The sequence below is a fragment of the Caloenas nicobarica genome, chromosome Z (genome assembly GCF_036013445.1).
Source record: "Caloenas nicobarica isolate bCalNic1 chromosome Z, bCalNic1.hap1, whole genome shotgun sequence".
Lineage (NCBI taxonomy): Eukaryota > Metazoa > Chordata > Aves > Columbiformes > Columbidae > Caloenas > Caloenas nicobarica.
In genome coordinates this window covers 50,420,016-50,492,104 of record NC_088284.1, presented here as the reverse complement: position 1 = coordinate 50,492,104, position 72,089 = coordinate 50,420,016, and the positions used below count along the sequence as shown (strand labels likewise).

At 38.9% G+C, this 72,089-nt stretch overlaps 1 protein-coding gene across 1 annotated transcript; it reads right to left on the bottom strand.

Annotated features, from left to right (window-relative positions):
• Positions 1–22,983: 22,983 nt before the first annotated feature.
• MFSD14B (major facilitator superfamily domain containing 14B) lies at positions 22,984–55,318 on the bottom strand. Its single transcript, XM_065655731.1, has 12 exons — positions 55,026–55,318; positions 44,446–44,541; positions 41,017–41,079; positions 38,628–38,755; positions 37,628–37,742; positions 35,643–35,861; positions 34,380–34,493; positions 33,766–33,837; positions 31,639–31,751; positions 30,649–30,746; positions 28,602–28,759; positions 22,984–24,610 (listed from the first exon to the last, which is right to left on the bottom strand). Exons 1-12 carry the CDS (start codon positions 55,197–55,199, stop codon positions 24,407–24,409), a joined length of 1,554 nt encoding a protein of 517 aa, XP_065511803.1. The 5' UTR covers positions 55,200–55,318; the 3' UTR covers positions 22,984–24,406.
• Positions 55,319–72,089: the final 16,771 nt, after the last annotated feature.

The window sequence follows — 72,089 nt, the reverse complement described above, 5'->3', positions numbered from 1 at the left end:
TGGGAGCAAGACTTGACATGAAGTTAAATACTGAAGGAAAAAAAGAGACTCTGAGCTAAAATACAGCATGGTGTTCTTTGATTCCTGTAAAGCAATTTCATCTTCTCTATTTTCCACTTAAAAGATGGGGTCAAAAATGTGAACATTTTTCTTTCTACAGTGCCTTGCAGTCATACTTAGGTATTCCTGATTGCTTCTTCTTAGAGAGCTAAAGAAACACAGAGGAGACCTCTGAGAACGGGCCGCTCTATTCCCTTAGCAAAGATAACTGTGTGAAGCTTTTCACTTAGAAAGAAACTTATATAAAGTATTTCATGCTGATTTTGGAAAGTCATGGCAAGAAATAATAATCCATGTGATATTAGACTCCCACAGCCCAAAAGCAGAACCAAAAAGGAATTCTTTTCATGATTAGGGGCAAAACCTTAGAAACATGTTAATTATCTAAACCTCTCACACATACTGCGGAAGTACAGATGATTTCCTTACAAATGGTCTATGCTCATTCCCTCAAGTGTTCTTCAGGCTCTAAATTTAGCATCTTCCGCAAGTATAAAGCCACCTTTAAACAAAATTGGAAGATTTTAAGAGAAAATTTGAAAGCCAGGAGAGAGATTTAGCAAGTGTCAAACAGCCCAAAACAGACACGAGGAAGAAACATGTGATTATACTGGAATTTACACTATGAATACAAGTATAAGCCATCTACAAACATCAAAATGTTCCAAAAATGAAGTAAATGCTTCCAACTCACTATGAAAAATGTTGTCAAAAATGCCAGAAAAAAGTTATTTATTCATTAGGAGTCCCTGTGATTTGGTACTTTCCAGTAAGACTATGAAGTCCAGTTGACCAATATTTTTGACAGAAAGCAAACAGAAAAAAATGATGCATGGAAAATGTTTCCCTATTTTTACCTCCTCAGGATCAGATTTGAATTTCTGCATTTAACTTTTCAGGTTCCAGTATCTTTTTAGAAGGCTGTTTCAAGGCAGTTTCTAGAAAGGCTATTTTAGCTGAGAGATGTCAGTTTTCATATCCTGTAGATGATTCTGGCCACAAAAAGAAAAGAGACTGAGGCAAGAAAACACATGTCAGTCCTGACTGCATGTCTGTCATGGTCTTATCGAAAAACAGTTCCAGGATATCAGATTGAAAGGCTTCCACAAAGGTGATGTAAGACCCATGAGAAACAATGGTATTTAAAAATAAAGGGAAGTAGGTAACAACAATGTGTTTAAGGAAATTGGGGGGGACACAAACAAACAAACAAACAAAAAACCACAAACAAACAACAAACAAACACCTTTGTATTTCCTTAGGATTAAAGTTTAAAAACTAATTAGAAATCACTCAGATTTTCTAACTAGTAACTAATAGGGGCATTTAGAATTAAAGCCTATCTCCTATTTTTTTTTTTTCTGATGACAGGAAAATGCCCAGCACTTTCCTTAAGTTCTTCCCTAACTTCCAGAATTGGAATTAATGGAAAGGGTTCACCTGTGTTACAGCTAACAGAGCAGGCTCTGCTCACGAAGTCAATAGCTGCTTGGAGCAGGTCTCTCCAGGGACCTAAAATGGTCATGGCCTCCCTGTTTTGGAAGGGTGATCTGGCTGCCAATGTGGTCCTGGAGGGCAAAGTTGGCATGCATGCATGGTAGCTCACCACTTACAGTCAGTGAAGAAAACATTTGGTCTCCCAGTTTCCATTCACTTCAGAGAGAGTAGCTACATCAAGCCCAGAATGCAAGTTTTTCCTTAATCACTTCAAAAACCAGCTACAACTTCTTTCTAAAGTCATGGACCTCCAGAAAAAGCACACTAATCAAAATTCGCTATTGGCTTAAGTTGCTATGAAGCCAGGATTCTCATCCTCTGAACAAATAAGAAAATCTCCCCCTAGATCTGTATACGGTCTCAGGAAAAGAAAAATACCATCAAATTCACTCAAAGCAGAAAAGGAAAACACATCAGTTTTGATGTTTCTCACAGCTACAGTAAAAGCTTATTCCTGTAGATATCAGGCACAAAATAATCAATACAAAAGACACTCTGCAGTCTGGGAAAGTCTGTGAAGACTGATGGTTTGGTGTGAGATTTATTCACAAGTATATTCTCTCTTGTTTGAGAATAAAACAGGCAGTAAAGAAGTACAGTTGATACACTTGCAAATGACTATGTATGGCGCATTGGTCATTTGGAAGACAGTCTGTTTGAACCTGGAAAAAGCTCAAAAATCCCAATGTCACTCTTACTGTCAGTCAAATTGCAATTTTCTCCAGTACATGCAGGAAAGAAGAATGATTGTCTCTGCTTTGTATCATTGTGCAGTTAAGTTAATATACAAAGAACAGCTTATAGAAAAAGTCTAATTTGGAAACCAGATCGAGAAGATCTTTTATATGCATTTCAGTGGCTAGTTATTTTATGATTTTATGAAAACATATTCCTCAAAAATAATACCTATGTTAAATTTAGTTTTCATTATTAGAAAGTTGAGAAAATTTCCATCAATTTTATTGTCTTTCCAGCCAACTTGCCTCATGTTCTTTCAAAGATCCCAGGTTAAGTAGAAAAGCTCAAGGAATAATTGGTTTTCCTAATCTTTGATGATGCTCAGGTTGAACAAAGCAGACCTTAATGTAGGCAAAAAGAGCTATTTTGCAGCTTCTCTGATCCCGATGGTTGACAATAATCTCTCACAAATGTCATGACAATGCTACTGGAAAATCTACCCTGTAGATTATTGATGACAATAGCTAGAAGTGCAATTCTAAATTCAGCAGAAAATCTTTCTTCGCTGAAAGGAAGAAAAGGATATTTTTCCCTGTCTAAAAGAGAAAATTATGAGAGACAAAGGGACATGCTGTTATCTGTATTTTGTCTAAAAAATTTACATCACAATGACCAAATCCATCCCCAATTTCAGTGAAATCTCATGAGGGATGAATGCAGTGACTGTAGCAGTTTTTAAAGCTATCTTCCCATAAAAATGTCAAAAAACTATGCATTATAGATAAAGAATTATTTTTCCACCTAACTACCAAAAATACCTAAGCCAAGATCAAAAGCAAAACAATTACTATTTTTACAATGCAAAATCAGAGAACTGATATTCGTAGTTATAATAAAAACCAAAATGCATCAATATGTACAAAGCTATTTACTATTTCATTTCACGATTAAGGCCACCTTGCTCTCCTTTTAGTATATGTCTTACACTAGGAGGAACAATATAAAACTTTCATCTGTAACAGTTAAATATGTACACTGACAGACAAGAGTCCTAAAATATTCATACTTTCACTCAAGATAATGACTCTGAGAGCTTGAGAGTTCAATAAAATATTGTTTGCACAAAATTTATACTTAAGTATGTAATTAGGGAAATAGATGTGACCTCTTGCATTGATTCCAACTGTGAATACATGACCACATTTTTCTAGGCGCAATAAAGAACCAGCTTCTAAAACAAGGCCATGAAGAGTATCAGATATTTTGTAAGCAACAATTTCACATGTTCCAGGGTTTCACAATTACAAACTTAATTGGGATTATTAAAAGAACAGAATATCTCCCCAGTTGCTCCCAAATAAATCAATGCTATCTTCACCATTGACTTCCACAGAAAGAGTATTAATTTAAAGTAAGCGTTTCTGAAAATTCAATTTCCCCAAGCAATAACCCTTAAATAACTACAGGAAATCCTTGGCAGACTAATAGCACAAGAAAAATACAAAACAAAACAAACAGACAAATAAAACATCCCTATTTTACAAGTAACAAAAAAGGACTGGTTTTAATCATAAATTGAATTACTTTTGATCACTTCAAAAATTCAGCAAATAAAATTTAAGCATAATACAGGTGCAAGCAATTAGTACATCTGAAACAAAAAAAACCACTCCAGACCTTCAAAAAACTTTGACAACAAAGTCAACATTTCCAGAATGAGATGAAGGAATTTTTGCCCTCCTCCTTATCATTACAATGTAGAATTGCATCTTTACCCTATCTATGTGAAAAACTTTTGAGAACCCTCCCGATGCCTTGTTCTTTCAGAATTTTACCTCATGGCTGTCAGGAAGCCCAGATCTTCAGATTTTTCTTGTCATAATGGAAAAGCTATGAATAAACTGATATTTTATTAATTACGATTTTGTGTTATACAAGGATAAACCAATAAAATGGGATGGCTTTGCCACAGAATCCAACCCAAGCTGACTTCAATCAGCATAAAGGATCTTATGGATTCAGGTCACAGAGGGAAAACTCCTCCATTTAAACACTGCCACAGTCTCTCACATAGGTTCCATCAGTCAAGCTGAAGTTACCCAAGAAAAATATGTTGCCTTGTGCTTCCCCTGCTCCCCACACACTAGACGGACACAGTTTCAAGAAAGCTTGTTCCTGCACCCTGCAGGTCTGTGCTCATTCCTTCATCATAACTCAGAGATGACAATAGCAACAGTGCTGAAAAACCCGACCCTTACATTTAATAATGATATAAGTTCTGGGTTCACACAGTTTGTGCTCTACAGTTCCCATCTGCTGACACAGCCTTTCTAATTAAGCAGCAGAAAAAAGATGAAACAACTCAGTAAAATACATCCTGTCCCCACACAGTCTAAATTGTGGCTTCCTTTCTTTATTCTGTATATCACACTATGTGGAAATGTATTTTTGAAAGTGCAATCAATATCAGCCCTTTAAAATTTAGCACTAAACAGGCAGTATTATAGCAAAAAAAAAATCAGAAGATAATGGCATATTAAATCTTATCTCTCAGGAGTGGAGTAAGAGTTTTATTCATGAGAAATTTTAGAGTAGAAGGACAGAAGGAACTACTGAAAAGGTGCTGCTATGCTCCAACCTTCTACATAACAGCATAGGCCACGAATCTAAGTTCTTGTTTGAAATAAAGCGCATCAAAAAAACTGAATCTCAAACAAACGGAACAAAAGATCTACTATACAACCTACTACATTGTTCCAGTATTTTTTTGCCATTGATGACACTCTTAATTTCAAATCCAAATTTGTCTAGTTTCAACTTCCAAACTTCGGCTCTTCTTTTATAACTTCAACCTCTGCTTCTCACATGTTTATTAGCAGATGTCTGTCCCTTCTCAGGTGCCTGTAAATGATAATTTGTTCACTTTCTTTTTGATAAGCCAAATCTTTCCTGGAGTCTTTCAACTTACAGCAATACTTTTGTGACTCTTCTCTGAATCTTCTCTATCTTGAATTTTGGACAGACAAAAATGACCCAAGATTCTGAGGAAAGCTGCTCTAGAGCCAAATACAAAAGCATCCCATTTTCTGCTTTTCTACTTATAAATCCCTGACATGCTCTTGTTCAAATAATTAGGGGAATACTATCAAAGGTGTCAGTACTAATGTAGATGCAGAAACAGGATGAACTGTATTTCACAGGTAGTACTAAAATGTTTTACACTCTAATTATCTAATAACTTGTTCATTTTCAAGTCTCACAATAATAGTGAAAAGATAATAGGCAGGGAAAAAAAAAAAAAAAGGTTAAAAATAGGCCGTGTACTTTGGAGACTTGTTTTAAGTAGAAATAGTCTTACTAAGAAAAGAATGAATCAGGTATTCTCAAAACACCTCTATCATCAACATGATATGACTTTTGACCTTTAGAAAATAGTCTGATGCATTTTATAGAGTAATGAAAAATCTGTTTTACTGAACAGAGTGCTGAGTCGCAAGTGAGAAACAAAACATTCCTTAGAAATGCACAAGCACAAAGGAAATGTCATGTAATTTGAGCTGGTTAACAGATCAAAAATAAATAAAACAGAAACTAGGTAGCAACATCTAAAGATATCATAAAAAAAATCAGGTAATTTATTAGCTGGTAAGTTTTCTGCCTCGAACCAAGAAGATTACACTTTGCAATTCTCACATTTTCACATTTAAGACAGAAAGAACAAGGAGAGAAATCTTATCTTTTTACAAGGTACAGCAAACAGTTTAACTGCAGAGGAGATGCAAATGAAAATTTCTAAATAAGATTTTATGTTATGTTATACTCAGAAGTATACTCAGAAAGTGATCAGGGGCAGTCAAGCAGAGTGTAGAAATGACAAGACCATCTGAACAAATTATATTTCACAGAAATGACAACCACGATATCATTTCGTACATTTGAACCAGTTTGCTTACATAAACTCTGCCTACTGTTGAGGTCTGTATCTCAATAAAGCAAATGTGCAAATGGCATGATTCCTGTTAGAAAAGAGTCCTTCATCAAGTTATATAGCTGCACAACACATTAAAATCCAGCAAGCTAGCATTCAACATAATTTTTGCATCTGTTTAAATTCTTGTTGCAGTAAGCAAGACAAAAAGGGTTAGAAGTATACAAAGAAATGAACTGCCTTTTTTGGTCTTATTCTGTGATTTTCTAGCCCTTCCAAGACAATCTTTAAAATGAACAGAATAATAATAATAATAATAAACCCGGCTAATAAAGAAAACTGACTGAATCAAAAAATACAGTGGAAATAGAACTAGACTGATAGTGTGTGTTCCTTTGAGAATGGCAGTTTTAAAGGACATCTTCTCTCTGTTATTTTTATACTTTCTGGATAAACAATTCTCCATGGATTCCCGGACAAATTGAAAAGATCCTCATTGCCATAGTTCCATCCTTTTTTTTTTTTTAAGAAATCCCAATGAACATCCACAGAAGAGTGGAGCAGTACAGTTGCTGTCAAAACAGTACTAGACATTTATTATTAATAAATGTAATAGCAAGCAACAGTTGACCTCCATAATTCCACACATTTAGTTGTGCCTAGTGGCCCAGCTCTTTGCTAAAACTGAGCATGTCTTCTCTGCTAAATTACCTCCCACAAACACTTCATTCTTTCAGCAACCCAATGTTTTCTAATAACCTCCATCTTGACTAGTTGTAGTGTCACCATTTCAGAGAAGCCACTGCCTTAGAGAGATCGCAGGATCATATAATGATTTTGGCTCAAAAACACCTTTAAGATCATTGAGTCAAACCATTACCCTAAAATTGCCGAGTCCACCACTAAATCATGTCCCTAAGAACCTCATCTGCACGTCTTTTAAATACCTTCAGGGATGGTGACTGAACCAATTCCCTGAGCAGCCTGTTCCAATGCCTGACGACCCCTTCCCATGAAGAAATTTTTCCTAATATCCAATTTAACCTTTCCTTGGAGCAACCTGAGGCCATTTCCTCCTGTCCCGTTACTCATTACTTGGGAGAAGAGAAAAACACCACCTCGCTATAACCTCCTTTCAGGTAGGAGTAGCAAGCAACAAGGTCTCCCCTCAGCCTCCTTTTCTCCAGGCTAAACAACTCCAGTTTTCTCAGCCACTCCTCAAAAGACTTATTCTCCAGACCCTTCACCAGCTTCGCTGCCCTTCTCTGAACTCTCTCGAGCACCTTAATGTCTTTCCTGTAGTGAGGGGCCCAAAACTGAACAGATTATTCAAGGTGCAGCCTCACCAGGGCCGAGTACAAGGGGAAGATCACTTCCCCAGTCTTGCTGGCCACATTATTTCTGATACAAGCCAGGATGCTGTTGGCCTTTTTGGCCACCTGGGCACACTGCTGGCTCATGTTCAGCCAGCTGTCAATCAACACCCCCAGATCCCTCTCTGCCAGGCAGCTTTCCAGCCACTCTTCCATGAGCCTGCAGCGTTGTATGGGGTTGTTGTGATGCAAATGCAGGACCCAGCACTTAGCCTTGTTAAACCTCATACAACTGGCCTCAGTCCATTGATCCAGCTGGTCCAGATCCCTCTGTATAGCCATCTTACCCTCCAGCAGCTCAACATTCCCACCCAACTTGATGTCACCTGCAAAGTTACTGAGGTTGCACTCAATCGCCTTATCCAGATGATTGATAAAGAGATTGAACAGAACTGGCCCCAACACTGAGCCTGGGCAACACCACTCATGACCGGATGCCAATTGGATTTGACTCCATTTCCCACAACTCTTTGGGCCCAGCCATCCAGCCAGTTTTTTACCAAGCAAAGAATACACCCATCCAAGCCATGAACAGCCAGTTTCTCCAGGAGAACACTGTGGGAAACAGTGTCAAAGGCTTTATTGAAGTCTAAGTACACAACATCCACAGCGTTTCCCTAGTCCACTAAGTGGGTCACCTTGTCATAGAAGGAGATCAGACAGGTCAGGCAGGACTTGCCTTTCACAAACCCATGCTGACTGGGCCTCATGGCCCGATTGTCCTGTACATGTCATGTGATGACACTTAGGATGATCTGCCCTGTAATCTTCCCCAGCACTGATGTCAGACTGACAGGACTGTAGTTCCCCAGATCCTTCTTCTGGCCTTTCTTGTAGATGGGTGTCACATTTGCCAATTTCCGTTCAACTGGGACCTCCCTGGTGAGCCAGGACTGCTGATAAATGATGAAAAGTGGCTTGGTGATCACCACTGCCAGGTCCCTCAGTAAAATTGGGTGGATGCCACCTGGTCCCATAGACTTCTCTGTGTCTAGGTGGTGTAGCTGTTGCTAACCATTTCCCGTTATATTACGACGGCTGCATTCTCCTTCCCATCCCTGTCTTTCAGTTCAGGGGGACTGGGTACCTGGAGAATAACTGGTCTTACTATCGAAGACTGAGACAAAGAAGGCATTGAGTACCTCAGCCTTTTTCTCAGCCTTTGTCACTATCTTTCCTCTCAAATCCAATAAAGGACAGAGATTTTCCTAACCCTTCCTTTTCTTGCTAATGTACTTACAGAAAAAAAAAAATTGTCTTTTATAGCAGTAGCCGGAGTAAGCTCTGGTTGGGCTTTGGCCCTTCTAATTTTTCCCCTGCATAACCTCACAACATTCTTGTTGGCCTCCTGGCTTGCTTGCCCCTTCTTCCAAAGAACTCCTTCCAACTCTCTTTTTTTTCCTGACTTCCAGACCAGTCTACAGTTAGTTATTTTCTTAGCAGTTGCAGCGATCTGAAGAGAAGCCAATTAGAAGGCATGTGTTAGAATATAGGTATCAAAGGATGAATAGATTTTCTGTTTTCTGATGATACATTATAAAATTTCTCTAGCCTGTAATACCTATTTTTGTCTAGTGCATCACCTTAAGAGTGTAATTTGGGAATATGTTATTTAGGCTTGATCTGTTTGTGACCTTTTTCATGTAACTTCAGAAAAACTGGAGGATCCATGTCACTTCTAAGTGTTGCTACAGTTTGAGATCATTAGTATAGATCTTCTCAGACACTCGGAATATAATGTAAGAATAATCCCAGCATCTTAGAAATGGCAAGGATTTTACCCTCAGGTACCCCGGTGTCATAATAATCTTTGTAATTACTATAAATTAAGCCAAATTTAATATTACAAATAGCATTATATTTCACTAGCAAGCAAGCTTTTCTGTCACTGCACTAAAAAGCATCCCTCCTTAATGAATGTTTATTAAGGAAAAAAAAAAAGGGTAGTTTTCACATGACTTAAACTCCACCTTATTCCTTTTGTTTACCAGTGACCACCATCTGAAAATTTACCCAGCACAGAAAGACATCCAGAGACTAAACAGTTTCCTGAAGTAAACATTTCATTAACCTTTCTAAAGTGAACAGTTTCTCCCAAGAGAGAAAGCATGTTTCAGATAAAAGATAAAAGAAAAGAAAAGCAGAGTACATGATCAAAAGAGTTTTCATATTAAAGACTAGCTGTCAGATATCAATAGTGCAAAAACCTAAGAGATACAGAAGTAGGTAATTACATACCAGAAACTCCACCTTTTTGCTAGCATCCCAATCATAGCCAAATTCCACTAGGCAAACAGCTGGCTGGAAGCCACTTTTTATTTTTAGATAAAAGCATGCTACATCTAAGCTACACTTGTGATGTTCACATACTCATTCACTCCAAGGACAGCAATTTTCTCGAAGTAGGGGATTCTTCATGTGTAGAGGAGCTTTTTAGCAGCTGACTTCAACCACTGAGGCCCAGATTTCCTACCATATTGACAGGGTGCTCAGCCACATCCTTGGATAAGGAAAGGATACGATTGGCTCTGTATGCTGAACCTATTCCACGCTGAAATGGACTTCAGGATACACCCCCTGACTACCTCTGCCTCCTAAATGTCTCTGTTTAAATGATGTACAGTCACATTTTCTTCTTTTCCTTGTAATGGTTTTATCTCCACCAGGGACTTGCTCTTCTGCTTACTTCTGAAGGGACCAAGCAAAAGCACTGACTAGAGAAGAAAAGAGAACACTGAGAACTGAGTGTACACAACGCTATTTGCTAAGTGAACAAATGGGAATCAACCTGTTTCCAAAAATCTTGTAGATACAAGAATCTCCAAACACTTCATGTAATAACTGTAGATAAAATATTCTCAGCCACGAGCATGATTTCTTTTCCAGAATCCCTCCAAAATTAAAAGCAAGGGTTTATCCCACCATTTTATTCCCCACACTGGTCTCATCATCCTGGATTTTGGAGTAGCTCCCATTGTTTTTCAGCACCTTCACCAGATGTTGAAAATGTGAGATTATGACATAGGAAACAGACAATAGTGGATAGGCAGGAATGGATATAGTTTTGAGACATTTGAAGCTGAGGGAAAAATAATGAACTAAGTGCAATGAAGGACACTGACACTGAGGTTTCAAGGAGTTGCTAGTATAGTCCAGGCTACTGGCAGATTAATTTGTTATACAAGTTTCATTTTTGGCACACTGGATGGTTTGAGGTAATGAAAAGACATTTAAAATCAAAGTTAAAACTAAACACACAGAACTGGAGAAACAAAATAAATTCTATAAGCAAAGGCTACTACTTCAGAACCTGTTTCTGTCCACTGTCCTTCCTATTTTCCTGTTAATCTACACTGGAGGCTTAGCGGTGAAATATTCAGAAGTGCCCAGCCCCACTGAAATCCAATTTCTTTTTCTATTTTTAAAATTAAAGGTCTTGAGTCAAACCATGATGTATTATGCAATGAATCTGCAACAGGAAGAGCTGTATAACATTGCCAGCTAGTGGTCACTTGACTTCAGAGCACATAACTCAATTCTAGCACAGTTTTAATATTTTTGAAATGTAATGAAACCTTTTATAGTTGTAGTTTAATAAGATGACAAATAAATCACAAACTTATTCTGGTAGCTTAGCTATCAGAACCTAAAAATTTGCATGAAGGTAGCATTTAGTTCATTAATGTGTTAGTCCTGCATTTATGTTTTGTTTTCCAATTCAAGAGTACACGGATATTTTTAAGACCATAACAGCACTGATTCCCACAGTGCAGGAAACTGTGCTATAACTTAATTAATGTTGCTTAATTTTACTGTCTGTGCCATCTCTGAGCTATATATTCTGATATGCGGATAATAATATCTTTTTTTTATTATGAAAGGGGCAAGGAAAATGCAGCAGCACGCATTTATAATAAGGCATGCATTTATAATAATTAATTTTACAATATTAATGATAGGTCTAGCTTCAAACAGGCTGTTTTGTGAAATGGCATATAAAAGAACATGCAAAATACATGGCAAGAGAGAGTAAAGGAATGGAAAGAGTGTATCCTAACATAAATGTCATGTCCTGCAAAACACATGTATGCTTAACTCTGTTTCTATAGATAGCCTTGCTGGCTATACTACCCTTGTAAAACTTAAGTTGGTCGGCATTTGCATGTCACGATAAAAAGACTGTAGAAAAGAATACACATTTTTGGAAGCAGATATTTCCTACAGATTAACATAAGAAAAATTGAATTTTTAGGAAATTATAAAATAAATTACAACTAATTAAAAGTTTTAAAGGCAAACCTACGATGCTATAAATATTTATCATCAAACAGTTCCTATTAAGGCACTGTTGGGATTCAGTTAGTATGCTAAAGGGTATATCTATGCTACTGTTTGCAAGCAGTTTTAAACTTGCTCTTTTCACGCTTGATCAGCCAGGACTGGGAGCTACCACCACTTTGCAACAAATCTGTGTTAATTCATCTCACCTTGCAGCCAGATTTATTATGTGGGCTTCATTTCTGAGCTATTATAGCTGTGGTTATGGGGCCTGGCTAGTTCACAGTGGGAGCATACCCAGATCATATTGATAGGAGGCACCAGCAGGATCAACTTGGTTTTGCTGTAAAGGACCAGGAAAATGTATCTTAAAAACCAACCTGTTTAAGGTCCTTCCAGCCTCAGGATGTCAGCCTGCAAAGATTTACATACACACTTAATTTTATTCTGACTTCAGCAGGACTACTCAGCATGGATAAATACCAGCACAGCAGGCATTTTTGCAAATTATTCTGATAGCCAGGATAAGTACAAGGTGCCAATTGAGATAGTGAGTCTGAGGGCCAAGTCCACCATTGTCTGGAAAATTGTGCTGCCATTAAAATTCATATGAGGAGTATCCCTAGAGGAAAAGATCTGTCAATAAAGACACAGAGGTACTACTGAGGACAGAATATCTGCCCTAAACTCAGAATATTTTAAAATTATTCACTACCTGTGATGGAAGCCCTTTTTTAGGAGGTGTGTTTAAAAAGAGGAGATGAGATAAGAGATTTAATTTTCTACCCTGCGATAGTGACTAGAGCAGGCAAAGGAAAATTTGTTCCCTTCGGGCTGCGTCTACACTAGTGATTCCGTTCAGAGGAATTTTGAAGCACTTCCCCTAATTGTCTCCACTTAACAGTCTCTTTTCTCAGGTGGTTTTCCTGTACACTGAAAATATTCTTGTGCCCCGTACCAGGTCTCTCTGTCACAAGATTGTCCGGTTAGCCCTTAAACCTTTTGCCTTTAGCTATCTAACATATGTGTGATAGAGACTTTTGGCCAATTAACAATTCTAGATTGGCCATTACCATCCCAGCAAGTGCCCAGGAATTACAGTTTTTTGCTGACCATCACAGTGCATCACGGAGCTCATCTCATTCAAGTTCTCAGATTCTCCTTAAATATTTGCAAAAGTATCCAGCTGCTGGGGTATGCTTGTTTTGAAGTTAGGTTTTCAGGCACCTGCATCAGCGCCCCACATACATCCTCCTCCAGCCGATGGATTCACTGTAGCTGCAACTTCCCTCTTGGGTCAGACATGGTGGTCTCACTCATGCTGTGACCTAGCTGTTTGCCTCGCATTTTCTTCCCCATCTTTCAATTACAGGAAGTTTATGTTGTTGGCAACACTTTTGTAACTAGTTTGGTGGTCAACTAACTTGCACCAGTACAAGCAGCTTGTGGAGAAGTCTTTCAGATAGACAGCGACACCATTTCAGATCCAGTGCTGTTCACAGCTCTAGAAAGACTAGCACATTTGTCACCTCTTGAATCACACTATGTTGGCCAAGTTTTACACAATTCTGTATAATCCCTCTGCAGCCTTCACTCTCTGTGGCATAAAATCTTTCAAATGCCAAAGGCTCATTGATCTCAACTTCCAGTTTTCGCTCTCTGTCCCACATAATCCAATACCTGATCGGGGACTCATTTTTCTCCTTCCAACAGTGAGTGCCAGTCTGTGTTTTCCCTCATCCTGCATAGTTAAGGCTTTTCTTGATGTAGGCTTCACTTTTGCACAGAGAGCAGCATTCATAAATTTTCTCTAATGCAGTTGAACATTTAGCTCATCGGCTTGAGATAATGGAAAGACACTAAAACCAAAGCATTTCAGAACTAGCATTGTCACCAAAGAAATTATCCTCTGACAGCTTCCTGCTTGGTGGCACTGCTTGCTTTTGTGGACACAAAGCAAAGCACTCTCCAGCTGCCACCCAGTCTATTAAACTGCTGTCAGTCACAGCAGGGTTTTTAACTGGCTCTTGTATTTGTGGAAAGTTTGTGTAGCAAAATTCAATGCAAGATGTTATGGAACAGGAAGGTGATTTCATTTAACAAAATTATCTCAAATACACCGTGCATGCAGGAGCATACTAACAAGCAGCAAGGCATGCAGAAAAGCAGTCTGGCCAGGATCACTTGGGCGTGACATGGAGTACAAGCAACACTCTCTACCCAGCTCTCATGCATTTTGATTTATTTTTGGTTGACTGTGACACACTGACCGGGGCATGTGCTTTTTATAATCCTTCAGTGTGGACATTCCTTGGGATCATTCACCTCTGTAACTTGTCGCACCCCTTATAAACCTTGAGCAAAATGCCTGAGACTCATCGTTCTTTTGTTTTCCTATACATGTATTTTATGGCCTCAGACCTCTCTACTTTGACGTTGTTAATATTTCAAGTTTTTCCTCCCTACCGTCAAGTCATATGAATGTAGCTATGTACAGTGTTCTGTAGCAATTAATACATACTATACTCGTCTTCAGCTGTTTCTAAGGCTTTAGCATACTCTTCCTCCACACTTCAGTCATATCAATCTTAATATTTTTCATACAAATGTCTATCCGTTAATTATCTTAGTTTGTTTCCATTAGTTTTTCAGTAACTTAGCCATATAATCCTAGAGAGGCACAGCTCTCCCCATGGCTGACTCCTTTCAATTCCAAGTTCCTTTAACACAACAGTTGACTCCCACCAAAGGTATCCTGTTATTTTCCACATTTAATTATAAAATAGGAATGTGTTATACTTTCCACCATATGATTTGGCAAATACATATCTACTGCATAGAGGGTGGTTATTTTTAAAATATTTTACTTGTTAAAAGAAAAGTTTAGTAAAATCCAAACTAATCTGTATGCAAACAGAAAGAAGACAACTACTCATGCTTACTAAAACGTTAGCAAAATGTGAACAACAGAGACTATACTGCGTTGTGTATGAGTAGGTGAGGATTTTTAGTCCATCCACAGAATGCATTAATGGAACTGATCACAGGTATCACAACTGGCACTTTCAAAGGGATCAACACAGCAAGTACTCTTCACTCCCTCAGTCTTTTACTGGAGGTTTGCATGCAGCTGATAAAGCCCTTTGTGGTCCTTTCAGTTGAAGGGTGATGTCAGATATAATTGTTTTAGGTGGTTCAATAGCTTTTTGCCATAATAAAGGCATTGTGTTTTCTGAAAGAGCTGACAAGAAGGTCTTAGACTAACATCCAAAAAGTACATGTGGTGTTTTATCCAAGCATTGAAGGTCAGTGCCTTAAGGCACATTTTAACCCAAATAACATGCTGAAGTCTGTGGATGGATGTACTACTTCCTGGGAATAAAGTGGTACATTCTTTTTACAAAGACACCTATACCTTAAAGTATTCCTGAGACCCTGATGTGAAGGCTAGCACTGTGACAACAAAAGTCAAGATTTCCTGATATTTTTACTAGCAATAGTAGGCTTTCTAGGCAGCTGCAACTAGCAGCATCAGGCACTTCCAGTCCCTGCTGTCAATGGAATTAATCATCTGACCTTTGGCTAGTAAAGAAATGGTGCAGTCAAGGTTTAAGCGGCCAGCACATACAATGCTCTAAATAGCACTACTGTGTGACCTTTTCCTTAGACTTTTAGATCTTTTTTTTATGCAGGACAAAAAGGACATGAGAAAGCACTAAATTAGCTTTTTCCTGACAACAAGCGTCCGTACACTGATTCAAGCATGGGTATTTGCTGCTAAACAACATGATGTGCCTATCTGCTAATAAAAATCTTCACAAAAGTTGCATGGTCAGAAACAGGGTAAGAATTGTCATGTCAGGGGAAAAAACATTGAAGCCTGAACAAATAAATGAAAGACATTTTTACAGCACAGGAGTTAAGGAAGTGTATCCTACTGGAATCAGCTGCAAAATGGACACCTGAGACTGCAGCACTTGGACTCTCCTGGCTTCAAAGAACAACATACCTGAAGTTGTAAGTTTTCCTCTGAGGAGACGAATGAATACTGGAAAAGCTCGTTGCACCCAGGGTATCATAGGAAAATAACTCTGTGAGATGGGGTTGAATTCTCTTATTTGAAGGCAAAGTTTCCCAGTTTTCAGAGGTCAAGTTTGGTGTGCAGGTTTTCCCATCATGTTTTGATTAATAGGATTATTTTTTTAATCTAGATGTATTTCAGATATAACCTCAGTGAAAGTCATTGATTATGGGATGTCAAAGTATTCCATTGCAAAGCTAGGTCTTGCTACAAGTAAAGCACTTCTTAACTAATGACTTCAACAAAACCTTCTTGCAACCAGTACTAATCTTTAGTGCCTCAACTTCCAGATAAAGCTTGCTGAGTTCAGGAGATTTTTATCAGGTTTGAAAACTCAGTTATATTATGAAAGTCAAGCTGCTTTCTTTCCTACGCTCTCTTCAGTAACCCCATGCTATCCCAAATGCACTTTTGTTATGCTTATCCTACATCGTAGGTAGGTCAGCATTACTGGTAATTGTCTTAGAAAAAACAGCAGAAGCTGAAAATCTCAGGTTGAGTTTGGGGTCTTTGTAGTTAAGGAAAAATAAATATCCTATTAAAACAAACAAACAAACAAACAAAGAACAAAAAAAACAAGCAAAAAAACCCCAAACTCAAAAGGCATACATGGAATCTTTCCTGTTCCATTTTTGTAGTCCTTTTTCCAAATATAACTACATTCATCTTTGAATAAAAGCAAATAAATTCGAATATATTTGCCCTGGGGTCCTTCCACAAACATAGAGATAAGCTTCTACCTTTGCATATTTCCTAATAAAATAAAAGACCAAGACTTCAGCCAGCTGCTTGAGGCACCTGTGCAGAAGTTTTTAGTATTATTGCTACATGGTAGCTTGACGTTTTTCTACCCCTAGAGATGGGAGAAATAGGACAAACGGGTTGGTTTTACTACCTTCAGTGATTGCCTAGAGTCATGTGTTGTTTTTCGTTTTGACACATGCTGTAATGTCAAGGTGGCACCAGCCCACTTTTGGTGAGGCTCTACCCTAGGAAATGTTTTGCTCATAACACGCCACCTGACAGTCTGACCTTTATCACATTTTTCTTTCTTTCACCTTCATGAAGGGCAGCTGCAGTGCTGCTGATGTATTTCATATACATAAAAATAATTTCGGAATTACTCTGAAACACTAAAAATAGAACTCTTGATCTTGCCACATCTTCTCGTTTCGTGTGATTTGTATTAAAATTTTTTAAAAAATCTGTATTCATTTTGGATTACCTGGTTCCATAATCACTAGAACTTTTCAGTGCTCTATATTTCCCAAGGTATTTGGCTAAACATGCCTTCATTTTTGAAAAATGAAAGCAAATTCATTGGCAAGAAAAGCTTGCTTCTTGAGGAAAAAATGGAAACCCATTATCCAAGCACCTTACATCCTTGACCATTTAGTTAGGACTGCAAATTAGCAGGTCTGCAAACAGCTTTTTCCTAAGGACTGCACAGAGGCCTGCAAGGTCTTTCAGTGGTTGAAATGTGTGCCTGACAAGGATCTGCAGAATGCAATTGGTTTTTGGAGTCATAGTCTAGTGAATACTTACATTTCTCACTCTCTTTTCAGTTTTATTTCTCGCTCAGTGTTAACAAAACCATAAAATATAAACTCTTTTTTCTACACCTCTTTAAACATCACATTTAAAGTATTCTACTAGCACGTAAATGCATGCTTAAAACTTGCTGAGATCACTTGTTGCAGTGAATTAAAACTCCCAACACGTTTAAGCATAAGCACAAAATGTACAGGCTGGAGGTCTGGCTGGGCAAGCCTAAAGAAGTTTGATGTTGCAGCTACATATAAGCCAGTTACAGATGCAGTCAAAAATTACAAAATATAGTTAAATTATCATGCAGGTACAAAGAAGTAAGACAGATAGAAAAAAATGCTTTGGAACTTCAAGCAACATAGAAGGATGCTTAGACCAGTATATTGGTTTTTTTAATTCAACACTTGACACTTCAGTCTGTTACAAGATGATTTTGTCTTGGTTTTTTGTTGTGGGGTTTTTTGTTTGTTGTTGTTGTTGTTTTCCTTCACTATTTTTCACAGGGATGTTTGAATCACTGCTCCGAGGAAAGGCATCAAGTTGCCACAGAAGCAGAAGAGAACTCATCACTTCTGGAAAAGATGGCAGTATTTTGCTGCAAAGCATAAATATATGCTTTAAAATACTCTTTATCAAAACTGGGAGGAGGAGAAAGGAAAGAAAAAAAGTTGCCTGGAATACAAAATCTGCCTGTAAGACGGATTTTCTGGAAAGAACAATACAACCACAGCAAAGTTTTCAAGAACATCAGCACTTTCCATACGTGTAGAAAAGTCATTTGACATGGCTTGATGTTGCTTGCCTGTTGTTCACTGTCAGTTTTTGTTGCATCATGACTAAATAAGGTCCTTCTGATCAGGTTTTCTGCCTTTGTTTAGATGGCACAGAGCTAGCAGCACAGTTTCCTTTACCGTCAGTTTCTTACACAATTATATTGATACATCAGTGCTAAGGGATACATAAGGCAGCAATAAAGGGACACTTTATATACAAGCGACTTTCTGAAATCCATAAGCCTAAGTTCTCATTCAGACATGCAATCAGATGTGATCATCTTTCCTACCAGCAAAACCAATAGTTATAAAAAATACTCTGACTTCAAAACTGTTAGCACATCAATCAGTTGATTGCATTTACATTACCCAGTTCTATACCTCTCAGGGATTCAGCAACTGATCCAGCAATTACGTTCAAATTAAGAAAGGAATTTAACGTTCTTGCTTTAAGGCACTGAAGCAATACTTAAGATAAAGGAATCTTTATACCAGCACAGAACAGACGGGCTGCAAGGGCCAGGGAGTAGTAAATGCTAGACCTGGGAGTATATCTTGAACTTCACCCGACATCTTCCATTCTCTTATTGCAAAGCAATGAGAGAAGACAAACAGTACTTTTTTTTGGCCAAGTTATTCAAGAGGAATTGTCTAGAAATAAAAAACTGGTTTAATATAGTTCTTTCAATGCATGGGATTCAAGCTTTTAACCTCTACTCTTAGATCAACCTCCTCACCATCAAGCGCCTGAAACACAACAAATAAGACAGCATGAAAATAAAGAGAGGGCTAGAAATCATGCTCATTTTCCTCAATCATAAAAATAGGCTATTCTGCTTGTCTTCTCATCCTGGTTCCCAAACATTTTGATATTTACTAGGAAGTGTCTGAGCGTAGCTAATTAAACTTGGAAGGTCCTGTAAGTGGAGGCTTTTGGACCACATTAACAGGAAAGCCTGAGCATGAGATTTTATTTTAAACCAAATTCTCTTCTTAAAAGACATTACGATGACAGTATATATACCAGTTTGGTTAACACACTTGTTTAACCATCTAAATCACAGATCAAGGTTTTAATACAATCTCCCAGTATGTTATCATCAAAGTACAGTAGCATCATATTTTTGTGAAAAATGCACGTACACAGCACCATAAAATCTCTGCACAGAGAAAAAGGAAACAAGTGTGATATGCATAGATTTCCATGTCTTTCATCTCCCTTCCCTCTTACCTTCCCCTGGTCTTCTGGAAAGAAAGACTGTATCAGATTTCTCTTGAAAAAAAAGAAGACAGACACATAGCACCAGAACAACTAAAACTTCTGTTTCTCTGGATCAGGGAAACACAGCTCAGCGCAAATGAAGACCAGCAGCTGCTCTAAAAAAAGAATACCCGTTACCTCCGTGAGGAACTGAGGCACTGACTGTTACTACACATTTACACTACAACAAAACATACTCTGGAGCAGTGGTCTTCCAACTGGGGGGGTGAACACCCCTCCCACCATGTGCAAGGCAATCCACTGGGGTGCAGGAAGGAAATACTTGAACTTTTCTTTATTTTTAATCTAAAGATGTAAGAAAGAAATTAAGTTTTGCATCATATAGACAGTACACAAGGTATCCTTAGGGAAGAGCAGGTGCTTCGCAATGCAGAGGGGGTTTGAGACAGTGGCTCACTCATTCATTTGCTTCCACTGTATTGCGCCATATTGCAGTTCACATATGCCCAGTTAAGTGCATCTATGGATTATATTATCCAGTTGTAACTAAACTAACCTTCACAAAATGAGCAAGTGGCTTAAAAAGATTCCTAAAAAAAAAACCAAACAAACCACCTGCAAATTGAAGGTAATACTAACAATGCAAGCACAAACATGCAAGAAAATTGCAGAGCTGCAATTTAGCTCTGCTTTTAGTATGAGCCCTTCGTCAATCATATTGCAGGGTAATATCAATGACAGTCTAATCAGATTTTACAAAGTCAGGGGAAAAAAATTATCAAGATGACTATTTGAAATGCAAATATACATCAACTATTGCTAACAACGAACCTCATTTTAAGCACATATCGTGCCTCTAGGTATTAGCTAATAATAGTGTGAAGCCATGAGGATTAGCAGGGCATTTAACAACTAATCATCCAGGACGTGAAGACAAACCTTTCCAAGTTTTTTCAGCGATGTTTAAAGTCAAGTGATAATCAATCCAGTACCTTACAAAATTTCATAGGAAACACTGCTGAAGATTTGAAGAAACAAGTATTAGAACAAGCTAAGGGGCACCGGAGGCTTTCTATATAACTGAAGGAAAGTATAGGTGTTCCTAACATGTCTCAGCTTATGCCATTTGCTAGGTTTTGAAAATGATGAAATACATGAACAACTTTGTTGTGAGTCACTAAGGAAAGAAGTACTGGCAGAGATATATTCTAAACAGCAAAGGGTTTCTTTAAAAACAATGTTTCATAGAAAAACTGTGCAAGGGTAACCACTGATGAAGTGTCTGCTTTGACTGGAATAAAAGGATCTTAGGGTACAGTTACAGCAACAGTGAAATTCATTTACTGGACCACTCATGGGCAAGCTCATGCAGCAAAGAAGTTGGAGCCAGAAGCGTGTAAGTGCTACAAGATGTCATCTATGTGGTTAACTTTATAAAAACACCATCTTTCCACCTTAGAATCTTTACAATACTTTGGAAAGAGATGGGGAGTGACCGTGAGAGTCTTTTGTACCACAGAGATTCACTGGTTTGTGGCAAAGTGCTTAAAAGAGTTGTCAAACTTAAGAATGAGTACACATTTTTCTCTCAAAGAAAGACAAGCAAGTGTTCCAAATCTGCTGACCTTTTCTGTGATGAAAAGGGCCTGTCAGTACTACGCTACCTAAGCTAGTATTTTAGAAAAATGAAAACATTTAATCTGTCTCTTCAAGGTGAAGGCAACATTTTAGCAATGAGTGAGAAAATAACTGCTTTTCTAAAGAAACTCATTGTATGGAGAGAACATTTTGAAAACACAAGTTTGGAAACATTTCCATCATCATGCAATTCTGATGTGAAAGCAGTGCAAAGGTGTCACCTATAAAAATTCTCATACCCGTACACTTGAACTGGGAAACAATTTACTAACCTGTTTAAAAATCTCCCAAATGAAGAGTTTTAGTGGGTATTCAATACATTTGTTAAAAACCACACACACACACAAAAAAAAAAAAAACAAGACCTTCCAGTTAGCTTACAAGAACAACTGACTGACATTAGGGAAGATGGAAACTTACTAGCTGAATTATAACAACTACTTTTGCAATTGGTGGATGGGATGGAAAAATTAGCATCATGATTTAGTAAGTACAGCCAGCAATACCCTTCTTACAATTTGGATCTATGTATCTTTGTGAGGTACCCTTTTCAGCAATGACAGCCATTAAAATCAAGTATCAAAATAAACTGAACTTAGAATCAGACTGTTGAATCTCTGTAGCGCAGTGTTAAACCAAGATTTTCAAAAATAATGAAGCATATTCCACAGCATCACTTAGTTATTTTTTTCAGTGGTAAAAAAAAGGTATTTTGTACAACTAATAAAAATATTTGTAAATTGTTTATGTAATCTATATCTCATTTTTTCATTAATTTTTTTATAATGTACTTTTATTAGTATAGCAGTACATGTCTATGACTTATAAATATATACAGTATGAGTATGTGCTTAGAGTGGTTTTTTGCATCTAACTCTAGGTTCCTCAGCACAAGAAAGATGTGATCCTTTTGGAGTAGCTCCAGAGGAGGGCTGCAGCACCTCTCTGATGAGGACAGGCTGAGATAGTTGGGGTTGTTCAGCCTGGCGAAGAGAAGGTTCTGGGGATACCCCATCAATATGTAAGAGGGGCTTATAAGAAAGAGAGACATTTTTACCAGGGCCTGTAGTGACAGGACAAGGGCCAACACTTTTAAACTGGAAATGGTAAGTTTAAATTGGACATAAGGCAGAAATTTTTTTTTTTTTTACGGTGAGAGTGGTGAGGCACTGGGACAGGTCGCCTAGAAAGGCTGTAGATGCCACACCGCTGGAAGCGACGAAGGTCAGGTTGGGTAGGGCTTTGACCAATACAGTCTAGTGAAAAACATCTCTGCCCCACCATCTTTGAAGGTCTCTTCCAACGCCAACCACTCCATGATTCTAAGATTCAACTTTAAAAATTCAAACCTGATCCGTTGCTGGAATACTATTAGCAGTAATAATTTGACATCTACTAATTTTAACACTAATATCTGTATGATCTCTTAAGTTTCATATCAAGTTTAAGACACTCTGCATTGGGATCATGCCAAACCTATTTGACTGCAGTCTGGCCTGCAGCAAAAATAAAACATCCAGCATAAGAAAACCAGGCTTGAATTCCAAGTAAATCAATGTAAGAGACACCTAAGCCTCATGAGAAAAAGCACCTTAATTCTGTAGTACTCTTCAGATCAGCAATGCCTTTAAAAAAAAAAAAAAACAAAAAAAACCAAAACCAAAACAAACCCACACCACAAACCTCTCTTCCTCTTTTTCCACTTCTCTATCCTGTTGGATACCATGTCAGACACCAAACAGACTTCTGAGCAAAGCATGCTTTTCACCATGTTTGATAACACAGACAACAGTACAAGAGGAATTCAGGTACTGTAATCCAGCATTAAACCAGGATTAAATTCTTTCTGTTCAGAAGCAGGGAAGGCACAACAGTAAACATGGAAGAACACACACTTACACGTGAAATCTAGAAACCCTAAGATGTAGATTTATTATGCACCGGGAAGCTTATTAACTTAACCAAACCGCATAGTACAAAAGGTTTGTTATCTCTGCTCAATGTGGAACAAGTTTCAAAATATATATTTTTAAAATTTGTTCAGTCAATACACAATCCTTTTAAAAAACTGTATATCTGTGAGTACCCCCATAACACTTATAAATACATGATTTACACAGCACCCCATTTGGAAAAATTAAAACTCCTTACAAATATCTACATATATTGCATACATATAAAACATTCATAGGAGTACTTCATTAAAGTTGGGTTTAATGGTCCATTTACACTGCAGCAAAATACATATAAATCTGTGTATTTTTCATAAAATGTCTCTAAAAATTAGTTCATTTGTAGCCATTCATAACTCCTTTAAAGCATCATTTAGAAAGTAAATTCGATATGAATAGATCCATGAAATTCAGCAGGTAAGACAGTGATATGAAGGCTAAATAGGAATAATAACTGAACACTAAGTAGCAGTTAAGGCAGGAGTGAAAAGAATTAATATGAAAGATTATTTCAAATGGCAGATAAAGTGACAAAATGCAATAAATATACATATTTCTTGTTGTAAACTACTCTGGCATCCACTGTTTTTCCTGTCTCGGAAGTCAGGAATGTCCATATTTCCAATGCTGCTCATTTTATAATTAAAATTCTTTTTTTTTTTTTTTAAATCAGCAAAACACGAATGTGACCAGTGCTCTCAGGAGCCATCTGGATTTGCTCTAACTGCTCAGAACTGACCTGTAATGTGGGTTTAAGACTTCAATATGACCTTCACTGATAAGTAATGACTGTCATGTGTGACCATACACCCTCAGAAGTCATCTCAGTTTCATCTGTTAACTATTGGACTCCTCATTACTAAATAATATTTGAGAATGTATCTTCCAGAAATCTAATTATTTTTGTCGATAACCACTATTTCAGATACCAGAACTATATAGATCAGTCCGTCTCACAACATGAGGACAAAATGTGGTATACATGCAGACAAAAGGCACAAGAAATGAAAAAAAAAAAAAAATCTTTAAAAGTGGTGGCAGAAACTATTCTGCTTCAAACCTGATCATTTTGCATACAACTTTGGGAAATGAACATTCAAAGAAACATCCTATTGTGTCTGTATATTTGGGTTTCTACCAAATACCAGGATTTGACCAGGTCCAGTATCAGGTAGCATCACACCTAGTTGTGACCTGCCCTGCTAAATAAACCCTCCTGCAAGTACGACATCAACCTCAAGTGTCACACACCATGTGACTTTCCCTAGCACACAGCTGCCTTCCTTTCACAGGCCAGATACTCTGTACATCCCACCAAGATTCCAGAGCCGCAGTTCAGTGCATGACCTGCTTCCACAGTCTCCTCAGAAGTTGGCCTTCACACACTGCTATCTTGCAGCAATGGTTCAATGTCCTCTTCACTACTTCGGTCGAGGTTGCTACTCAGAGCGCTGCTGATGCTGCTGCTGTGTTTTCTGGTACTGCTGGCTTTGCTGTGCTCAGGAATAAATAAGGCAACTAGAAAAGCCAGAAGAACAATGCATGCTCCAACCAGGAAGGGTGGACCAGGAATGATTGCTCTCTGCAGGGAAAGAAACATCAAATAAATAAAGTTTTAGACATTGACTTCTGCATTAAAAACTGTATCATTTAGCAGGAGATAATGGGAGACATATTTACAGTGACTACAAAGCTTACACAAACAGTTCATATGTGTAGTGCAACATGAATTTTCTGCATCTACAATCCCTAAGAATTCCTCACCTGATCTGCACAGCAACCTAAAAACCAGAAACATGCACAAAAGTATCAACTGACAACAGGACTGCCTAGCTGATTAAACAATGACTCATGCTTCTTTGCAATGTCTTTTTTCTTTAGGCAACATGCCTGTTAAAATCAGCAAGACTCCTCTGAAGAATAATAGCATAAGGTTTCAACATCCAGAAATAAAAATGCTCAATGAATCTTTAACTTCACTTTTTTCCATTTGCTTCCATGGCTGACATACTTTAGAATCAAGTTAGCCGAACACAAACACATCCCCAAAAACTAACACGAGTGAGGAAACTCAGCAAGCTATGCAGTATATACTATTCTCACTGCAGAGACAGGTTGCTGGCATGTATGATAACCTGGTATTTGGAGTTACTCTCCCTTGCTTCTAAGCAGTTTATTTTAAATTTTAAAATACAACTTATCTACATTTCATAACCACAATTAAAAACAACCACCAGAAAGGCTGTAAGACTAATTTTAAACCAGCTAAGTCTGATGACAAAACTCTACAAAACAGTGTCAGCAGTCTAGTGATTTTTTTTTTTTAAAATCTTAAACAACTTTTCTCTATTTTTGTCAACTAGAACTAAAAAATCAGAAGATGAAACTTAACCATCATGTACTTTTTTTCTACCAAATGAAATGCAGGAAGTTATTCTAATATGAATTGGGAAAACAGCTGAAATTAAGCATACAGTAACAGGGTATTTCTCTTGCTTCAACTCTTGTTACAAGAAGAGGCCCAATTTTTCAACTGGCAGTCTCTAAATTTTAAATATATAATCATATTAACAGAATTTATATTAACAATATTACTTAGATCTTCCAAGTGGTACTATGGCCACAAGTACTAAAAGAATGTAATAAAATTCCATAAATTAATATCCTCATTTGTAGTGTAACAGCTGATTTACCTGAGCAGCTTTTGAATATGCTACTATTGCAGTTTCACTGAAGGGAGTGTAAGAAGTTTTGAAAAGCAGCCCTTGCTCACTGCATTGCCAAGTGTTATTATTTGCCCAACACAGCCCGTGACTGCACTGTTTCCTGTAAGGGCTCCCTGTGGATAATTCTAATGATGCCACCTCACTCTCCTTTTTAGGCTCTCCAGTTTTCAAAAGAGTTATTTAAATGGGAATTAAGAAAGATATGCTTAACTTCTACTATTTATGCTGCGGAGAGCAGATACACAACCTTGCTTGAATAGGTGCATCATATCTTTTCTTTGATGGAAGAGAATCACAAATGTGACCTGTGGTAAAATTGCAGCTCTCCCACTTCCACAAGAAAAAAAAAAAAAGTAATCTTCAGCAAAATCCTATTCTTAAGTCCTCCAGAGTAATACAAATTAATACTTAAAGGCAAGTAAAAAAAGAAGTCCAGTCTGTACATTTGTATATATAACTGAAATATGCATCCAGACTTCCCTGTCACCACTGTTTGAATGTGAAGGTTTACAAAACCATTATATCTAACAATTTAATTTAGCACTCTGTCCATCAGTGAACACAGAAGGCCTTTATCTGAAATGTACAATACTAAATTACAACAATAATCAGTAAGTTAAACTTAGATGTTTGGGTTTGGGGTTTGTTTGTGGGTTTTTGTTTTGTTCTTGTTTTGTTTGGTTGTTTGGTTTTTAAAAGGAGACACAGCTTTCTCTCAAAGTAAAATTTTCGAATAGTTACACAAACAAATTTGTTCTTCACATTAATAATTCTAACAATACCTATGTAAACAACCTGTTTCTGATAACAACTTAAAAATCTACTTCTTGTAGTTGCAGTAGCACCTAGTATTAGAGCAGTGGAAACAGAGGAAGAACTCTTTCTAATTCACCTCAACAGCAATACTGGGCTGGATCCAGGTTCAGCACAGAAACAGTGCATTCTCAGTTGAGTTCCTATAGACTCATTGCTTTTGACAAGGAGGGGTAGGAAAAAAAAAAAAAACAAACCACAAAAACCTACAACAAAAAACCCAACAATGTCTGTCACAGACTAAACCACATTATATCAATTAACTGCAGTTCCACAGACATCTAGTAGCTTTTTAAAACAAGGTACTTGACCACTTAAACTTGTTACTAAAACACTTAGTGAACATTTAATTAGCATTTAATAAAACCAGTAAAACATTTTTTAAACAATGTATATCTGTAAAGCAGCTCCTAGTTACCAATTTGGAACACTGAACAAAACCAAGAGACAGGTGGTTTGTATTTGGGCCTTGCGAATCCAAGGTACCAGTACTAGTGTTTTAAGCTCAGCATTACTAATTTCCTTGTCTAATCTTGGTGCATTCCCTGGTTTTCATTTCCACTTATTTTACTTACATCAATTTTTAAAGCTATATAACATTTAAATTGTGGAGTTCTTTCCCACTGTTATATTAGACTTAAACATAAGAATTAGTAGGAAAAAAAATCGTACTGTTATTTTTGTGAATGATAGTTTTACATGTTAGGTGCCTAGTAACTTAATAGGAAGACATTTTAAGAAAGCTTATGAGTACATACATAATTAAAAGTAAGAGCTGACGCACTGAAACGAGAATAAAACAATCTTAGTTATGTAAATACTTACTGATTTTGCTGTATTGCTAACTAAAAAATGTCTTATGCATTAAGTAGATTTTGAATAAAACAATGACGTCTGAAATTATTTTTTAATTAACACACCTTAGAAAAATCATTCTTTTATTATATGGAAGCTTATACACTAGGCTCCAGTGCAGGAATTTGTTCTACCACAAGCTTTAGAAAATTCTACAACAGAAGTTTTGACTCATTGATAACTTACTGTAACAGTCATTGGCTCCACTGTAATACATTTGGCTACTTCAACAAAAGAACACATGGATATTCTTAAAGTAACCGGACAAACCAACATTACTTGCAACATGTTCAAGCATTGGTTACAGCAAATAACCCAAAAGGTTAAAGAACTGGGGGATGAACAACAAACATTTGTTCCCATAGTAACAGCCACTAGTTATTTACATATTCAGCTAATCTGTTGTCTGTCTTAATCAGCTTAATGACAAGCTAAGAGATCATCAGCTCTCTGAAAAGTCCATTCTTAGTACTTTGAAAGAGCAATGAAATCATAGCTGAGATGGCCAGGGCAATCAAGCGAACAAGAAAAAAGCACCATAAGATTCTCCAAACTCTGGTAAGCATGTATTTGGTATCTCGGAAGCCAGATGGGAAAGAACAAACCAGACAAAAACGCAGACCTGAAACAAAGATGGAAGGGATACAAGAAAAGACTGAAGGGAGTACCAAAGAAATGCTGTATAGGATTGACTACTTCCCTCCCCCTCAAGTTTTGTGCAGGTAAGGAAAGGTGATGAACAGCATTGTTACTGTCATTGAAAAAAAAAAAAAATTCTCAACTGTATACTAAATTACTGCCTACATCAATAATTACCCTATTCCTGTAAGGTTTAAAGACAAACTTGTTACAATTTACTGAGTTACCAAAAATTACTGTCTCATTGTCAAAATTTCATGTTTCGCTGTAATTCAGCATTACAGCTGTGCTTTGAGTAGATATAATCAAAAGAAGTTAACTGGTTCTGTCAGAATACTGAAACAAAGCTGCTAGTACTGGAAATATAAACAGTTACTATCAAATTTAAATTATGAGTTACCTTAATAGTTCAGTAAAGCTGACAAATGAGAATTAAGTAGTTCACCAATTAGATACCAAGATTTCAAACCAGCCAAAAATGACAGATTTTTACCCTTATGAGTTCTACGCTGCAAACTTCACACCGAATTTTAAATTTACCTCATCACTGGGATCTTGCATTGCTTTTTTTTCAGAAGTCTGATCAGGTGGCAATTCATTGAGCTCCACATGAAACAGAAAGAAAATAAAGCCATACAGTGCCGGTCCCAGGCCATTGCACAGACCTCTGATTCCAGTTATTATTCCTTGGACAACACCTAATGAAGAAAAAAAAAAAAAGAGTTGGACTTTTTTTTAATCAAGAATGAAACGCTCCGAGCCAACAGCTGTTCCAAAATAGCACTTCTCATAATTTTTTCTACATACTAAGATCTTAAGAAATACATTGGAGACAACTTGGCTAGGCTAAAACAATCCTCTGCCTGACCATAGTTCTGGCACTGTACTTGCATGCTCGCAGAAGTTTAAAGATAAACTGCCGTTACAATTTACCACGTTACCAAAAATTACCGTCTCATTTTCAAAATTTCATGTTTTGCTGTAATTCAGGATTGCATCTGTGTTCTGAGTAGATATACATCAAAAGAATGAATTTTGAATATGAGAGACTAAATTTATGTGCAAGTCTAATTTTTTTGTGTGTGTTAGAGATCTTCCACTCTTACCCAAAGCCTACAATGAAGAAAGCAGAGATTAAGTGTCGTACCTGCCTAATTTATCTTCAGGTGAAATTTAGAGTAAAATGTCTATGTATTAAGGATTGCTATTGTCAAAATATGCACAAACTAACCAATTTCTTCCCTTCACCAGCCTAAAACCAGGACTTATTTAAGGATCAAGTAACTTATTCAGGGCAGTAACTCAGCAGTACTGCAGTAAATTCACAATACTAGATGGGTTGCAGTTCTACATTAGAGTATTTTTAGAGTTTAGTCAAAGTTCAGTGGGTCTGCTTCCATTGCAGCTTCATTAAGTGATTGTGACAACATTGTAAAAAAAATATATATTTTTTTTATGATCTTACAGATCAAGATTCTACAGAACACTATTTTTACAACAGTAGTAGTCTCCATAACTCTTTCCTTCTTAAGGCAGGAACATGTAAATTGGAAGGAGAGAAAGTATGCCAAAAAGAAAGCTGTCCAAGGTTTTCCTTCAGCTGTTATTGTGTAAGCTTAAAATCTTCATGCCACTAGGTGGCAAAACTGCACTCCAGAAATTTTTGCATGCCTGAGCTATTTACAGTAGTTTCCTTTATGTAAAACAGAAGACTAATGACTTCCATCAACTTAACTATTCGTTTCATGACATAACTAGGAAATGAGTCTTTCAAAACTCTTCTAAATATCTCTATTGGAAACAAAAATCAGGGAAAGAGGAGTCATAAAAAAGCCACATAAAATACTGTCTCTTGCACCTTTCAAACTGTCTTCTAGAACTGCGCCTTTGTACCTCCCATTACTTAAGTTCAGGTTGTATAATGTTAAAGCAAGACTCATGATATATACGTACAGATTTTTTTTAAAGAGAACACTAAATCCAGTTATTATAAACCAGTGTTATACTTTGTGATGATTCTTTCCCTCACTTTACTTTAAATGAAGCAGTATTTCTGATCGTTCATTCCCTTTCACATCAAAACCAATTAATTTTTCTGTCTTCCCACATCAACTATTTACTCAAGCTTCCTTTTCCTTGAAAATCTGAAATATTACAGCAAATAGAGACAACTTTTCCACACAGAATAGAGCTTCTTGTATAGGCTTATTTTAATCTGGTAAAATGTGGTTTTAGTTTTCAATAAAAAGCTGGTACTGTTACATTAATCCTCACTATCTACTTATAGAATATTTCTTTTCATAATAAATAGGAAGGAAAAATCATGAAAGTTACCACATCTGTTTTTGTTGCTTCTGTAGTACTTTCACAGGAAGCTGTAAGTAGCTGGTCAAATAGAAACTATGTTTTGCAAGGCAATTCTGATAAATTTGTGTACCTCCTTCCTCTCTACATAGACTGGCAGACTTCCAAAACTAATACCAAAGAAAAACATTACTCATCAATATATTTGAAGAGTACATCTATACTGCTTTCTGGAGTCATCCAAGAAAAGAGTCTGATGCTGAAACAGAAATTCAATACTCACCTTGTTGATCTGACTCAGCATTTCGTGAAACCAGAGCACTGATTGCTGGGAACGTAATGCTTGACATTGCTGCTACAGCTCCTGCTGCCCACATCATCCTGTGTTAAATGCATAATTTCAATTAAAAATTGACTGACCATAGAATTAGTCCCCACCTCTCCAAAAAGGGCGACAAGGGTACCCTCATTTAAGGCTTAATGCCATTTCAAAGTACTCATTAAAATATCTAGAGATGGAAAATCATCTGGTCTGGGTCTTATTCCTGCTCCCCTCCCACAAAACACCCCAAGCTTGCTGGAATAAAAATTCATTTGATTCTACACAAGCTATTAGAGCAGATGAAAACAGGAGAGTGGGAGTGAAGTGATGCACAGGCCTTCCCACTCCAAAGGCTATACAGAGGAACAATTTCATGGGGTGGCCCAGCGAGGCAGTTCTCTAACTTGTATAGTTCAGTAGCAATTGCTCTGATAAAGAACAAGCATTCATCACTGTCAGTAGGACAAACTTTGTAAAGCAAAGCTGTTCCAGTTTATGGTTCTAGTTCACTTTACTTACAGACAGTTTTTCCAACAAAAGAAGCTCTAGATAGGTTCCAAGACCAAATATGTTAAGAGAATGGCACATCAGAAAAAAGAAAAAAAGTAGAGGTCCAATAACTAATTAGAATGGATCTAGTGGAATTACTGGAGAGAACACACTACTTACTAGTTTGTGAGTTTAAGAAAAACTTTTAACCACATTTATAAACATAAACCACAATGGACCGAAACGGTGCAGACCCCTTTTTCAAATGGGCTGTTAGCCTGAAATTTACACTATATACCTGGAAAATTGTACCTACGTGTGCAAAATACAGACTAAACTTTGCTAGTGTAATGCAAATGAGAACATTTAGGTAGTCATGATAACAGAATTAAATGATATAATTTCTTGGAAAAACATTTTCAGTTCCTTCACAGGTATGTACCTATGAAAATGTGCGCTTACCAAGGCTGAGATCCAAAACCATACCAAGCCAGCTGAAAGATTTGAAAGCCAAGGCCAAGGAGAACTGTATTTTTGTTGCCTATCGACCTCATCAAGACACTGAGAAACACAGTCTGCAAGAGAAATTGATTCATCCAAAAGTTATTTTTGTAAGCCAGATTGCTCAAGCAATTTCTTGTTCTACACCAAGTAACTCAGAAGACCTTTCAACTGGTGAGGAACTTCACACTGTTTGTGCTCTTACTTCCCCTGTATTAAGTCCAAAATGCAGACAAGCTGCATCAGCATTTGATGTACAGGCACTCTTAGCTATTAAAGAGTTTCTACTTCAGGATATCAAGAAGCATGTGTATTGCCTTCTCTGTGGACATTATATCTCGGTGTCTGTTTGTACTGTAAAGAGGCTTTCACTTCCACCTTTACAACTCCATTTCCTTACGGACTAGAGAGTCTTACAATAAATGCTAGCATCAAGTTAGGATAGTACAGGCTGGATGTGAGTTGAATTTACCAGTACTCACAAACACTAGAGGGGGGAAAAAAAAAAAAAAGACTGTTAGCTCAGGGGGAAAAAAAAAAGTAGCAATCTCTTTAGGTCAGATGAATTACTATGCAAATTTACAATTAAAACCAAAAAGTAAATCCCACTTTTTTTTTGGCCAAGGCCACGTCCTTTTCATCTTTAATTACATTTTCTGCCAACTCCTTACACCACTCATATGACCTTTTTATTTGCACATGGAAACTAATCCTAAACATAGATGCCCTAAAGGAGGACCACTGTTTTTCATCTGTTAGAAGTGTTACTGCTGATGGGGAAGGAGGTCCCAATTCAGATAAAACAGCAATATACTCATGGCAAGAAGCAGATTGTTCCTAGTAAAGTAAAATCCATATAGACTGCTCCATTCAGTGCATGTATTTTTCTTTAAAATGAGAAACTCAGCAATGTATCAGTAAAGCGCCAGAGAAAAGGAACCAGGACTGCAGAGCAGAGCACATTTCCTCTCTCCTGTACCTCTTACACTAGTTTTCTGTTTCTCATTCTTAGACAAAGCTAGCTTGAAAGCTAAATAGCAAAAATATAGTAATTCTACCTACATGTGATCAGTTCTTTCTGGAGATATCCAACATGCCAACACAAATCAGTGTTTATGAAGCAAAGTTTGCTTCAATAATCTTCATTTTTCAAAGAGTTCAAAAATCAATGCGGAATGTCCTCATTTTAACACTGAAAATTATGTACCAGAAGGGAAGCCATTTTAGAGATTTTTAGCAAATACAGAGGTATGAATAAAGTATGACTGGCAAATGTGAGTGCACCTAAAAGCATCAGAACAAACCACAGAGCAAAGATTAAAATAATGGCTTGTATTGATAATGAAGGACACAACTGACATCAGTAAAACTTCTAAACACTGAGGAATGTGTTGTTTACATTATAACAGTGAGACCTCCATTCTGCTAAGGATAGAAACAAGGTTACAGCACCTTGGATATGCCATTCCTCTTCCTGTTATTACAAGAAGATATCAAACTGTACCCATAAAGATAACCAAAAAAATCACATCACAAAAACTGTTTGATTTCTAAAAGGCATAACGGACCTGTCCAAAAATCAGCTCACTGCTCCCAGTTAAGAGGCATGAAAGCAATGTACCAAGGCCTCACAGCTCCTCAGCCTCCATGCTGAGCCCAAGTAACCCTGGACAGGCCATGTCAATACCTGCAACATTTGTTCACACATTTGACAGCATGAGCCAACTGAGTATGTGCAAGCAGCATGACTTTTGCTTAAAATAACATGTTCCCCTTGCAGAAGGCTTTGCATTAAGTAATCAATTTTCTGTATCGTTTTTATCATTTAAAGCCAGAGTTCCAGAAAATTTACTGATCTAAGCTTAGCAAATTTTAGGCTTATTTTCTGATCCCCAGGTCCAGTATTTCTAAGGGAAGCAGGCTTAAAGCGAGACATTTATGCCGACTATATATGAACATAATCTTCAATGAAAGATACTCTGTCATTTTAGAGCATGTAAGAAGTTTATAGACAAGCTTAATAGTCAGAAGAGCGTGCCTTGGCATTCAGTTTGTACTGTTTAATAAGACACTAAAAATAAAGCTTACCTGAGCCATTATAGACAGGATGCCTATCACAGCTATAAACGCTGCAATGGTAGCGGATCCAAAACCTATAATCTGAAGGAAAGCAGAAAATGCATAAAACTAATGTCAAACACAATCCAGGACAATCACTAGCAAAGAGATATCCTCTTCAAAAACAACACTGATCCCCGCTTATAATTTAATCCATACAGGAAGTGTTCACTTTCAAGAACAATCCTTAACTTGACTGCTTGCCAAGAAACCTATGTGAAAAAAAACCTGCCTTAAAAAAAAACAAGACAGAGGAAGTCATGTATCTAGAAATGGAAGTTCTCTATCCCTTCCCACAGACACAATAGTTCTTCAACAGGCAAGATCTCGCCTCAAGACATACAAACTGGTGCACTGAATGGGAACAAAGGTCTGCTTAACTTTATGAATACATGCTCAAGCTGTGGCAGAGTTTACGCATCAGGAATCAAGTGTTATTCAGTTCTTGGCTTAGCGAAGTACCCTGCCTGTATTTTTTAAAGCTCTACTTTGCCAGAAAGCGGTTTTCTCTGCAAATAAGAAACAGGTCTTAGGGTATAGTTATTTAAACATCATTAGTAAGATGTGAAGACATCAACATTTACCTGTCGCAAGTACAGAAAAAAGCTAGAATACTGGCCAGCCTCAGGCAGATAGGAGAGAAACACTGTTATGCAGATTGGCAGAACCGTAGAATCTTTTCTAACTTTTTTCAGAGACTGTAAAGCAAAGAAACAAAACAACTATTGGAACATTTCTACAAAGTCTTAGGAAAGCAGAAAGAAAGCAGAAGGTAGATTCACTTTTCTTAAAATCTATTTTTACCCACACATACAATTGGGGGAAAAAAAAAAAAAACACACATGGAAATGGTTAAGCCGAACATTAAGGTAGAAACAGCCCCATTTTATATGGTTTGTAGTATCTGATTCTTCTGCAAAAAATTCCATTTTATTTTTGAAGCTACTGTTCAGTGTCAAATTAAAAGCATTCACTGAAAACAGCATAATATAATGTTTAGGGAAATGTATCAGTATATTCTGATTGATCTCCATAATAACCCGTTCCGGAAGATGCTAGCAAATAATATAGCCTGATTATAACTGTTTCTCTTCTCAAATTATAAGAGTGTTTTTCCTTGTATGCTTCTTATACTTGTTCACCCATAACATGAATCAGTTTGAGTAACAAATAAATTGTATAAAAAATTCTTCAAGTATGTCAGTCATCTCTCAACATTCAAAACCAGTGCCCAGCAGGACAAATTTCGTGAAGAACAATCCCTCTTTCCTCTCTTAAGATACTAAGGTGTAACATAAATGCAAATTATCTGAATAAAGTGTGAATGAAGTGTGAATAAGTGAACAAGTTACTAGCAAGACTGCATGATATGTTTTAACCCTTACTATATATGCCAGTAGAAAAAAAACAGGCTTTATAGATCCATTCTATATTAAAAAGACATATAATCAAATGTGGAATTCAAGAATCTGAAGAGATACTGACAACCAAAAGTACAAAGCATAAAATGAATATGGAAAAGTCCTATAATATCAGGTTTTGGGGTCTGTAGCAGTGTAAGAATTCAATATTTTTCTTACAATAAAACAGAGTAAGGATGTTAAAAAAGTAAAGCATTTTCCCTTTGGATTTTACACCAAACATTGTTTCTAATTCAAGAACCATTTAATCCACCAAGTCTGTTTTATTTTTTAAATGTAGTTGGATCTTTTTGTGCAAGAGCAGAGAACAGAGATTATAGTATTTTGAATAGTCAAGGTACCAATAAGATTAAAGATTTCTCAGGCTTACTAAATGCAATTATTATTAATCATTAATTATTTATTACTTATTGAAGTGCATCTTACTGCAAAAGGGTCTGCTTGTTCCCACGATATAGAAGCTCCCCACGAAGCAGGTCTCATTTTTTCTGGCAGAGATTCTGGCACAGCTAGCAGGATGAAGCAGATGTCCACAACAGCCACCAACGTGGCCACTAGTACAACCTGGTTATCTCCATAGCTGGCAGACAGGTATGCTCCAATGGCAGGACTAGTTACCAAACTTGCTGCAAAGGTGGCTGATACCTACGCACAAGAACAGTTTATAAACTTGTTGAAGTGGTTCTTCTGCCATGGCAGAAAAATGAAGTAATTTGCTCAACGTCATCACTCCAATGCCCAGAGGTGTGGTTTAATAAAAAAAGACAAGTCAAAATTTAAGTTTAAAGAAAAAAAAAAAAAAAAAAAAAATCACTTATTATAGCAAGTATGGGTCCAAACAAAGTTCTTCCAACCTCCTCCAGAATCCACCATACAAGACAGAATTTGCAGTCTGGAGCAAGTCTGGCTTAAAGGAAAACGGCTTTTACTTTCAAATGGACTAATTTTTCTGTTTTGTTTTCCAGTTATGAATTTGATGAGATTTCACTGAAAAAGTTGTCAGCATGTTTAAACACCTGCCTAAGTGAAACTGAAACTAAGCGCCCTGGGTAATACATAGAGTAATACATAATGCCTTTGTTAACAGTTTGCATTTTAAATTCTTAGCTACCACTGGACAGCACAGCAAACTAGGAGATCATTAGCTATGGCAACAACTTTGGCAGCTACTGTATTCCTTCGTATGATGTTGTAGTGACATGCAGCTGCTAACAGATCACCAACTATATTTACACACAGCAGAAAATGATGAAAAATCAAGTGCTGTTAAATTTCACTATAAAAATCAGAAGAGGTTAGAATAAAGCTAGTTTGTTTGGGTTTTTAAATCATTACTCCTTTCCAGTCCCCAAAATAAAAACACTCTGCATAACTATTTTATAAAATAAGTAAGAATACAAGCTAGAAACCTAGCTTTATACCAAACTAGGAAAAAAATCCTAAGAAAAAGGTCTTTATCTCTTTCTAATCAATTTGTTATATATCATCAAAACGAGTGCACTTTTGTCTTTCACTTCATAGAATTTCAGACCCAGCTGTTTCTGTTAACAAAAAACTGTTTGAAGGCAGGAAAAATATATGCTCTGAATATACTTATGGTCCTCTTTATAGGCAGGAGAAATGAAGTGGTAATTCCAGAACTTCTAAACCTGTTTTGTGCTCTGCTATAACAATACACATGCTTGATTCAAGAGAACTAAGTCCTTTATTTTCTTAACTGTTAAATCAACAGCTGAGGAATCATACATCCCTAAGACTAAAAATAAAGAGAAACCTTAAAAGCTCGAAGTACAGTACAGTCAGCCAAGAATCAAGTCCATTACTATCTGTAGAATGAAAACAGATGCAGAGGATGAAGGGATAAATGATGTTCAAAGGCTAAGCACATCCATCTACCAATGCGCCTGCAAAACCCAAGCCAACATAGATATTCATGAATGCAAACTAAGCAGGAATTATACTATCACTCAAAAGGCTAGTTTGTACTAACTGAACTATTTTCTTCTTCTCTTGCTAAGAGTCCTTCTATATTAAAAAGAAATCACATAAACTAAAGGTGCAATTTATGGGTGGTGGAAAGACATTGCAAGATCAAGTATTAAATAACTCATATTGCATTTAATAACATTTCTTGTTGTACCTGCAGAACTTCAAACATGATTTGTTACATATGCCCTCTACACAATTAAAATTGTCAAATTCTTATTGTGTTCCTACAAGCGCAGAGCAGTCTGTGCATCAGTAAAAAATCTAAATTAGATTTCCCAAACCCTAACACAGTGCCTTAATCATGGTTCATTCCTTTCTCTATCAACCTCATTACATTAATCAGGAAACAATGTGCACATCAAAACACAAGTTCAATACGAAGGTCATAATCTGACCTTTTTTTCAGGTTCAGTGTATCTTACCAGTCCATAGGCTGTAGTTCTTTCATGTTCTTGTGTTACATCAGCTACATAGGCAAATATTACAGAAAAGGTAACAGAAAAGATTCCAGATACTGAAATCATAGCGAAGTACCACCTAAGGATTTAAAAGCAAGAATTAGAAAGTTTAAGCTAAGACCTCTTGCTTTTCTCTTACTAATCAAGCAAGTTTGTATTTAATCTATGAAAACTGTTCCTCAAGAACTAATGTAGAGGTTTACTGGAGACGAATGATTGTGCAGTCTCACTTAAATATTGGAAAACAGCATTTGAATTTTTTATATTCTACTGTCTACTTTACATCAGCCTGAAAGAAGAAGTGGCCCCTTCAGGACACGGTACCTATACATTTTCACACAGTCAAAGCTGAAGCAAGGTTAAGTTATGCAAAAGGAATTATCTTAGAACTCAGTTTCTCAACCAGTTAAGGAATAAACTATCATATACAATGCTTTGGAATCTGAACTCTGAATACACTCAGCGTACAAGAAGTTCTTTTGTAATCCTCCCAAGTTTCACAAAAAATGTAAATGAAACTGAAACCAAGCCAATTCCACCCAGTTATGACTGCAAAGCTGCCTAGTCAAAGATTTAAAAGACCTCGTTTGCAGCAATTATACTTTTCTGTGGTCAATAAATTCTAAGGTCCCTTTAGCTTTAAAAATATGCATATTACCAGCACTGGCAGTCCTCAGGGGAAAGAGGTGAACAGCTGAGCTTAAAAACCAGTTAGACAGGGTGAATCATGTCAATTACTGTTATACTTGTGTGAATACAGTAACTAATTCACATTCTGTAATTTCTACTTTTAAAGATACACAGTTTTAACACCTCTTAAACAGAAAAGCTCCAGAATAAAGCAAACACATCGTGAAAGGAAAGTGGCTTTCCCTTGTCTTATTGTTGCTCTCCCACTTCCCCAAACTGTTCCTCTGAATTTCTGCTGTACTGACAAGCTCTTAATGCAGTCTGCACTACTTACCACGGACTTATTCTCATTAATGGAATTGGTGCACAAGTGAAGAAGACTGTAAGAAGAAGGAAATATTTTCTTCCCCATGCATCTGATAGAGCACCAATTAGCGGAGCACTGAGAAAGGACAAAAAACCCTGTGACAGAAGAAAAACAATTAATGTCTGTATTCACATTTCCTAGTTTCACTTCAACCACAACATAAAAAAGGACTAAAATTGCAATTTGATTTGAAATCAAACACAAAATTGTAGATAACTGAAACGGTACACAATTTCTTCTACAGTCTACTTTTCTATGTTTCAAGTTTTGAATCTATTAGATCTGAGTGCATAAAAAAAACAACACAGAAGAGGCATGCATTTTTTCAATATCAGTTTTATTCAATATAGAAGTACCACAGACTGCAAAAGCTTCTTAATCTCCAAAACCTACAGCCTAGTTTCACAAAAGATATCTTCTTAGCTTCTATCACGAGACTTAGTGCTAGTTCCCAAACCCAAATTGCCCTCTGATTTGGACTGTCCTAAGGGAGAATTTTGGGTAACCTAATTGTTCTCTGAAGCAAAATAAACAGAACACTTATTGCTTTACACTACGTATTTATTATGTACAGGACCCTTGCACATTGCAAGAACTATGAGGACAAGCTTGACACCTTGAGACAATGGAATACCATAATGATTTTCCAGTGGCAAAAGTCAGACTTACAGCTACCGTTGTCATGGAAAAATATTGACTAAGGATCAAACACTACATTTTTCAGCATTTCATAAAGTCTTTGAATCTATGCTTCAAATATGTTCTGTATCACACAGAAGAATTAAAATAAGCAAAGCCTTTCACAGGTTTGTTGACTGCAAAACCTCCATAACAGATGCATTTTCCTTTCCTCCTCATTAGTGTATCGTTCTCTCATCAACCCAACTCTGCCATAAATCCAAACATTAGAAAATATATGGTTCTGTAAGCACCTCAATACACTGGAAGTCTACTCCAGCTAACTTCAGTTAACCTCTGGTATTCAAATATAGTCACCTTCAAGCTTAACATGTGTACATAGTACTATACTGAATCACTATTCTGCCAAACCACAATGAATAACTCTGATTCCAATGATTTCAGTAAGTAAATTGAAAGCAAAAGCTATAAAGCCAGACTATCATATCCGAGGAAAGTTAGATGCCTTAGTTGAAATTAATGTTTTTACTTCTCAGTCAGATTTCAGTAAATATGAAATAACATGTTCTGCTGTCTCCCAAAACCCTTTTGATGTTTCATAAACAGCATTTTAAATAAAGTATTGGACACTGAAGAGCAAGCTCACTCTGATCTAGGCTCCCTTGTTTATTACACCTGTTAGAGCAATATGTACATTTAAACTATGATAGAAATGCACTTTTCTACTGATGCACTCTGTAGAAAATATATCAGGAATTCTCCATTCACTACTTTTAAGTGATACTCACAGTCGTCATGCACTGAGAATGGAGTTGAAAGAAAACACCAAGAGGAACATGACCATTATTTTTCTAAGAGAACAATGCAAAGTTAACACTCTTTCAGTGTGAGACATCCCGATACCCATAGTGCATGGTGTTCTGCCAGATCACCATGACAGATGTCAAGACAGCAAGTCCATCCCAAAGATGTCACGGTCTTACAGCTAAAAACAATGCTTTAAATTTGCTACAGAATACAAAGCTAAATAATTTCTGGCTGCTATAAATTAACACGAAGTGCTAACATAACACATGTTACACTAAGTGCTTTGAAGCCTCCCAGTAAGACAGTTAGCAAAGAATACACTTTCAAGTTTTATTTAATGCTTGAGAAATTTTGCAAACTTTTTTGCGGCAACAATCCAGTATGACCACTGTATGACTGCAGTAATGTAAGTAAACTATAAGCTGCCTGGCAGGGGGTGGGGAGAGGGCAGAAACACACCACAAAAACCTTGCAGAAAATTAGCTTTTATATTACATCTTGGACAAAAATCACAGCATTTAAGTGCTTAATTTTTAATCTCAATTGTATCATCATGGCTGCATTAATCTGCTTTTGATATAAACCATCAAACATTAGGAAGCAGACATCAAAAATCTAGCTCCATTTTCAGAAGGATCCTTATCAAGATTACAATAGCTACAAATGGTACCTATTCAAATGAGAGGAATCTAAACTTCTAGAAACATTTCATTTGCTTCAAGATGCTAACATTTAGCTGTAAATCTTGACCTGAGCCCAAGAATACAACCATTACCATGAAAAAATGGTTAAAGAATTAGTTATATTCTCAGTATTCTAGATGTTCTTATGGAGAATGCAAGAGAGACAAATTACAGTGAAGGAACACATAGACTACTTAGGTCAGAGGTTTAAAAAAAAAAAATCTTACCTTAACACCTTGGATAAGACCATTCATTAAAAATGTATGATGGGAGAATGTTTCATGTAAGACCTGACGAGATAAAAAAGCATTATTTGAATCAGAGGAGACAGGAGAAAGTTGATTCAAAGTTTAAATTTGATTTGTATAAACAGGATAGTTCTATTAGGACTTGATAAAAAAGTATCTTACCCCAGAAGTATATTTGTCTTCATGATAATATTTTGAGAAGGTTTAATATCAATTTATTTGCATAAATTCATCTGCTGGCACAGACCGTACTGTACTGCAGAGGCACTTTGGTATGAGGTACTTTGCTCGAAATGGGGATCAATGTAAGCAAAAAGCATCTCCATGTGGTATAAATCAAAAGGTTGACTAAATCATCGTTACTAATTAGCAGTGAAAATGCAATTCAGCTAACTTAGTCAAGAAAAAAACAATGCTATATTCACAACTGCTCAAAAAGGCATTGTGAAAACTGTTTCTGAACAAATTGTAGATATTCATTAGTCATCTAGTCAGAAACACTTCTGATGAACAAGTAGATGCTTATAAATACTAACAACAGTTCTTAGTGTTTCATGTATCCTTTAAGTACAGCTATGAATTCGTTTAAGGTGCTTTACTAGCAGTCTTAATTCAAGGGCAAGCATGTTAATCTATACTAAACAGATTTACCATAAATATGCAAGAGAGTTAAAAGGCCACACAGGTCCTATTCTGTCAATTAAAAAAGTTGTTCCAAAGATCAAAGCATGTACACACACATACTTAAAATGTATTTGCTTGTTTTATCTGCAGATAAGTGGCAGCAACTACAAAAAGTATTTGTAAACATACTGAGAATGCCGCTAGCCTGCAGAAACACCATACTTTAGTGTCACTGAAAAATATCAGTATCATTTTTCAAGGATGACTGAGATTCTCAAATCATAAGTTTAATATAGGTGGTTGTTCCCGTGTTAACTACTGATGAGATAGTTTTGCTTATTTACACCCCTCTTTCCTTCTGGTCTCATCTACTGTTTAGATATTTAAAACAATTTTGCACTGGTTTGACCACTGATCTCACGAAATGAAGAAAAAAAAGTCAGGCAGGGTTCAAATTAGAAATCTAGAAAGCAGACATCTTCTCAGTTAAAAAAAAAAAAAAGGCAGAAAGCTCACAGAGTCAAATATATTTACCTTTCTGTAAAGTGTTTTCCAGTATTTTTCCTGGGACGAAACCACGGTTGATATTGGTTCAAGCTTTTGAGATTAATTTCTGTTACTTTACAGGCACAAGAAATTAAAGTTGACAAACTGGTAGAAGGAACTGCCTTACTCAAGTTCTACCAATAGAAGTATTTACATATTGAAAAAAAAATATGATACTGAATATGGAATATGTCATTAAGGGATCAATATTGCTATGGTGATTTACTAATGTTGACTTACAACTCCATAAACAAGAGTAATGAGTATAAGTTTCAGGTAGTGAGCAAAACAGCCTTTGTGTGTTTTATAAACACTTTAAATCTTTTCTTCTCCAAGTATAGCCTCATGTAATAAATACTATAGCTTTTCTGACAGATGCCAAAAGAAGTGGAAAAGTAATCTAAAAAATGTTTACATAATCTCAGTTACCACAGCATACAATTTATTTTGACAATACACAACGCAAAATTTTAATCTGACTGAATGTTGACAATGACCTGGAGAATCACGACACAACCACAAAAAACTTGAGTGATCATGAACTTTGATCAATGGGCCAGAGATTTCAATTTCTACCCTTTCTACCAGACAAACCTGCCTGAGCAAAAGTGAGCAGCTGGCACTTCAAAGGCTGAACCTTGCTCATAAGAAAGCTCTATATGTCTTCTAGTACTGCTGGCTGATCAACAAGCCAAGGTAGGTTACCACAAGTATGTTACAAGACAGAAGGGTGCAAAGTATTAAGCTAGATTTGAAATGATTTAAATCAAACATCAGTCTTTCAGGGTGTGTAAAGCGGATTACAAATAAAGATGATCAGCCCCAAGAACACAGAGGCCATTTACACCTGTGTAAGTTAAGTTACACCATTATATGTAACCCAGTGCTTCAAGTTTTCAGTCCAATGCAACAGCCTCATAAGCATTCAAGACCACGTAAGAGAGGAACACAACATTCAAAGTACAAGACATTCAAGGCCATGACTGTGCTGAATCCACATACTTTAGCCAAAGCCTTTAGCTTTACATTAGAAGCATTTCATCACACTCTATTTAAACACAGTACAATGATAAATCCTAATTTCGAGAATTAACATTTTAGCTGCATGTGACAGTACAAGTTCATATGGAACTATTTCAACTGAGTTCACTGTTGAAGAACCCACCTAACAAAGTTTTATTGAAGTACAGATTTTTTTTGAAGACTGCACAAGAATTACTATTTGTACATTATCCCTTTAAATGAGAAGTGACAAGCTAAGGCAACCCAAAGTTGAGCACTCCCGTTAACAAAATAAGGAAAGAAAAAAAAAAAAAGTAACATGAAAGACTACCCAGTAAGCCTTCCCATATTTTGATGCTTGCAGGCCAGCATGATAGGGTGGTAATTTAGTGTGACATCTACTTCATGGAAATTTGTTAACTGTTTACATGGACTTTTTTATTATTAAGTTATGTTAAGAAGATCAGTGATCATCTTTAGGAAGGTTAGACAAACATCTTTCAAGAGTTATGCAGATTTTATTTGGAGTTTGGGGAAGGAAAATAATTAATTCCAAGACTTTCAATCCCACAAGACCTTGCTCATCATGTATTCAAAGTGCTCTCAGATGTTATCTGATGAAAAACTGGACTAATAGACTTTCAACAACTTCTCTCAGGCACGCTTGATTTCAATGAGTAAGACTCATGTCTTCAGAAGAAAAGGCTTCATATCCTGTTACCAAACACTCAAATTATCTATTCATCTGGAAAATAACTGCATTCCAGAACCAATTAAATACTTATAAAATCTATTTCTTACATGAAAGCCTTTACATTTTACTTCAAGTTGCATGCTGGCAAAACACCCACCCCTTAATAGCATATAAAGTTTAATGCAAGATGCATAGTTTATTCATTTGGTATAACTGGAAGACAAATTGAATGATTAAGTCTTAAAAAGAGCCAGAATTACCAGAGACTCATCAACACACTGAATGAATGTTACTCTAAAAGGCAGACCAAAGTTAGAATAGTACAGCACTTTGCTAATTTGTTTTTCACTATCTTTTAGTCTTTCAGCAGTCCAGATCTCAGCTGCGGTACACTACTACTGCACAGTGTTGAATGTTAAGACTCCTGGAATTCAGTTAATAAGGTAAGTAGGAAGTGTAAAACAAATTAAACCCCCAATACCTAGGAATTAGCAAACTAATGTTAGTCATTCCTGCCACGACAGCTGATCAGTGATACTTACCGTTAGCATTGGAGTTGTCAAGAGCCCCCAGGCAAAGAATTCTAGGAATATGACCACCACCGCATGGTATACGCTTGGCCGACCAGTACTTTGTTGCTAAGAAAGAAAAACACATGCAGTTCATTACATGTGCAAAGATCTCTTACAAACATATTTTGAGCATGACCAGCTTTCAGGATGACCTACTACCAAGCCTTTGGGAACAATAATAAGCCAAACAAGGGTGGAGAAAAGCTATTACAAAACAACTAAATATCCCTAGGGAACTAGAAAAAGTTTGTTCTCGCAAACTCCTGCTGACTGAGGAGAACCATTTTCCCTATTCCTGGCATTGCCCTGCACTGCTCTCACCTGCAATGTGCCTTCAGGCTTCCTCCCCTGTGAGCACTACTCACAACCCCTCCACTGCAGCGGGACAAATGGTGTAACTCTCCCTGCTACCTCCACAAGTGACAACAAAACAGATCTTGCTTTATTAAGATCACATCACCATTACAAGAGACCTACGACAACGTACATGACCAGAAGAGCACTGATTTTCGTATTTGAAGCTGTCGAAGTATGAGAAAAGAAGGAGCAGCTCATGCTGTCTGTACAGCCGCTTTCTGCTGACCAACTGATTTCATGCTTGTGTGTGCCCAGACTGGAGACCCAGCAGCTATTCTGCTGGTCAACAAGGAATCCCAGGAAGATTCAGCAAACTATAGAAATGCTCAAGATGCTGCCATTCAAGACCCAAGGCCTGGATCCCAAACAAGAGATCTGGAATCTTTTTATTCAGATGAACCATTCAGAACTTGAGTAAAGCAGATTTAGTCAGAACTGCTGCTTTCTTTCACTTCTATGTACCCTTTGCCATAGTAACTGTCTTAAAAAGTTTTTTGTGTTTAAAATTACTCTTTCCATTTCCCCTAACACTGGCTCTGTAGGAGATTGCTTTTCAGCATTTCTAGCCAGAGCCATTATGCTCCCACGAGACTGGCAATTCTTAGAAAGGAGCAGTACAGCGCTTTCAGCTGGTACTCCCATGCATACTTGAAGTTTACCCAAAATACAAAAGGACACCTCTCTGGCACATTGCACAATCTAGTAACACAGGATTCAGTTGACAAGACATCATCTAGTGACGTTTCGACCAGATTGTGTCATTTCAGCAAGTGGAGAGGAGGGAGCACATGAAACACAGGGTCTCCCACTGAACCACAAAATAGTCAAGACAGCCTTTCATGAAGGTAGAGCAGAGATGCATTTGGTGTTTCTCCCCTGCACAGTACCTTTAATCTAGATATATAGGAATTACAAGTTTAGAAAATGTTTGTATTACAAGCTTTATTTAAGCTACACGTCTACAGTAAAGATTTTTTTAAAAAATCCCTACTGCCCAAACACCCTAAGTGTCCAGATATCTAATAATTTTTAAATCTGTCAGAGTTTATCAAAACCTGTAGCAGCAAACTCAAAGTAACACAGACAGTATTTTTTCTAGCGAGTAAGATTCAAATTACTTTCTACATTGCGGCTTGCTTCAAAGCTTGAGGATTTGAATAAAACAGTTCTCTTTCTCCTGGGAAATAATATGATAATATCATAGAGCAAAGATCACCTCTGGGAGGCTGATAACTTTCAAGTATTATCAACATTGCTCTGCAGGTTGCCATGCAATTTTTAATCTCTAAATAGCAAAGATTCCAAAGATTACAGGGCGGGTGGGGGAATCTTCCTCATGTAAGAAGTCTGCAAGTACTTCTACAGAATGTAATAGGATAACAATTTTAAGAGTATTTTTTCACTAACATGTATGCCAGCCTGAGTAGCACTTAACACAGATTACATTGAAGCCTGACCATCCCTCCCATGGCAGTTTCCTCTGGAAAAGGCAAGTTTTGCAGCAAAGAGCAGGTAAGGGACTCCTCAGCCTTTCTCCTGCTTCATATCCCTCCCTACCTCTATATCACTAAGCATTACATTGGACCATAAGCCTCTGGTTTGCAAACAGTTCTCATGCCACTAAAAATGAAGTTTTTGTGTCTTTGCTGGTTTGGGGGGGGGGGGGAGAATTTGTTTTTTATTAATGTTTTTATTACATGCAAATTTGAGCTGAGATTTACATGGTTTACAAGAAAAACGATGCACATACACAGATATACATGTTTTTCTCCTCAGAAGTCATCTAAAAACTCCTGTGAAAGAAAAATACTTGTGTTGTACTAAGCCTAAATGAGTATTTCCTGGAGGTTAAAACAGTTTGCAAATAACTTTTGGCAGTACCATGCGCCTTACAGATAGTTGCACTGAACTACTTAAAAAAAAAAAAAAAAGGAAATCTCTACTCTATAGCCTTTTGAATTCAAGACATAACCTGGAAAAGGAGAATTTTAATCCTGAAAGGAACAGGCACCTTTCAAGCATTCCACAGATATTCTAGTAGCTACCAATCTATGACCACATAGACTGTTGTGGATGATTTTCAGTTTTCTTTATAGAGCCCTAAATGTCTAGGTTAATTCAAGAATACTTGTGCAAATGGCTGCATCAGGAAACTAAAATCAAGCTAACAGGCTAATTCAGTGACATTGTCAAAGCGACCAACGTAGATAGATACTTCTTGGATGCACATCTTTTCTGTAGATCCTGAAAACTCTTATCATAAATACTTTCAATTTTTAATCAAGCGTAAAGTTATTTTCAAGTAAAAAAAATAGCTTATGACTGACCATGTATGTAGCCTGGACCGCTGATTAAAAAAGCAACAAAAACTCTATAGTTTCAGAATCAAAGATCTTTCTAAAAACATTTCCGAGTTGCTTTTAAGATGAAGGTACCTCACAAGTAATGAGTGGGGCTCACTCCTATATTGAGAAAATACTTTGCAACAAAACACGACTGCATGCAATTTACATAAAGAATGAACGTGAGTCACATATGCAAAAAAACGCTTATGAACTTGAAGTACAAAGAGCTTTAGGCGTCTTGAACTAGACAATACGGGGACAACCTGCTGAACTATCCATGGTTAAAAAGACTTAAGTAGAATTTCAGAAATAATGGTCAATATACAAGCTGTTTTCATTATCCCCCATGCCCAAATTTTAAAGTGTTAATGTTAAAATTAAGTGCCCTTAGGAAAGTCTTAAAATCTGTTAGGGGCTTATAGTCCATCCACACAGATCTTCTTCATACGACAGACCAGTGCGTGGGCCGAGAAACTATGTATGAACATTACGATTGCTTTCAAATGCAGCTGCTTGTCAGGCTATTATACTTGCATAATCAATAATGAGTAAAACATTACTTAATCTCAAGTGCTTAACAACAAAAGTTTAACGCCAACATTATAAAATCTGAAGTCCTAGAAGGTCTAACAAAATACCTACTATTACTACAATCTTGCACTTCTGCCCCTCCTATGTGTCTTTTTTTCCCACATCCGAGTCTAAAAACATTTTTTCTTTGAGGCAGAATAAACCAAAAGTTCATTTGAAGACAACAGGGAGAACTACTGGGATGCACTACAAACTTTTTTAAAAACAGAACACAGCTGTTGAACATTAAGAAACCCAAGAGAAGATAGCAAGATCACAAATCCAGCTGGAGAGGAATTGCTTCTAGAAAAGCAGAAAAATTGCAACAGTATCAGTAACACCTTATCATAGATATTTTGAAAGAGAACTACTGTAATTCACTCTAAAATATTCCACAGCAAGATGCAATTTTATAGCCAGTCCCAGATCTTCAGAGCAAAGCTAGAATTGACAGTATTCATTTATTCACACAACTTTTAGGTGACTATGTATCTCTCAATTAAAATCTGTAATTTAACAATCAAAATTGTTCAAATGGCTGTAAAAGCACCTTAACATTCAATTTCAAAAACGCTTAACTGTTTCTCTTAAGCAATGTGCATATTTCAGAACAAAGCCACTTGTCACTGTTCAAATCCTGAAATCCTCCAGAGCACCTTTTTGAACTTTTCACATTGATGTGGGCCATGTAGTCCTGCTAGGAAGATTAAGAAAAAGACTCAGCTGGATAAATACAGCATGCTTTTTTCCTCCCACGACGGTGAAGCAGCAGAGCCCACTGCCAACACGTGTTCTGCATCCTCAAAGGGTTTCAATATCCATCTGACAACCTGCTCAGGCCTGATCCTCACAGCTGATCCTCCTGATCTGAGGAATAAGAGATCTCCCTGAAGTACCTTTCCAGTAAACCTGTTATCGCTCAGGCAGGTAACAACCAAGCTGAATTTCTGAACAATCCCAGGAACTTGCCTTTCTCCCAACACACCCTCCTCCAGCAAGTTCCTTCCCACCAGGCAGTAGGGTCTCTCAGGACAGCCTGCTCCTTGCTTGTCCTACTTCCAGTACAGAGACAACTTTGCAAACAGCACTCACTGTCTTTCTACAATATGGAAAGCAACATTCAAGTTCATTAGTATGAAGTTTTCTTACTTTCTTTTAAAAAGGGTCTATAGAAACATTCTCTCCCTACAAAGCTGCTGCAAGTATTCAACTGCTACAAGTTTAGTCAGTTTTTTTGGTTTTTGGTTTTTTTAACAAACCACCTGCACTGCTGTCCACTACGCCAACTGTCATGTTTTCAAGAAAACAAAGAACTGAACAGAATCAGTAAAATATTCTGACAAACATGCTTCCATGTATGAATCATTCAAATCTTGATATTTATGCCAAATTATAGAGTGCGTTCCCCTTATCACATTTATCTTCTCTGCTATTTTCTTAGTTTACCTCCAAAATGCAACCATTTCAAACACAAACCTTTCCTGGGACGCTTCACTACATCACTATTTAACCATTTTAGCTTACTGTAGCACAAATATTTTGCTACCAATCCTTCTCACTACGTTATGGATGCTCTTTTCTCTGCACATATTACACAGGTAGCTTTCTAGGCATTTTGCATGTTTACCTCTTTCTAGTGCCTATTGCCTTTAATTTTCAAACAGAAGCATTTAGGAACAACCTTAATTCCAACTGTTCCCCACAAATGCCCCATTTGTTGGAACGGGCAAGAATTCACTCAAGTGTAAAAAGCAGCCTCAAGACCTTATCAGCATTTGTCACATGAAGGGATTATGTGTGCAAACCCCAGTGTAAGACATGTTACTTGTATGGAGTACAGAAATACACCAAACACAAGTGAAAGTACTTTCATTCCACCCTTTTGCATTTTATATGTGTCTTGTGAGCTGGAATATAAATCATAACTAATTCAGCTTATATGTTGTCTAAACTTGTATTTCAGTTCCAAAAGAAATACATTAAGCTGAACTGTACTGGACAGTAAGATCATGATGCATTCTCTCATGAAAAAGCTAGACTAAACCATATTCCACAGACCTAGAGCATCAGAACCACAACTCGTTGAAAATGGAAAAGCCTGCACAGATTTTGTACAGAGAAATTGTGCCTTAAAAAGTTCCTGGAGTTCTCAAAAGAACACATATGCCTAAGGGAGATTGTATTAATAAGCCTTCTGAAAATTCAAGTAAACATACTCAAGGAGCCACATCAAAGGCTCTCAAACCAAGCAGAAAAACAAACACCACCAAAACCAAATGAACAACAATCTGTTTCCACAGCAGAGGGAAGTTATCATATGAGTCCCAGGGCTCTGTCCTCAGGCCTATATAATTCAACACATTCACCCCTGAGCTGTAAGAAGTGTGAAACACAACTGTCATTAGAAAAGAGAGAAGACCACAGTGAAGAAATCGTAAGTTGATGGAATAAATAAAACTAATCAGATGGCAGATGAAAATTAATATACATAAATTTAACCAATGCGAACATGAAAAAAAAATTCAATTCCACATATAGTTTGACTACTACTTAGGAATGCGATACTGGAGAAAATATTTTCATGAAGGACACCAGGTTAGCATTCAGCAATAGTTTATCAAAGTGTATTCAAAGATACGCCATTAGGAAAAATATTATCATTATATTACTGCATAAACATGTGATGTGCCTGCCTTGCTAACCCTCTGCTCCTGGTGTTCTAAGCATTTTTTTTAGATGTAAGTAAAGATCTTCCCTCTTACCCCATGACTGCTCGTTTTGTTCAGCAGCTTTAAGCTATACACATTGTTGAAAAGTCTATTTTACAGAAGCACAAGAGGCCCACAGAAGGACAAAGAACATTGCCAAAGGTATGGAGGAATGCTGAAGTAGGTTCCTCCAAGCTGCAGTCAAAACATCTGCAGAAAAATACAACTGGGGCTTATTGAACTGGGAGTGACACGAAGAGCATGAAGGAAAAACAATTGTCACTGCCACCTTATACTACAATACAAGAAAATAAGTAAAGCAGGACCTGGCTCTTCACTCAACTTACTCTCAGGATCCAAAATGTCTTGTCGAATCATTTTTTTTCTGTTAGGAATACATTCCTCTTTAAGTTTAGACTGGACAAGCTTATGAAGCAGGAATATTCTGAGGTGCATAAAACATGGAAACACCATTTCTCATCCAGTCTTTGAGGCTGAGGCCACCAAGGATAGTAAAAGTATCCAAGAGAACAAATCAACATTATGTCCTGCCACATTCTGAAAGCTCAGCTTCAGACAGTACTGCATTGTCTAAATAAACTAGTTCTTATAGAAATAATAAATAACCAGCATATTACACTACACCAAATTGCAAGCTGATTTATCCTTTGCTGAAGTTTTCTTCCTAAAATGTAGACGGATGTACAACAGAGAGAAATTCCTCTAAAAAGCACAGACTGCTTAGTTAATCCACATGCTTATCCAGGGGACAATTACTCAAGCTCATTGCCCAGTGGTTGAGTTTGGATCTTCACTACTAAAATATCAAGTGTTATTTATATAATTAAGTTTCTCGTGCTCTAGCCTAGCATACTTCTCTCTGGACACAACATCGTCCCGAATGCTGCTACTGATCCTCCAGGTTCCAGCAAAATCAGAAGAGCAAAAGTGCCCTCTCGGCACGAATATAAGTAGGAGTAATTTGTTTTTAAAGATAGCCGCTAATCACTCCTGGTAATGGCTCAGAGTTCAGTCTCAGTGTTAATTTAACATGATTGGAAGATTCAGAGTGACACTGGCAACCTTGAGAAGGCTACACTTTAATTATACAGATTTAACAGGAAAAATAATTTTTGTGTGGGAGAATATAGTGTGCCACAAAGCACTAAATACCCAAACTACCAATTTGAACAATGTGCTTACTGTGAGCAATTCAATATAAATCCTACAAGCAAGAAACTTAAGAAACCAGCTTACTAGATTGACACGTGTTTCAGAAAAGTCTCGTAACATTTAATCATGCTGCCTCGGTTTCATCATGCTCTATTTCTTATGAAGTATTAAAAAAAATTGCTAGCAGTAAAGGCAAAAACCTGTAATTCTTTGCATATATACCAGTTGTGTTTCACTGTGTAAAACAGTTTAATGAATAAAGGCTGGCAAACTTCGAAGATGTACAGTTTCAACCTTCAGAATGTTTTCATTATGTTTCTAAAAAACACAAAGGTCTTGGGCTTCATAATATTTTATGGTGTCCAAGAACATGAAACTAACGTATGATTAATTCTCAAAGAAGTACATAGGTGTGTTTTCTCCTTAGATATCCTATTTGGGGACTTCTTACATAAGAGCACTTTATTTAGTCAGTACAGTATGGTATTTTGCTAAAAAGCTTCCTTAGTATGGCATTATTTTAATGACAATAGGTTGCATAGAAATGAAGTACATGGTATGAATATTCTGAATGTCACGCTAGGTTTTATACTACCAGTGTTCATAATTCTGATGGAACAAGATTGCATGACTAGTAAAAAAATGTCCATGGAATCATTTGCTTCAATTTCTGAAGCTCACTAAAATCAGGGTAGTACAGTCAATGGAAACTGATTTAGTTCCAGTAAAATTTACTTATACATACTATGGTTCTTAGTTTTGAGCAAGTAACTCAATTAATAAAATGTCATTTGTGCAGCATTCATATTTTAGTTCTTCAAATCAGTGAAGCAAATATATTCAACAGAATGAGGTTAGTTACAGATAATTCAAAAACCAGAACCTGGTTACTCTCAACCTGGAGGAATAAGGGAAGGAAGCCTTCCACAATCTGACAAACTTGGCCCTATTCTTCCACTTTGTCCTACCAATCCGACGTGACAAAATAATCAGAAGAAAAATTAAAATTAAAACATCCTTCACAGACCAAAGAAGCAGCTCACCAAAATTTCATTTCTGTATTTACTTTTTCTGTCAGCAGCCAAAAGGGCAAGCACCCACTTTCAAAGGTCAGTGATGCATTCCCACTGATATCAAAGGGATCTCTCCAATTACATCTAAAGCCATGATCCAGCCTCTCATCTTTTAGTCTGAATAAGCTCTTTCAACAAAGTCTAGGCAGACAGTTCTAGCATTATGGCAGCCACATGAGAATCACAGGGAGGTGCAGGAACTGCAATAACGAAGTAGGAAACAGACCGTTCTGACAGAAACAGTCGCGAAGCAGACCCTAAGCTGATCTAAGTACAACTGTAATACTGCTATACCAATGTACAGAAGGTTACAGTCTCATGTCTTTCTCTCTTGTAGCAGACACGTAACAGGAGCACAAAACCCCTTAAGGGCACAACTAGAAGTGAGGGACTAAAAAAAAGGCAAAAAAGCAAAGCCTGAGATAATTTTATAAATTAAAAATTGATGTCATTTAGAATCTATATTTTCAAACTATAAACCAGTATATTTTAAGTACTAAAAAGCATCGTTTTAATCCTTAACCCAACTTTAACAAACATTCCCTCCATTAATCAAAAAACAGATTAGCACCTTTGTCAGTTACAGATTTATTTTCCATTTGAGTTTTACTCTTCTTCAAAGTTAAAAAGATAGATCAAAGTTATTTTTTAATTGTATACCTGTACCCTTAATTTCCTACCCTTTGTTCATATTTAAATAAGTTAATCTGTTTTTCTTCTATATAATGACATCATCCTTTATTCCTTTCACCACATCATCCATGCTGATAAAACTGAAAAGTTACTTTTCTTAACAAAAAACATAACAGGCCTCTTCTAGAGTTACTCTCCTATTATGACTTCAAATTGGTTTACTGTATCATATATGTCTAAACACCTACGTGGGAGCTGCTGTGCACAAAGTCAGAACAGCAAATATACCATAGAGCAGACAACAGTTGCACCTCTGAAGGAGTCCAATCTGCTTTTGTAAGACATAATGATTTCTAAAAGAAAACTGAAAGGCTCGAATACAGAAGTGATCAGTTACAAGAAGTGTGAAGCAGTCACTTCAGAATTAAGTTACATAAAATAACTTATTTGACCAATGAATGCCATAGAAGAATATGTTTTTACATCTTCTCTAGGTTAATCACATTTTAACAGTACCTTAACACCTTCACCAGATATGAGTAAGGAACAAAGGACCTACTGACATCAAACAGATCGTTTCAACACTTTTTTTTTTTACATTCTTGAGCTCTAGCCATGATATTGCATTAATGCTATACTTATGCTCAGCTAAAAATATTACAAGTTCATTTCCTTCATATTAACATAAGACAGTAAACTATTCTCTCTCCAATAGCAGAGATGCTTAACTGGGCAAGAGTAGGTGACACACGTTGCAGATGATGGCACTCTGACACAAACTTAACATTGTTTTAAAAACTTTTGGCATAAGCAATGCTTTTAGCATATCTGATTTTCTGAGTAAACTAATATTATACATTGTGTGTTCCTGTAGGCTCTTTTACTCATATCTTATGCTGTGGGCGCACCACCAACAAAACAAGATGGGTTATATCATCTCAGCTCGAACCACCTTGCCTGAAACAAGTCACCTGTCCCCACCTACTGTGGAAAGCTCAGGAGAGCTGGTTTTAAGGCATCTTGTGAGCATGCACGTACAAAGGGAAAGGCTTAAGCTATTCGAAAGATGTTTCTCCTGGAAAGCAATTACACACCAGTGCCACAAACACAACTTTCCTAGAGATGCTTTTGAGTGAGCATACAGACTACTCTGTTCCAGCTCCTTTTATTTGCACAAAGCCATCGTAATGCTTGATGTAGTGGGAAGAAAGGAAACAGAAAGAGCAGTAAGTTATTAAAATTGCATAATAACTCTGCGGTTTCGTTTCAGCAAGAGGCACCTCCTAGAACTCTAAAGGAAAACTGAGCTTTACTTCCAGGCACCTCGGATTTACATACTTTCAAAGAAAGCTTATTTACAACCACCTCCTTACAGGTGTCGCCTCTGCCCGGTATAAACTAGTTACCAATGTCCCGGGGACGCTGAGACAGGGCGGTGCGGCCGGTGGGAGCCCCGGGGCCGCCGCAGCCTGCGGGAGCCCAGCGCCCCGCCGCACCCCGGCACCCGGAGAGCTCCCAGGGCCGCGGGGCAGCCGGGGGACGCGCTGGGGGGAGCTGGTCCCTCACGGGCGAGGAGGCGCGGCGTGTGCCGGCCGACACGGGCCGCCCGGCCCGGCACCGCGGCCGCATCCCCAGGGCCGCCGCCGCCGCCCCCCGCAGACCCAGCGCCCCCAACCCCGTCCCGCGCTCACCGCGCCGCCGCCGCCCGCCTTGGCGCCGACCCTCTTCACCAGCATGATGCAGCCGCCCCGCCTGGCGCCGCCGCCCTCCCTCGGTGGTGCCACCGCCGCCGCCTCCTCCTCCTCTTCTTCTTCTTCTTCTTCCTCCCGAGCCGGGGCTGGCGGCGGCTCCGGCTCGGGCCTCATCTCGCTCCCACCATCCTCCCGAAGAGGCCGGGCCGGAGGAGCAGCGGGTGCGGAGCGGGCTGGGGACACACTCCCCCTCCCGCCCGCGGCCGCCGCCCCCGCCGCGCCGCCTGGGCGGGGCACGGCCGCCGGGCTCATGTGACCGACCTGGCGGAAGCGCTCCCGGCCGGCCGGAAGGCGCGGGGCCGGCCGTCCCTCCCTCACTCCCTCCGGCGGTTCGGATCGAGGGTCGGGCGCCGGCCCTGCCCCGCCGCGGTGCACCATCCTCCCTGCTCTTCCGAGAAGAAGAGAAGGTGACGGCTCCCATCTTCCTTCCTCTTCCGAGCTGGCGTCCTGTGTGGCTTCGTTAAGCCTTGCTGCGCCCCGCAACCTTTCGTCACCGGCGAAGTGTAACTGCGAGCTGGGTTTCCTCTCACTGAGGTGTTACGAGGCCAGCAGGTTATCATAAGTATCACAAGTTATCGTTAAGAAGTACGGCTGCTTACCTGTGAGTTCACCCAATGTAGTATTTTGAGGTAACATAGTGCTGACAGTAAATATTATCACAGAATCACAGAATCACAGAATCACAGAATGTTAGGGATTGGAAGGGACCTCAAAAGATCATCTAGTCCAATCCCCCTGCCAGAGCAGGAACACCTAGGTGAGGTTACACAGGAAGGCGTCCAGGCGGGTTTTGAATGTCTCCAGAGAAGGAGACTCCACAACCTCCCTGGGCAGCCTGTTCCAGTGTTCCGTCACCCTCACTGAGAAGAAGTTTCTTCTCAAATTTAAGTGGAACCTCTTGTGTTCCAGCTTGAACCCATTACCCCTTGTCTTACTGTTGGTTGTCACCAAGAAGAGCCTGGCTCCATCCTCGTGACACCCACCCTTTATATATTTATAAACATTGATGAGGTCACCCCTCAGTCTCCTCTTCTCCAAGCTAAAGAGCCCCAGCTCCCTCAGCCTTTCCTCATAAGGGAGATGCTCCACTCCATCATCTTTGTGGCCCTGCGCTGGACTCTCTCCAGCAGTTCCCTGTCCTTCTTGAACTGAGGGGCCCAGAACTGGACACAATATTCCAGATGAGGTCTCACCAGGGCAGAGTAGAGGGGAAGGAGAACTTCTCTGGACCTACTAACCACCCCCCTTCTAATACACCCCAGGATGCCATTGGCCTTCTTGGCCACAAGGGCACAGTGCTGGCTCATGGCCATCCTGCTGTCCACCAGGACCCCCAGGTCCCTTTCCCCTACACTGCTCTCTAACAGGTCATTCCCCAACCTGTACTGGAACCTGGGGTTGTTCCTGCCCAGATGCCGGAGATTATGACTCCAGATTATGACTCCAAAAAGACCATGAAAAATTGATACAGCAGGCCAGTCACCAATCCAGAATAAGCTGTTGACCAGGGAGCTGGAAATGTGTTTGTGGCCAATGCTGAGAGGCATTCACACTTCCTTTTGCCTTGATATGTTACTGGGTTCAAGCCATTGTTTTCCCTGGTACATTGAGTGTTCTCTGCCAAACTCCAAGCAGTTTACAGGATTGGAAAACTTCAATCTGCTAGAGTAATAAATGTTAATTTAAAATGCCATTTTCTATTTGCTGTGTGTCTTATTTCGCCAGTGAATAACATGCTATATACTTGCTAAATACAGGGCATTGTGAAATTTATCTTCCATGGTACATTACACGGCAATTTAACAAGTGTTCTCTTTTAGTAAAGTAGCCTGTGTTGACTTGAAAGCTTCTCTCTAAATGATCTTTTTTTGAGGCTGTTTTTTGTTGAAAGTAGACATAGGAATTTTAAATGTGTGCAGAAATTGGCTTTGCTACAGGTAGATGTTCAAAGAGCAGACAGAGGAGTAAAGTAAAAAAAGAAAACTTTATTCGAATAAAGGGAGAGCCCACAGGAGTCCTAATGAGGTCTGTCAAAAATAGTGGGTGGGTCGGGGGGCACAGCCCCCCCGTACTTATTCCCCAGTCACGAGCGGTCCCTCCTCCTTTCTCCATTAGATGAGGCACTCAGGGGGCACAATATTTCTGACACACCCACTTACAGACACCCTTGGCAGCTGTTACATATTCATTAGTATCTCCCGCCTCGCTTATGCATTAAACATGTTGCTATGTCTGCGCAAGTTATCATTCTTATGTAGGGATTTGTAAATCAACACATGTTCTTTAAAGTTACTTTTGCAAGCCAGCCCTAGCCAATGACGCCCAGAATTTCTTGCCTTCTTTCTGCTTTCTTCGTTCTAGTAGCCTAGAAGCTCTGACAAAAACTTTTTGTTTCTTCAAAAGTAGTCACCACTATGAAATATAATAATATTTGTGCTTTCTTTGAAGACTTGAGCATTTTTCTCTTGACTTGAAAACCAAGGGACTTCATCCCTTACAGTTTTGAATGGTTTCTTTTGGTTTGTTTTTTCTTTAATTAACAGGCTTCAAAATACTGAGAATGTTTTTAATTCAGTTTCCTCAGTTAGAAAGGTATGAATTTCCAAGCTTAATATATCAGCTTTTCTAAGTAGACAGGTTTCTGGCTACCCCATCGGGTTCATGTAAAAAGTATTGCTTGAAATCATAATTGTATTTTGAAAATTTCATCACTAAAATTTTTACATATATCACTTAAGTATTCCAATTCATATACAATACATACACATGTATTTAGGAAATATATTAGAAATTGTATAGATAATTTTCTGAATGCTCAAAAGTGGTTAAAAAGGAAAACAATTTTTGAAAATATTAGTATATAACTAGATAAGAAAAAAGTTGAAAATACTATGTTAACATACCATGAGTCCATGAAGTCTCTATGCTGTTCTCATCCACATCTCAAAAAGGAAGTAGTTAACAAAAGAAATAAAGTACAATGTCGATACCAGGATGAGCAGAGTCATGGAATGGTTTCAGTATGTGAGAGATAACTGAGGGAAGAGAACGACATGATAGCAATTATAAAATCCTGACTGGTATGGATAAAGCGTCTGTTATCGTTACTTGGTATTCTCTTAAAATGCAGGAAGAGGAGACACTAAATGGAATGATCAAGTAATAAGATTAAAACAAACAGAAAGAAGTGTTTTTCCAGGCAAATTGTTATTAAATCATGGAACTCATTTCCACAGGACATTTTGGTTCAAAAGTACAAGTGGTTTAAAAGGCAATTCGACAAATTTGTGGAATAAAACTCCATTAAGCAGTAGAAAGTCCCTAAGCTGCTGGCTGCACGAAGGTGAGTTTACTGGAAGATCCCTCTACTTTTGCTTATATTTTCCACTTGTTCCGTAAGCACACACTAATGTCTCTGAACCAGGATAGGTGGAAGTTTAGTGTAGCTCTCCATTATCTACTCTTTTATTATAAGGCTCAAGTATTGGCAGTCTTACAGACTCAGAGTCTTTGAAACAGAAACCACAATAGCCCTGTCTGACCAACTTTGCAAGTATCCAGCAGCTGATCTGACGGAAGTACCACTTCCCTGTTTGTGTCACTGGGTGTATAGTTGTCAAGGTTTAATTGCAAGGTGACAATAAACCTTGGCAAATGTTCTCTGTTAATCCTCCCACCCTGTCTGCATAGAAAAAAAAAAAGTCCTTGCTAAGGAAAGGTGATAGGAAGGAAAAACGGAGAGAGAGACTTAAAGTTAGAAACGTTTTTAAATGCTTTACTAATGCTACTAATAAATAGAGAAAATATAATACAAAATATACAAAACCAATCTTGAATTTCCCAGGGTAGAGCAGTTTTGCTCGATGTGAGTTGGCATCACTCCAGCAGCTGCAGGGCAGGCACCTGGAAGTCCTGGGCGGGACTTCACAGCAAACCAGAACTGGATTCAGGGATGCAGGGCCTGGAAGCAGGCCTGGGATCGCAGGGACAACAGGCAGGGTCCTCTTCAGATGCCTGCCATGGTCGAAGAGAGTGACACCCTTGTGATCTCCCTCTTTTACAGGGTATATGATGCGTATGGGATGGAATACTCAGTCGATCGGTTTTAGTCACCTGTTCTGTCCACCCCTCCTTGCAAATACACCCGTCTCAATTACGAGATGTTATCAGAATTCTTAGTTGTTATAGCAATACATCTAAACGTGAGCCTCTCCTGCATTCCATTGGTCATCTTATCAGTACGGAGCGCAGTGTCCGAAAAACATGCAGTTAAAAATTCAGAAAAGTGCAGTTACTTAGAAGAACTTAGCTGAAAGGAAAATTCACTAAAAGAGAACTGGTCTTGTTTTTAACAAAACCAGGACAATACTCTCTAGAAAACTGATAATAATTAGTATGTCAATGCTGATAACCACTACTGCTGATCAAAGAAATACCAAAGATAACAATCATTTGAACAGAGAAAGTGATCTTTGGTTGGGCCCAACTAGGCAAAGCTTGAGAAAGCGATCACTGCAGCTTGTGAGGGTGCTCTGTCTTGGCAAGGGGCTGATGAAGATACTTGGTGAGCTGTCAATAAAAACAAGCTGAAGACTCCCATCAATGAAGTAATAGTGTTGTTCAAGAAGCGGGCCAGCTCATTCTGTCTGCAGGGTAGACCTGGTTTCTGCATTCAATCTGAGCTATGTGTTACAATAATGTGAGCTATAGGTATCATGGACCAGAACAGACCCTCTGCCTTCTACTCCATACATCACAGCTCCTGGTGGGAAGAGTTTAAAACTGATGAGCCATCTCTTCAGTTTCTCTATGTTATTAAAGGCAGGAGGAACAAAAACAGTGAAATGTGCTCATATTGCAGTTTAGCTGGTATACTGCCAGAATTCATCACTGGTTTGCTCAAATTCATTATAATCTAGTCACCAACCTTCACCTTTTTTATGCTCTTGGGCACCCTTGTAATTTATTAGTTTCCTATGACTACAGACAACTTTGAAGGAAGTCCATACAGCCTGCGTGTACCACGGACCATCAACTGACAGTACTTCTGCATTGTACTTTTCTACATATAATCACTTGTGTCTTATAAAACCAGGTATTTAGACTTTTTTTCTACAGTGTTACTCTCAGCTTTTTCAGAGCTTATCCATATAATACAGCAGATAGTTCCCTGCATGCATCAACCCTTTGTTAGTGATAATCAATAACGGTAGCAAAGATAGCATACTTTAAGGAGAAACCTTGTGTGTGTAAAACCTGGGAATCTCCCACTTCTACTTGCTTGTCTTTGCTAACACGAAGTACTCAGAGGAGGGAACAGATGAAATCCTATCAGCTATTAAAAAGCAGTCCCACTAGATGGGGCTATAGTTACAAAGGAAGAGTATTTTCTGATCTAGTTTGAAGACAGGCTTTTTTGCTTCTTATGTTCAAGTTAACTACATTTTTCTATGCAATTAGAATATATGCTGTTTATCTCCTCAGTTCACCAGCAGATTTTTTTTTACTATTCTTACATTCAGCACAAGCTATTATAGCTTTATCTGAGTGAATTATTGATGTGTTTGGGGCACTTTTGTCACCGGTCAGTGGCTGAAAAACTGTTACATTTCTGTTTGGTTTTGGTTCGTTCGGTTGTTTTTTTGTGGGTTTTCTTTTTGTGTTTGTGGATTTTTTTTTTTGTTTTGTGGTTGGTTGTTTGGGGGTTTTTTTTGTCCCTAGCACTGCTGCAGAACCATTTTACATGCTAGCATATAGCAATTACAGGAAAAAAACTCTGGCACAAGTCATCCTAATTTGGAATTAGTAACATTGTTGGTGCCATAATCTATGAACCATTTGGAACAGGAGTCTTATTTCTTTATTCATTTTTATGAAGGAAGTCTGGTTAGCACAGGGGTGGTCTATAACTGTGTTAAATTCTCATGAAGGCAAACACTAAATAACTGCATTGAATGTAAGCAATAATTATGTTCCCAGATCCTTGTTACTGTTCAGTTTTAGAAGACATTTCTCAAATGAGAATTAATCAAATGTAGTAACTAAAAGGAAGAATGCATACACATGAATCCAGCGAAAGCAAATTGAGATCAATAGACAAAATTAATTTTTTATGTTGCCTGGTCTGTGATTATTTAAAAACTTACATTAATATTCTGTTACCATATTTGTTGTTTTTATACTTAGCACACTTTCATTCCTACAGAAATTTAATTAATAATTATAGTAACGGCTTTGCGTTCTGCGCTTTAAGAAGCATGATAGAAATCTCAAGGGTCATCCTCATTCTAGTGAGGTTATTGAATTTGTTTAGTACTAAATCACTTCCATCCACAATTTTTAATACAGTGAAATTAAAAGTAATCCAGTGATACTATCAAATATTCTGAGTTCCAGTAAGAGGTACTGGAAAATCAAGCGACTTCTAAAAAGTTATCTAAAACTTATCAAAACTCTGTTTTAAAAAGTGATGTAATATGTCCCTTCATTAGCCATAGCATGAGTTCTAATTTCATTCAAATTTTGAGAATGGAATTTCTGACAATACACTGAACCTACAGATCGTCAGTCATTACACTACGAGTGAAAACAACAGTTACAACAGGTCAGCAGAATACAGGAAGAAAGAAAAAATAATAAAAGAGGGGGTTTTTTACTTCACTTTCAGCTCATTGATTCTCAATGTTTAAACTTTTTTCAACAAAAGAGATTTCTAGCTTGAGACATGTCAGAAGTACTGTTATTTACTGGATGAAACAATAACAATAAGCACATTCTTCCCAATTCTATAAGTGAAATAGTTTAGTTCATCAATTTTATTTTTGAGCGTTCTTGCTGAACTTCTTAAGGTTTTTTTCCCCCCATTGTTCAAAGACAGCATTAGCAAGTGGAAACTGGATTACGGAAGAAGCCATTGGAGATCATCCAGTCCCAAGATATATTAGTCCGTTCACCTGCTACTTTCCAGATCTGCATTACACTGTAATTCAGCTTTGATGAAACTTTCATTTGTGTTGCTACATTTGCTTGACCCATGAATCAGAAACTCAGCTTTTGCTTAGAATTGCCATTTTAGTTTCTTCTCTGTGCTTGAAGTTTAATATTAACTAAAAATCACTTGGCCCTTGCATATTCTAATACCTTGGGATTTTGATCTTTTGCCATTGTTTTGTAGATCATGCATTTAGTACAGTTGCTGCACAATTAAAGAGTTTAGCATCATAGTTTGATCAAAATCCGGTTTTGTTTCCAGAAACTTACCTGCTCTTACCACCACTCAGGAGCACTTACATAGTGAAATAATATATATGCATAGGCCCAGAACAGTCTTAAATGTATAAACTGTTTGCATAGTGGTTTGGGTCCCTTCTGAATGAAGAATCCCATACCACAGATTATTGTACTTTATCAGTCACAGCACAATAGCTTTACTAGCCTGCAGGAAAATCAGGTTCAGGAAAAATGGGTTACTGAATCAGAAAATTTGTATTTATAAACTTTTTTTCATTCTGGGATAAATTTCATACAAAAACTGTGGCTGCTGCAGAGCGTCTTTTGTCCACGGCTCTGGGGACCTGCCAGCTGCTTGTAGGACCAGGACACTATCACAGCATACTAAATGAGTCATAGAGGTACAGGAAAAGGTGTTTCATTATGGTTAGCTCAATATCCTTGTAGAAAGGTGCAACACTCCTTGGCTGAGTGGCAGAGTCAGAAGAGGACAAAAGTGTGCTGAGATCTGCTCATGTTCCTGTTTAGGGCTGCAGCTGTCAAAGACAGGAGAGCGACCAACCGAAGCAGCCACATTCTGTTGCCACTGGTAGCCCCTACCTCCCTGCCTGAGGCTCTCCCAGTCTCACACCGAAGCTGTCCATGACATGCCTCCTAATGGCCATTAGACGCATATCCTGGGGCAACCATGCTGGCCACCACCAGCATTCTGCCCACTCACAGCGTTGTCACTGCATCCCTCAGGCTAGTGCCAGGAGCTCAGCCACAGAGTACCCAGTGTTAAAGGGCACAAAGCTCCCTTTGTCCATGTCTTTGGGCAGCTACTAGCTCCCTCTAAGACCACCATGGGCTAGTGGTTGGTGCTGCCTTACCTGTCCTGTAAAGTGTTGGCAAATGTACAGCTCAGGGGTAGAGAAGGGAGAAGACAGGAGTGTGCCACAGTCTGCTGGCTTCCTTGTCCAGTCATCCAGCTGCAGTAGAAAGCACTCACCCTCCACCACCATGGGCAGCCCCTGCCCAGCACAGAAGGAAACGGCATGGAACGAGAGGTGGAAAATGATTGGCCTATAGGAAAATGCAGGTGGATAGGATGCCAGGAGGTCCCCTTTGCAACCTCTTGCACAAGGCAACATCAGCAAGGAGGTTTGGAGAGTCTGTGGACCCATCCTTTTGTAAACCCATGTGTGACAGCTTTGAAGCATCCCCCACCATCCTTTGCAAAACAAATGACTCCTTAACAGTGTATGTTATGCCCTAAACAGCTGCTTTTTGCAACTTTGGACAGGAAAAGATAGGTGGTTGTGAAGGCAGACATTATATTTTCCCATCAAGGTCTTTGACAAACAAAGGCATAAATTTTTGAGATAAAGACAGTTCTATCAAGGCCTCAGTCCTCATTCCTGGTTAATTGGGATGACCAAGATGGGTCATCTAGTGGATAATCAGCTGCTAGGAAAAATCATGAACCACGAGCTACCCCTAACAGACAAAACAACTCACTTCTGGTCAGCATTGTGACCATCCCACTAATTTTACAACCACCAACTTATTTCTGGTACAATCTTCTTCATTAGCAGGAAAAGCAAGCAGAGGGAGATGAGCCATGTTCTCCTATCTCACATGCAAATGGACTGGGTTATAAAAACTTCCTCAGTTGGGACACTTTTTGGTCTGTCTGTGTGGGTTTTGTCTTTGTGTGTGTGTGTGTGCATGTGTGCTGTGTAGCATTAATGAAGTTTCGTACCCACCACAAGCTGGAATAACAGAGTGGTGAGATCTTATCTTTCATCTGATATCTTAACCTATCTCTCTCCTTTTCCTCTCTCTCTCTCATTTTCTCATTCTAACTTTATTCTAGGCATATAAGGGAAATATCTTGCAGGTTTTGTTGTTAAAGTCTTGCTAAGTTTTATGATATAGTTACCAACTTGTGCCCAGCCACTATTCGCTGTAATACCACTGAGTGGTTTCTAGTAAATTCGTGATTTAATTGAACCTCTCGGGTGTGCTCCCTCCAGTAATTCCTTTTCAATCTTAAACTGGGGAGCCCAGAACTGGACACAGTACTCCATATGCAACTTCACCAGGGCAGAGTAGAGTGGGAGGATAACCTCCCTCGACCTGCTGGTCACACTCTTCTTAATGCACCCCAGGATACTGTTGGCCTTCTTGGCCACAAGGGCACGTTGTTGACTTATGGTCAACCTGTTGTCGACCAGGTCACCCGCAGGAACACCACGTGAGGGTCTGCCAGGCTGAAGGGGGTCTCTGCCTGCAGGGCTGCAGGAGTCCTTGCGGGATGCAAACATTACGGGAGGGATGTTGCTCAGGGGCTTATGGAAACATGTGAGGCTCATCCTGGGATGTCTCAGGGAAGGCCCAAAGACTGGGGAAGGTGATGGATGGGGGAGGAAGTGGCATGGAACGTAGGTGGGAAAAGACGGGTCCACAGGAAAGTCCAGGCCATGAGGAGGTCCCTTCTGCAATTTCTTGCTCAAGGCAGCATCAGCAAGGACATCAGACCCTGTGGCTCAGGGGCTCAACTGCTATCCAAACCTGTGTTTTATAATGTTGTTGGAGTGCTGAGTAATTTTGGATAAACCCTGTTTCTAGTTGGTTTTCTTTGCTAAAAAGTTCTGGCTAGAGTAAAGTTTGTTTGGAGTTGGTTGCCTGCCTAAATTGACTTTTGACATCACTCCATGATGCATGGAAAAGGGGTTTGGTGCTGTCTTATCTGTCCTGTATGCTGTTGGCAATTGTAAAGCTAAGTGGCCAAGGAGGGAAAGATCAGGAGTGTGCTGTGGCCTGGTGCCTTCTCTGTCCATTTGTCCAGCTGCTACCCCCCATCACCAAGGGTAGCCCCTACCTCCATGCTCTCCCCACTCTGCCCCATCTTACCTGACTTCCCATCTGTTAGACTGGGAAAACTGAAACATTGGTACATGAGATCATCTACAGCTGCCTGTGTTGTGTAAATGCCTACCAATACCAAAAAGTCGGCAAAAAGCATGAAAGGCAAGCAGAGGGAGGAGATGAGCCACATTCTCCTATCTCACATGCAAACGGACTGGGTTATAAAAACTTCCTCAGTTGGGACACTTTTTGGTCTGTTTGTGTGGGTTTTCTTTGTGTGTGTATCTGTGTGTGTGATATCTTAACCTATCTCTCTCCTTTTCCTCTCTCTCTTGTTCTCTCTTTCTAACTTTATTCTGGGCATGTAAGAGAAATATCTTGCAGGTTTTGTTGTTAAAGTCCTGCTAAGTTTTATGATATAGTTACCAACTTTTGCCAAGCCACTATTCACTGTAATTCCACTGAGTGGTTTGTAGTAAATTTGTGATTTAATTGAACCTCTCGGGTGATTGTCATCACTTTGGGTTACTGCACAGAGTTAACCTTTGCCCTCACCCCAGCTGAGTTGGGACAGGACACCATGGAGACTGTCCAGAAGAGTTGGTGAAGAGGTGGAGTGGAAGCCATATGAGTAGTGGCTAAAGTCACTTAGTTTGTTCAGCCTGGAGAAAAGGAGACTTGAGAGGAGACCTCATGGTGGCTCCAGCTTCCTCACAAAGGGAGGAGGAGGGGCAGGTGCTGATCTCTTCTCTCTGGTGGCCAATGACAGAACCCGAGGGAATGGCAAGAAGATGTGCTAGGAGAGGTTTAGCTTGGACATTAGGAAAAGATTCTTCACCCAGAGGGTAATAGAGCACTGGAACAGGCTTCCCAGGGAGGTAGTCAAGTCCCCAAGCCTGACGGTGTTCAAGAAGAGACAATGCCCTCGGACACATGGTGTGAACCTTGGGGTTTTCCTATGCTGGGACAGGAGATGGACTCAGTGATCTTTGTAGGTCCCTTCCAACTCGGGACATTCTATGATTCAATCCCCCAGGCTCCAGAAGAGCAGAGCAAGGCCTGCCTGCCAGGCAGAGCGACAAGGTCTTGGGCTGGGGGGGTCAGCCTGCTGTTGTAGAGGAGGGAGAGGGAAAGGCTGAGACTGCTGTGGCTGGAGAATGACCAGGGATGTCTGGGTGCAGAGGCACCAGCAGGAGGACCCTTCAGCAATGCAGCTGTCCGCATAGGCTGTGTCCATGGCAGCTGGGCGATGCACAGGTCTTTGGGACCCGGAGCATGGTGACTGTTCAAAGGGCTTGGACAGCCCCATGCTGGCGCCTGGAAGTGGGAGCCTGGGACAGCATGAGGGAAAGATCTTTTGCTGCAAACCAACACGTTGCTGCTCTGGTTGCCCCAAACCGACAAGTTAATTGAAGAAGTTAAACTTGCATTAAACAAATTCATCCTACACCTCCAAAAATTCTCCCCTTGGCTTTCCCTCACTGCAGAGACAGCGTTGGAAAGATTAGCTACAGTGGGCAGCTCTTTGGTTTTAGGAAAAAAAACAGCCTCTGGAAAACATCTGGAGGTTTATTGGATGGAACAGGAGGCAAAATGCCAGCTTCGCAGCACCCCTCTGCCAATGCGCTCGTAGGCTGCAGCCACAAGGCCAGCCAGACCCTCCCCTGCCTTCAGCAGGGATGGCTCCTGAGCAGTGCTGGGTGTGGAAGCCTGCTGGGAGGAAGGCCCTGGAGCTGTGCTGGACCTCGGCCCCCTTCTGCCAGCAGAAGGGGCATCGTTGGTGGCTGAGGTGTGTAGGTTGTCATGCTGATGTGGGGATCTGCTCCAGGCCCTCTCTCTGACCACATCCCTCCGGCGTTGGTTGGACAAGGGGACCACGTATTCCTTGTAGAGTGCAGGAGTAAGTAGAAAGGCTGCCTGCAGAGTGGGCACCTAGCTCTGCTTCTGGCCCCCTCCTCGATGCAGGCAAAGCAGAACTGGTGCATGCAGAAGGCCACGCAGGCTGCATTCTCCATGTCTCCCAGGCAGATGGGGCATTGGGAGCATTCTGCTGCCTCCTTCAGCCCTGCCAGTGGCAGATGACTTGTGTCATCGTCCCTTGCAGCAGAGCCACTCTCCCCCATGGCTTCCTCAGTGACCGATGCCATGTCCTGCCAAGAGAGATGTGCAAAGTGCCAGAGCTTTTATGGTGCTGGGAGAACAAAAGCAAAGAATGGCCCAGAAAGCTGAGGGAGAGGGGAGATAAGGTTCTCCTAAAGGGTCTCCTTCCAGGCTGGAAAGAAGCAGCAGCAGCCACCCTCTGGGCCAGCCAGCTCCGGGGGCTGCCCTGCACCTCTGCCTTCCCCAGGCAGGCTGCCCATGGTGGGCAGGGAGGTGCCGGGGGCAGGGAACCTCCTGCCCAGGTACCAGGGCAAGGCAGCTTTGGGCAAAGGGCCTTGGGCAGTGGGAGCTCATGAAGGTCTGGGTGGGAGAGGCTCCTACTGAGGCTCGGAGGAGCTGGGGCAGGGCACAGAGATGTGGGGCTGGGCTGGGATGTAGCTCTGTCTCCGTGGCCCTTTGGATGTCGGGTGCAGGGAGTGAGGGAGGGACAGCAGGAGGGGAAATCCACCCAGATCTCCTTGGCACCTTCCCAGTGCTCAAGCCATCTGGGGCGAAATGCCTGGGGCGGGCTCTGGAGAGCTGTCGGGGGGTCTTTGGGGAAGAGTTGGAGTGCCCAAGCCCCTAACGCCCCCCAGACACCACCAGGTTAGCACAGGGTACCTGCAGGACGTGATCAGGGTGGGAGGAAGAACTCTCAAGGGTCTTCACCACTGCCAATGTCCCTGGCACTCTTGTCGTGCCCCACGGTCCCAGGACGGGCACCAATGGGCCTCGCAGCACTACGCAGCCAGGCAGAGGAGGAGCACTGGAAGTGCTGCCTTTGCACAGTGCCCACAGCTGCTGCTCAAAGGTCTTGTTCAGCCCCATGCTGGCACTTGGAAGTGGGAGCCTGGGAGAGCATGAAGGAAAGGTCTCCTCTTGCAGCAAACCAACACGTTGCTGCTCTGTTTGCACTGAAGTGTTAAAAAGCAGGCACTTTTATTACAGCACGCTGAAGACTTGGAGGATTGCTCCTCTAATCGAGCGTGCGCGTGATTTGCACTTCTTGATATTTATTACATACACCTATTGCATATTCATTTGTTTCTACCATCTAGTTAATGCATTAAGCAGAAATGATTTCCACAAGCCTGCCCTTTGTCGGCAGTCCATCTTTGGTATTTGAGAGTCTTCATCGGGGTCTCTAGTGGTCCCTGGTGGTCTTCGCAGCCTGGTGCCCCATGCCGGCATCAGCTTCTTGACTTAATTTCTTGAACATGCATTTTGTCATTTTGTGCTGCTACTCAGCAAAAGCCACGTACCTTTTTCTTAATTTAGTGGAACATTCTACTTTCCCAGCTTGCAAGCCAAGGACAACTTGCTTTGCCTCATGTCCGGTGTCTATAGAGATATTGTTTCTCTGTTAGGTTTCTGTTACATTATGCCTAGTCTTGCTACATTATGCCTAGGCATTTCTAAAAGACTTTTGTTCTTCTTATCACTATGAGTGGTAACTCGCAACTGTTCAGGCCAACATGTTTAAAGGAAATTTTGTGTAGTTCTGTGATCCATAGCTGTAGAATATGGGTAATTTCCCACTTTTGACTAGCAGTTGTGGAAGCAAATTTCAATCTGATTTGTCTTTAGTTTGTATACAGCCATAAGAGTGACATGCATGAGTATTCAAAAAATTTGTAATGGACTTGTTTCAGATTGATATGTACAATGATGAAGATGTGTTTTTCATCATTTCTATGAATAGCTGTCAAGTAGATTATGTGGAAATATGATAATCCGTTCTCATTCAGGAATAACATCTCATTCACTGTGAACTGAAGAAGGTATTGTGCACACTTTACCTTTGTTTTCTGTAGGAGTTCTTCCAGGGGTAAGCATCAATTTAGTTTTTCTGCTCAAAGGAGTTTAGGAGTACTTCTTCATATGGTGCTTTGCTGTCAAGTACATTAAAACATTATAGCTAAATTAAGCAAACTTAGTTAAACGTCATTTTAAATACTGTAAAAATGTCTGTGCTGGTTTGACTGAAAATGGGTTAATTTTCTTCGTGCAGTTAGAAACCTTTCTTTTTCATAGCTAGCATGCTCATTATTTGGACTTAGTTTGAGAACAAGCAGATAACACCCCAGCACAGAGCTAATGTTTTTAATTGCTCTGGTCTGAGAGCCAAGGACATTCTGAGCGCCTTGCTTACAGGTGTGACAGCAAGGCAGAGATGGGGCAGAGCTTGACTGACATCCAGATTGATCAATAAGAGTATTCCATCCCATTAGCATTATGCTAATTATTCAAGGAGAGTTACTCTTCCAGGTAGCCTCCCTTTTTCTCTTCTTCAGCTATTTCTCTGGCTTCTCAGGTGCTTTCTCTCACGTGTGTTGTTTTTCTTCTCTTCGCTCTTTTTGTTGGAGCCGGGGGAGTTCAACCGGGATGTTTAACCCAGCCTTTTGCCATTTTGCAGAGGTCTCTGGGCTTTTCTGCCTTTTTCCTCTCTTCTCTCTCCTTGGGATCAGCTAGTGGGACCGGGCTGTTTCTTAGGACTGGCTGTTCAGCGTGTTCGTGAGGAATTGCCTTGAGTATCTTTTATTTCTATTTGATATATATATATTTACTAGTGGTGTATTAGTATTTTGTTATTTTATTAAACTGTGTTTATCTCAATCCAAGTTTCTCCCTTCCCTTTTGATTCTCTCCCCTGCTTGGGGGCGTGGGGGAGGGGGTGAGTGAGCGGCTATCGTGGTTGTATTGCTAGCTTGGGTTAAACCATGACAATGTCATTGCTAATGAGTAGCAAGAATGATTGTTGAGTTGTTAGTGTAGTCAGAGAAGACATGAAAGATTAGCATGCAGATGTTTACAAAAATCATATTCCCGATGAATTGTAATAACTAGTTGGCTTGAATGTTTCTCTCTGATGCTTGAATTGAAATTACCTCATAGTAGGGCGACTAGGGAAAAGTCAGCTGAGCATTAACATTTTCCCTTGTAGTATTGCCTATTTCAACTTCTATATCAACTATAAAACAGTTGCTTAGTGCAGCAATTCTGTATTGCAAGATATAGCATGCATAATGGTTCTTTCTGCATAGTCACATATCATTCCATTAAGTATTAGACACAAGGGTGAGCTGAATATTCCTATTGTTGAGGAACTTACTGATTCAGATCATAATATACAGTCTGCCAACTCTATGGGACAATTTTAAAAGTAAGCCCATTATTATGGTCTTGAACTGATCTGTTAGGAGGGTTAAAGGAACCAGGACACTCACTTGTAATTCAAAATAGTAAACGCTTTCAGTCTGAAGAGGGCTGTTAGCATCAAGGAAGCTACATGGGAAATCTTGCTGGCTCACATCAGTGCTTAAAAGAAAAAAAAAATAATTGGGCCACTGTTTAGAGGTCCAGAAACTCATTTAACTGATTTCTGATGGGAAATTACTTAAAGTTTTGGTAGATTCTGGTGTCTTCAGTTACTCTGCAAAGAAATAACATGTTCAACAACGCTTCAGGCATGCAGCAAGGTTGACATTAATGCCGTATTTCCAAGGCACTCACGTGCCTATCACTGTGCTAGGCCTTTGGGTGTGTTTACATCTTAAGACCACCTGGAAATCAAAGGAAAAGAAACATCATTGTGAAAATTACGTTATGAAAATATTACTTCATCAAGTGAGATCCAAGTTGTGACAAATAAGGGACACTTTTAATTATTACTGTTCTGTATTTTAAAACTGTCTCTACTGTATACCTATATGCATATCTCCTGTGTTCTCTATGTGGTTTAGTAGTATAAATGAATTATTTAAAAAACAGGTTAAAATCCTGAAGAATCCTCGTCAACGGGAAATGGCAGATTAGTTACTGGTGTCAGCACTAGAGACTCATATGCAAGAGTTCAAACTTAAACAGAAAAAAGGAAGATCATGTTTGACCTTTGTCAACAGAGATCCTACTTCATTTAAGCTAAGCCCTGGGTTAATTTACTGGGTACACATGAGGGATAGTAATCAAAATGCAGCCTTAACTGTAGTGGACTCTACTTAGTCATTTTATATTACAACAATCATTTAACCACAAATAGCTGCGGTTCAACAGGTTTCAGCAACTTGTATAATACAGGACAGTCAATTTCAAGAAAACAAAAAGGTCAAGAAGGCAGAAGATACTTAAACCTGAATTTTCTCAGCAAACAGAAAGTGCGAATGTGGGAATGGCAGGATGTACGGCTTCAGCCACCCACAGGATAAAGGAAGATCAATACTAACATGACCATCTGGATGGTCAAAGAAGAACTAATACTGACTGATTAAATCACAGCAATCAGTCAAAACAAGCCGGCTTTGACAGGTTACAGGCCAGTGAGAATGATATCTTGGACCGGAACATCAACCCTGGGATGTATGGTGTGTGAGTGTTGAGCCTGGGCATGTGTGTTTGGAATAATATTTTTTGAAAAAACCATGCTGTTTAGCCTCTCGGTCCAGGCCCATATCTCTAAAGCTAAAAATCAAGAAAGGCTAATTAAAGTAGGCTCAGCTCAGCTCGGCCTGGCTCTGCTCTCGTTGCTAACAAGAGTTCTGTGTATGCGTGTCTGTATGAGTGTATGTGTTGGTCTCATCACCGCATGTGAATGTCAAAAATTCCAGTGTATATAGCTGCAAACCATATATTTTCTCTATTGGAATTTCAGCTAGCATTACCCTTATACAGTTAAAGCCACCTGTTGCTGGTGCTACTCTTCCCCTGCTTCTCTGGTGCAAAGCAAAAGTTTATTGAGCCATAGCGTGGCCTCAGGTTTACTACTAGTGGGGTAGAAAAGCCATA

Bases quoted from the DNA above. Each gene is read 5' to 3' on its own strand.
- MFSD14B (XM_065655731.1), bottom strand. From the start codon at position 55,199: ATGAGGCCCGAGCCGGAGCCGCCGCCAGCCCCGGCTCGGGAGGAAGAA. The intron at 38,756-41,016 runs GTAAGATTTTTT...CTTCTGTCACAG, and splicing joins GTCTTATCCAAGGTGTTAAG to GGTTTTTTGTCCTTTCTCAG. The intron at 37,743-38,627 runs GTAAGTAGTGCA...TTAAATCCTTAG, and splicing joins TTAATGAGAATAAGTCCGTG to GTGGTACTTCGCTATGATTT.